This window comes from Mytilus trossulus, chromosome 8 (genome assembly GCF_036588685.1).
Source record: "Mytilus trossulus isolate FHL-02 chromosome 8, PNRI_Mtr1.1.1.hap1, whole genome shotgun sequence".
NCBI classification, from domain to species: domain Eukaryota; kingdom Metazoa; phylum Mollusca; class Bivalvia; order Mytilida; family Mytilidae; genus Mytilus; species Mytilus trossulus.
In genome coordinates this window covers 16017296-16070959 of record NC_086380.1, presented here as the reverse complement: position 1 = coordinate 16070959, position 53664 = coordinate 16017296, and the positions used below count along the sequence as shown (strand labels likewise).

The following is a 53664-nucleotide window of genomic DNA, read 5'->3' as shown; positions in this document are numbered from 1 at the left end:
CAATAATAAATCAAGATAATTCAATTAAAACTAAAGTTAATATTCATAATACTATAAATAGTCTAAAAATCATGCTTAATCAAGAAATCAATTCTAAAATGAGTACAAAACAAATTTATAACATTATTATAAATGAAAACAAACTGGACAAACCTATAGGAGTTATAATGTGGGAAAAAATGTTTGCCAAAAACCTGTACTTCAAACTAGAAAATTGTTTCAACTTCATTTTTAACTACTTACCTGACAATAAATTGAAAATGTTTAGATGGAAATTAATTCACTTTATACTTCCATGCAATGATTTATTAGTTAAATGGAAAATACTCACAAATAATAAATGTAATCATTGCAGTATAAAAGAAGATTATAAACATTTTTATTTTTCTTGCAGTTACAACAGCAATTTTTTATCAAAAATATCCAACCTTCTTAAATTTATAGGTTTCAATGAAAGTATTCTTAATATAGAAAATCTTGTAGTAGGATATAAAATAAATGATGAAGCTTACTATGAAATTAACTTTCTTTTGACTGTAATATTTTTTTCTATCTACAAATCATATTACATCTCTGACTCAAAAAGAACAAAAATAGATATCTATAAAATATTCAAGGCAGAAATAAAATCTATAGTTGAAATCAATAATATAATTAAAAGAAAAACCAGTAAATTGATTTTAAAAACCCTAAACTACATAAATGATCATAAATAATAACAAGGATTTGTACAAATATCCCTGAGATCACATGACCCAAGTATTAAGTCACATGACTTGAGCATGTCAGGTGACAATAATGTACTTTAATACCACGTGTTAAAAAAAAAGATAATAATGTATCATTCAATATTGTATAATACACACTTTTTTGTCTTCTTTTTTACTTTATATTTTATGTGTTTATCTTTGAAAACTATGTGTAGTGCACTCTGATGTCGTGTATAATCATGTTTACCCGAGTAGTTTAGATATATCAGTCTAAAATACAACAGGTTTCAAATAAGTTAACAGCTACACTTTTATTATGATTCAAAACATCATGAAAATTATGATCAACTTACCTTTTAAATTAGACAAACTGTCTAAGTATTGTGAATTAAATTTATCCAAATCACAAAGATGATGATGGCAAAACGATGCACATTTATCTAATATTAAAAAACATTATCGGACGGAAGTGAAATATTCTCCGGTAAACATGAAATCATTTAAAATATTGTAATATTGTAATGTAACATCAATTTACTTTTATTAGATATTCTCCCTGGATACCTAATAACTAATATATCAGGGATACTTAGTGCAATGCTGTACACTAAGTAAATTGTTAACAGCAATAGAGTGCAATAAAGTATATTATCCACGTTAAAAAAAAAAAAAAAACAATAGAACACTTACAGATTCAGATAATAACACTGTATTTGCATTGGATTTTTTTAGTTTCAAATCAATAAATAGATAAATATGCTGATAACCTTATTAGAATAAAGTAATAACTTTTAAATAGACTTTTGTTCATATTATGGACTTGATCGTCTAATTAATATCTATTTTATTTTCCTTTTCATTATTCCGAGTGATCAATTCTCATTAAAGTTAAACAAACAAAAAAACGTCATTGTATAATTACAGCCCACAATTACGACAGACAACACGTGACATCTCTGTCACTATTTAAGAAGGTTTACGTTATGTAAGTCGAAAAATCAAATTTATCAAATCTCTGTGGCTGTAGGTTTGTTTGATTTTTGTCATTCCAGTAGAACGTTGCGTTCTAAATGAAGGTTTTTCATAGTTTGTTGATTTTGATTGGTATTGTAAGTCAAGGTAGAAGTATGAACTATCAGTTTGCAAGACGACTCTACGATACTGCTCTTTCAAATTATACTAGGCATGTTAAACCAAGACAGTTAAGTGCTGATGTCGTAGATGTCAACGTCGAGTTCAATATACATGCAGTCATAGACTATGATGAAAAATCTGGTGTTTTCGTCTTCCAAGGAAAATTCAAACTAACATGGTGGGATGAAATGATTATGTGGAATAAAAGTGACCATGGTAATATTGATATGGTACAACTTTCAATACACGATGTGTGGGTCCCAAAGATTGTTATTGGAAACAGTATATCTTATCATTCTTTATACAAATTTGACAATTATTTTGACAGCAAAATGATTTATGTTACATATATGGAAAACGGAGCTGCCAGTATTTCTAGTTCTGGTGTTTGGGAGACAAGTTGTAATAGTGATGTAAGCAAATTTCCTTTTGACGTTCATGACTGTGTTGTTCAACTAGATGCCCTTGAACCGATGAGAGATATACAATTAATGTCTAAAAGTAAGGGCGTATACATAAACGCTACAAGTATGCATTCTGAATTCAAGATTCAAGAGACTTCCTTATCTTCAGAACCACTGCATGCTGATATCACGTGGTCACAGCTGACATATACAATCAAGCTCGAGCGAAAGCCTCTATTTATGATGATGAACCTGGTAGTTCCAGTATACATTATAAGTCTAGCCAACCTGCTGGTGTTTCTACTGCCGCTTGACTCTTCTGACAGAGTCGCATTTTCTGTGACAATGCTGCTGACATTTACCGTTTTTATGACAATGGTTACAGATGAACTTCCAGCCACGGACAAGTTATCTCATTTCAACACGTTTTTGCTCCTGCAGTTGGTTTTTAGTACAGTTATAACAGTATGTGTTTTATTTATTCATTACATTTACAGAAAAGAGGATGAAACACACGCAACTCCAAAGTGGGTTGACTGGATTACAAATCGGAAGTCTAAGGAAAACATGGTCGAACCGCTCGAGAAACATTTTGAAATCGAAAAGAAATCGACATGGAAGAAGATTGCGAGAATGGTAAATAAAGTTCTCCTGATTATATTCTCAATAGTTATTCTCGCAGAATTCGCATTCTTTTATTGTGTAATTTCAGTTTAGGGAAACGGCAAGTAGGAATAGATAGAAACCTAAATATGTTTTCACTTACGGTTCACAAAATAAGTATCGTTTTTAAAACACTATAAAATGAAACCTATCCCATGGCATTGATATGTTTGAGGTTTTATCAAGATTTTTGATTCTGTATTACTTGAATTTTCTAATCTTATTTCATCCTTTTTGAACGTAGAATAACAAATCAAATATGAGCTATTGAAGAATACATTCAACAGTTAGTACGCCGCTCCGTCAATATATACACATGTTGTCTGTCCAGCGTCCCCTCTAAAAAGAATATTAATGTGCTGTTTGCCGCAAACTTTTCCTTTATGTATACATGAAGTTATGTTTTTGTTGATTTTAAATATGTTATAAATTGTATATGTGTTGTTTAATTGTAATGTCAGAAGCTCTGGAAGAATTGTTATGTAAAGAGAGCAGCTATGACGCAAACTTTATTACTAATTCGAGGTAATTGCAGTTTCATAAAAGAGTCATTGACGTATGGTTTTACTAATACAGCCACGGGTATTATTTTTTTCGACTCAAAACCTTTTATACTTTGTACTGTAAACATAATTGTAGATATGTATATACTAGTACTTAGAACAAAATGAGTCTAAATAGCAATTAATGTATATGTTTATAGCGAACATTTTCAAATAAAAATGTTAGTATGCATCTTTTGTTTGTTTAGATTTGTCTGCAATGTACCAATTCATACGTATGATTATAATCTGGTGAAGTGATCTCATTAGAACTCATTAATTGGTTTTTATATTTTGGAGTTGTTCGGTCATAATACTTTCCCCCTGTTTTGGATTGTATACATAATTAGCTTTTAACTATTCTATTATGGGCGTCCTGATGACGATTATTCCAGAAAAGCGAATTTTAACGCATAATATTTATGAGTGGTTAAAGTCATTTGCTTTAATGCGATTCAATTTTTGTATTTAAATTGAATACCTTGAACAATAGACAAGAGATTTTACAACAATTGTTCTATATGTTCTATATTGTTCAGTTTTATTCTATATGTGTAATTGTTGTTTTTTCAATTACGGTCAAATAGCTTACTATAATGTTTGAATTCCTTTGATTCCTTCAGCATGTTCAGTGTGCCTGCTAAAAGATTCTAGTAAAAAAATGTATAGATGTTGTATGTAAATAAAAAGTTAATTACAAAATGCAATACTCCGAGGAAAATTCTACACGGAAATCCCAAAGTAAATGGCCAAATCTAAAGCTCAAACACATCAAACGAATAGATAAAAACTGTCATATTCCTGACTTGGTATAGACGTTTTCTTAGTAGAAATTTCTAGACGGAACCTGGTTTGAAATGAGTTTTGAACAGCGGTATACTACTGTTGCCTTTATTTGATAGCTTGATAAACCTCGCATTTGTATGACAATCGCATAACATTCTAGAACATTGACAACGATGTGGGGAAAAAAAGCAGACACAATACACCACTCAGATAAGGATAAATATTTCAGAAAACCAAAGTAAACATATAAAAACACGTCAGTTGTTCAAACGGGTACAAGTTTAATGATGTGTTTTTTTGACTATCGACCTAAGAATAAAAACTGCAAGTAAGCATGAGATTACTGTTTTCGATATCAAGTATGTGCCTACAACCGATGGAACATCATGAAGTATTAACAAGGGATCATATATTTATAAGCTTGAAGAACTGACATTGATGGATGTTTATCATTGTGAATCCACCCTTATAAACATGCGCAATAAAATTTATCCAAATGAGGACAAATGCCGGTTTTGATTTGAATAGTAATTTCTTAGATTTTATCATTTGTTTAATTTCCTAATTGCAAATCTAGATAACACCAAATTTAAAATCAACTGTAATAAAAGATATCTCAAATTCGGGAAATATAGTTTTCTTGTTTCATAAAGGTAAAACCGATTCACCGCATATGCCAATTTCATAACAGAAGTAACGTCAGTTGTTGAATAACTATTCAAAGGAAGTAATGATGCTTTATTTAAAGGCGATTCAAATATAAGCAATACTGCAAATATTTGACCAAATAATTAGACACTCATGGTGCTAGAGATATTTCTTAATTTGTATGTTAACTTTAGATAGGTAATTTTTTTTATCAATATTTATACCTACTCCATATACTCCTTCAAATTGTTTTTAAAAGTACAAATACACGATTGTCAAAGAAACTCCTATTGTTATTAGGATCAAAATTTAAATAATCAGATTATTATATTGTTTACAAATTCGGTTGTTAACTGCTTAACATTCTATAGGGGAAGGGTAAATAATTAAATATTTAAAAAAAAAGATCTATTTAGAAATAGGAAGAATGGGTTAAAATAGTGGGTTTCTAAAATAAATTAATATTCGGATCGTTACCATATTTGGATATTTTGTTTTGCTTAGAAAGTAAGGCTAATAGAGCAAATAGACTGCTTGCTATGTAAAAAGGAGGTTCGAAATTTATATGTGCCAGTCTCCAGTCGATCCCGACTTATCATTACACCGACAACAATGCCATATTTTACCATGAGCAATGTTCACATCTAGTTCTAATTTGATTTGAAGGTCCAGTGCTGTTATCACATATATCGTTCTTCCAGCGAAAGACTTGCTCACATTTTGGTCATAAAGCTCTTCAACTGTTTCAATTCTTACACACCCTTGATTTTCAAATACTCAGCTTTGATCATTCCTGATGAAGATAAATGCAGAAAAGCGTTGTGCCAGAAATTCATAACGTGTTGTTTTTAACAAAACAGAGCCAATTTTTATATAAATATATCAACAATTTTTTTGTTACATTTTATTCAAATTCATAAAATTTTTCTATGCCAACTAATTGTCTACAGGAGAAATGCCAATGTAAAAATAGACAAACAGTTATATACAATTAAACAAAATTTACAAACATAACAAAAATATCATATATTGAATTTAAGTTCTGAAAGAAGAAAAACTATGATGTAAGTTATAAAATATGACGACAAACTAAGGTATAAATGTATATGATAATGCACATTGTAATTATAAGTTTCTAAAAGCGGACACTGTTGTGCATAGTTCGACTGATATATCTAATGTTTCATTCTACGTTATAAAAGTTTAATTTTGCCTGTCAAGTCGTCGTTTAAGTGCCTTCTCTAAAAGAGACAATATATCTTCTTGATTTAAATTTTCCTTTCTACTTGCTGCTTTGTTAAACAAGTTATTTCTCCTATCGTTTCCTCTTCCAGCAAGATTTTCAATTTCATTTTTCAATTCCTTTTCTTCGTTTTGATTTCTAAAAAACTTCCTTTTAGGTCCAAATATACCGTTTATGCTGTCCGAGTCTATAAGTGGCTGTACAGGCCTGACTGATGGGTTCACTAAAATATAAGAATCATTAAATAATATTTTCATTTTCTTTATTTGAAAATGAGTATAATGCAAAAACTAAATAATGATTACCTAACCTAATTTTTCATATGTTGCTTTTTTATTTAGATATTAGAAATCCGTAATCATATAAATTGGCTAATGTTTGCTTGTCAGACTCAAATACATAAAATATGATGTTCGCACTTTTGTTCTGACATGAACTATTATATTTGATATACTACTCATACATGTATATGTTGAAAATACACAAAATACCAAGGTTTTTCTCCCCAAAGCTTAGGTAGCCTTAGCTGTATTTTGCACACCATTTCGTATGTCTTAGATTTATAATGATCTCCAACTTTAATTTTTAAATTTTGCCTTAAAACTGTTTTAATAAGAGAGTTATAGATGAGTCTTGGAGTCTTGTGTAGACGAAACGCACGCGTCTGGTGTAAAAAATTGTTAACCAGCTGGTATCTTTGATGATTTTATTCTAGTGAACTTTTTATCATCGTGGGTTACGACACTGGTATATATCTAATTCGAAATTTTGTTTTGTCAATTCTAAAAGCCAACGAAGCTTTGTTTACTCGCGCTTTTCTTTGTTTTTAAGTGACTTGTACACTTAAGGCTGTATGCTGAGTGAAAATAATCACAAAAAAAAAATAATGTCCCATGCTAATTTTATATTTACAGCAAATCTGCAATCTAACAATCTTTGTTGTTAACCAGATCCTATGAGACTGATTTTTTTTCATAATGCAATGTAACAGCGCGTACGTATTTAAAGTTTATAGGGCAGTTCATATCTTTTATATAATATTTTCAGGTAAAAATAAATACCCGTGCAGACTTTGGAGGCAACAGAGTTCTGAATACTTTCTAAGGCACTATAGTCTTCAACCATGAATGAATGAAGTTCTACTGGATCGGAAGACATGGCTTTAAGTTCATCTTCATCCAGATAGTGACCAACACCTAAAACGATAGAAGCATGTGTTATTCATGTCAAAATCAATTATAAACATAGTAAATCATAGTTATAACACAGTCATTTAGTAATTTTGATTAAATTAGTATTGTTCTACCCGAATATGAAACTAGTATCTTAATCATATCATTTCATTCCTTTGTTTTAAAATGTTTTATAGGAGAAAAATAGGAGAAAACAATCCAACAACATATAATTACCTATTGAAAACATGATTATTCCTGCGTCCTTTGCCTTTTGAGCATTTATTAGTGTGTTCGTAGGGTCTCTAGACCAGCCATCCGTTACAATTACAACAATACGTGGGACATCACCACGTGCACCTGCTTGTGCCGTAAAACCATGTTTCAACACCTCCTCCAAGGCCAAGTGTGTGAAGGTCAAACCTTGTGTATAATGGACACCATCTATCGCCTTGTCTAGCTCTTCACTTGAGCTGTTTGTATAGAAAATGAAAATAATTTAACTAAAAGCAATATGTTCCACCTTAATGTGACTTATTTTGATTTCTAATAGATACTTACTAACGCTGTTAATAAATCTTCTAGCACAATAAATAGATGAAAATATTTGAATGAAAATACATTTCGGTTTTTAGCGTATTGGTTTTCTTTGGTAAAGTTCGAAAATACAGAATCTTTTCATACAAATTTTGAATGATAAAAAAGTATGAAACAATTCAATATTTGAAATAAGGCAGTTTTTTTTTAACTGACCATGATCGTCGATGGCCGAATGGTCTAATTATTCCAACTTATATACCAATAAGCATGTCAACACCGATATTTTGAGTTCGTTTTCCACACTTGGCAGGTGCGCTCGAATCTAATCTAAATTGACTAGGACTGTTGGTTTTTCCTACCAGAGGTCGGTGGTTCTTTCCGGATATTTTGGCTTCCTCTACCGATAAAAACTTACCACTAAGAAATAGCACAATAGTGCTGAAAGAGCCAATTAATCTAGTTTGCCGAACGAAAATTGCGTATTCAAATTTATACATTTTACGACACGGGATCACTAACATGTAACTGATGTCCTTGATATGTTTTCTTATTTTCTGTTTTTGGATATTTTGTCACAATCAACTTTTTATCAGAGAAACATAGTCATTTTTATTTAATGAGTTTAGTTTTGTATATAATTCTGTTTAAAACTTTAAAACTAACCCTGCATGGCTATGACACTGCATGATTTTAATATTGAAAAATTGTAAAATATAATACCTGTATGCTTTTAGGGGAAATTCCGTTTTTGATGAATTTGAGAATGTGACAAGTCCAATCTGTATCTGGTCTGTACCGATTTCAAAATTACTTATAACCTTTTTCATAAAGCTTTTAAGCTTTCCAAAGTCTGTTATACCAATACTTGTAGATGCATCAGCAATGAAAATAATATCTGCCTTTTTGTCAATACAAACTACAAGATAAAACACAAATAAGAGGGTCTAGTTGAGGTTTACATAATATATAAAAAAAAAACCTGGAAAAGTGCATAACAAATGGCTATAAACGTTTTAATATCTAGAACATCCCCCCCCAAAAAAAAAAAGTAGAAGAAGAAGACAGAATTATAATTGAGTGCTAAAATATATAAAAATAGATTAAATCACTGATTTCATATTTATTCATGGAAAATTAAGGAAAATATTGTATATTAACCCTTGCTTAAAAATTATTTTTTGATCTGCATTCATGTAGTCAAATTGGGTTTATACTGGTTGCAATATCGTATTACGCCAAAACATGTAGATGTGTTTTCTAACTCAATATATATCCCAAATGTCATTCCAATGCTACTTTAAACAAGTGACCGATAAATTGAGCTACGAAATATAGATTAAAAAAAATAATCAAAATTAACGAAAAAGAATAAGTGAAACAATATTTCGCTTGTTAACCATGCAATAAATCAGTTTAGTCATATTTTTCAAGATAAGCTAAGAAACATCGATGATGATGCATTAACCCGCTTGTGCCTTATAACAATCAAATTCTTGACAATCAGTTGTAAAGACTTTATTATCACTTTTATACTCACCCTCTGGTGCTGGTTTCGGTTCATCAGCTACAAGCAAAACAATAATACATATATACTGCGAAATGATTTCTATACCATGCTTTCGAAATGAGGATTATGGTACTATATGTAGAGCTTTTATCTCAGTTAAACTAGACATTTTATAACTTTTTAAAGGAATGTGCATTTGATATTTTGCACCAATATACTAACTTGATAGACCTTTAGTGTTATGAAAGATATCTCTAGACGTGATATTAGCAATTTCATTTTCCTAGATGCTATTACGAAGGAGAAAATTTAATAAATATAAGAACCACCGCAAAAACCAAAGGTGAAATAGAGGAATTGAAAAAAATCCCTGAACACTTAATTAAAAGTTAGACATGTTGAACAAGTCTTTTTTCAATAATTTTTAAATGCCAACATTTCCTCGTTAGTAAGAATATACAATTTGGTGTAAAAAAAAATAAAAAGAAAATGGCCGACATTTCATCAACATTTTCTGATCTATACTCAAATCAACTAGGTGTCTGTTTTACTGTAAATGATACCTATAACTAATATTACTTTTTAAATTGTAACACATGTCTTTCAAATAGCTAGGTTGCTGTCAATTGACATGAACTCTTTTCCTAATTTAGATAACATTAAATTGTACTGACCTGCGCAGAGCCTTGTAGTAAGTTGACTTCTGATGAGTGGAAGTGAATCTTGACTATCAACATGGAATTGGTGATCTGGTACTGGTTTTGAAACAAGCTTAGATAACTCGTCCATATTAAGATACATTCCGACACCTACAATATCAATAAGTATTAATCAGATGAATAAAAACGTCCGGTTTACATCCCTTGCTACTTTATAAGAACACATATTGTGTGTCTGGTAAAATTGTCATCACAATCCACACAGTTCTAGAAATAAACAGCACCAGCAAAACACATTTAAAAGAGAGAAAAATCTGGCTTGATTTCGGAAAAGTGTCTTATTCGTTCGCATACAGTGTTTCGTGTTTCATCGCGTAACAAAGGCACAATTGACGATGCTTGCATGGAGGGAACACTTAAAAGTAAACTTGAGCATGGCTAATCGATATAAAACTTATTACAACTCTTAGACGATTTAAGTTGAAATGCAGTGTCTGCTCATATAAACCAACAACTATGAGTTCAAACATTTGATAATGAACTTCATCGACCCCACATTCCAGCAAGGAGCCCAGAGAGAAAGAAATATGTCAATATTACATTTACTCACCTATTCCGAAGACAATATAATCTGTTTTCTCCCTCAATCTCTCTATCGCCTTCATTGTATAAGAACGTCTGGTAGATACACCATCTGAGATGAGAACTAATATATGAGGGACATTATCTCTAAAGCCATTTTCTTTGGTCGATACTTGTACAATTTTATCCAATGCCAGATTGAGGAAGGTGTTACCCTGCATCCATCTGGCACTTCGTATAGCAGCTGCTATGTCTGCCTTGTTGTCATGCTCATTGAAAAGGAATTCTATTTTAGTACCACTAGCAAACTGCATAAGGGCAATCTGTGTTTTGGTTTGACCGATGTCCATCTCGTCTATGACGCTGATTATAAAATCAAGTTCTTTGTCAAAGGTTTCTTGGTTGTTGATACTTGTAGATCCGTCAAGTAAAAACATGATGTCTGCAATGGTTTCCTTACACTCTAAAATAAATAGGAAGTAAAATCATGATGTCTGCAATGGTTTCCTTACCCTCTAAAATAAATACGAAGCAATATTATGATGTCTGCAATGGTTTCCTTGCACTCTATACTAAAATTTGTTATAAAGTTATAAATACACAAGCCGGGGGAAATTTATTTCGATTTCTTTAATATATGTTTCTACAATTTATAAAGGAGTAGGTCCGGTAAGGACTCATTTTGGCCTCAAATTTCAGTTTCATCTGACGAAAGATTTTGAACACTTTTTAAACACTTAAGTGTCTATTTCACTTGATTCAATTAGTTTTTGTGAAAGATTTTAACTGAGTTAGTCATTAAAAACGATCCGATTCAAGTTCAAATATGAAAAATCTCTCAAATATGCCAAAAAACGTCACTTTTCAGATGGTTTTTGTCAAAAATGAACGTGGCCGCATCCGTGTTCATCCATAACCTTTGTATATGTTATATATTATCATAAAATACAACTTACATTTCAATATTAAGGATGAACACGAATGCGGCCACTTTCGTTTTACACGGAAACCGTCTAAAATTTAACTATAAGGATAGAATTTTGAAGATTTCAGTAATTTAGCATGAGTTAATGGTGCTACAACCCGATGTATGTGCATTGTATTGTCAAAAACAGCCCATATTAATGTAGCAGAAGCATTCAACTGTCCAATAAATAACTAAAAGTTTACATTTTAACAATTTTGTAAAACTGGTAAATTTTGGGGCCAAAAAGGGGTCTTACCGGACCTACTCCTTTACTAAAACACTTTATTTTGTCTCTACATTATTAGGTCAGATCAGAAGATTATGGTGTTAAATGTCTGATTACTTGTACAATAATCAACACCAAACGAGCTACCATAACAGTATATTCGTCCTCATAAACAAGGGGAAAATGAAGATCTATTTTTAAACGGACTCATCAATAAAATTTTAGTGTATTATGTTTCTGGTAACGGTCGGTGGATGTTTCGTTTGAATATGGTTTGTAAGTCAACAATGAGCAAAGTCAAAACTGTGTAGAAGTCTATAAAACGAAACGACTGAAACGAGAAAACCGACGGCCTGATTTTTGTGAAATTGTTTCATGTAAAGTATAATGTAGTTATCACATTGCATATTTTTTCACTTTCTTTCAAATATTACATTTGAACAATTTATACTGTATATTAAAACATACTAACCTTCATTTTTCTGTGGCTCTGAAAAAAATAAAAATAAAATAGAAAGTTCAAATATTAATTTAAATTTAGCGCAATTTTATTCACAAAACCTACCTATAGAATCCGATAAAAAGAGTGAATTTTTGAAAGCATGAAAAAGTGAAGAATATAAATATTAGATAAAAGATTGGAAGGTTTAGGCAGTCAATCTAGATAGCGAATGTTAAAAAATTGAGAGAGTAAAGTATTACAGACATACACCTGGTTTAGGTATTGTGCCTGTTGTTATAAATGTCAGCTGTTCACCATTAGGCTCTCTTATGCTGTTATATCATTATTTTGTCAATGTTATACCTCGTGATTACCCAATATTCATAAAACTCTTTGTTTGTGATTGCTCGATTATCATAGTTAAATACTACATACATTTGTATGCTGTTCGGATCGTTGAAATTCGCCGAAATCAGACAATTCAATTATAACTGACTACTATTAAAATTTGCGTTTTTTATTTAATTTTATACTCACTTTCTTCGTCTGTATCTACAGCATCTGAAAAATTATAAACTCTTTAAATATATGTAAATACTTGTTAATGAAACGTAAGATAAATAGATACGTATCATTCTGATCGTGATCAGTTTCAGGATTTTACTATAACTGAGCATAACTCTCCTTGTGTTTGCAATGGACATCACAGAACACATGCAATTGAGTTAATGTCAAAAATATCGGTTCTATTTCATTTAATGCCGAAAAATAATCGAAATTGGAAGTATTTGAGAGGATTTTTAAATAAAAACTTGCTATTCCAAACAATTCATCTTTGTTAAATTTGAAACATTTCTCTGTTAGATATATTATATAAACTAAAAAATGTTAGTAATGAATAACCCACAAACAATACAAAAAGGTACAGTCATGTTTAAGTGCTCTTCCGCCAATTTCCAGACTATAGATGAAATATTTATACATTATATGTAAATTCATCAATCGAACTAAATTCCCCGGTTTGTTTTTCTGCTTTGTACTGATCTTCTGAGCTAAGCTGATTTTTTTTTTAAGTTTGAAATTATATTATGTTGTAACACCACTGTCTCAGGTTAGGGGAGAGTCGAGACCTTAAACTAAACAAGGTGACGGTCGATTAGAAATTTCAAGTTGGGGAAAATTTATGCAAAAATTCTGTTGATCTATACAATGTAACTGGCATCAGTGTTCTTTGGTGTATATAAAACAAATCACGGCTCTTTTGTGTTTGACATCTTTGTATTTCTATTTATAGTATTATGTAAACATCGAAGTACTTTTTATCGGAAATTTGCATGTGGTATACGTCAAATTAGATGCAAATCGAGAATACTTTTAATAAGATAAATACCTTCACATAAAACATCAACCAAGTTCTTCCTGATATCAACAAGTCGGTCCAAATTGTCAACTTCGAAAAAATGGTCGGGTGAAGTTGCAATGCTATGTAATTCTTCTAACATCTCATCAGTTTTATTTTCTCCAACCCCTGCATACGTACATAAAAAATACATTGTAATTGTACACACTAAAACGCATATATTATATATACTTTAAAGCGATATTTAATCATAATATTTGTATGTATACTTCTTAATCTTTCTAACAGCCATAAAGCAACAGAAAAGAAACAACAACAAAAACAACAACTAGTAATTATTACAAGGAAATCTGAAATCACCATGAGACTAAACGAAGCAATGATTTTGTAATCATTCCTTTGTTTGACCTTTCTTTTGCTGAAACACTTATCAATGTAAGTCAACATATGCCATTAGAAAAGAAAGCCTGTATGAAAACCGAATCATCATACGCCGTTCCTATTGATTTTAATGTTGCGTAGTCAAAACCAACTATAAATTCGTTAAATATTCAAATAACATGTTATAGCTACAATGCAGTATGGGATTTGTACATTATTGCAGGCTGTACGATGACTTATAGTTGTTAATGCCCATGTCCTTTTGGTGTCTTGTGGAAAGTTGTCTAATTGGCAATCAAACCACATCTTCTGTTTTTTTTAATTTATAATATCAAGTACAGCGGTAGAACAACTGATTATTTTCTCTGACGTTGTGATTATTAGCGCCTTGATAGTACAAAAGAAAAACTGCACTTAATACACGTACCAATAGCAAATGATATAATGTCTGTTTCCCTCAGCCTCGTAATAGCTTCTTCTGTCAGCGATGCTTTTGTAGACCCTCCATCAGTTAAAATGATAGCAATTTGAGGTACATTTTCTCTAGCGCCAAACACCGTGTTGAAGCCTCTATTAATCAACATGTTTATAGCTTTATTTGTATAAGTATCGCCTCCATCCCACTTCACCATAGATAATGCATTTACAAGATCTGTTTTCGTTGTGTGATCCCCTAAATGGAACTCTGTAGTTGCGTCTGTACTGAATTTCATAAGTCCAACCTGGGCTTTAGTCGGTCCAATTTCGATCCGATCAATAACTTCTCTTACAAACTCGAGTTCTTTTTGGAAGTTTTCGTATGTTTTGATGCTTGAAGACTGATCCAGAACGAAAAATATGTCTGCCCTGGCTTCATAACATTCTGTATGTGAGGAAAATTATGATTAAAAAAAAAAGAGATTATTGTTGATAAATGTTAAAATCATCTCCCTTAGATTGTAGACGATTTTGCTTGATATGCTTAGACTCTTAATTTTTTTTTCTGTCAACTTTTGAAATTATAAGTTTCAAAAACCTAAGGTTTCTACCGTATCTGGTGATGGTTACCATAGTATATATAAAGTATTGTTTACGTGCGCGATGTCTGTGGAAATCATATCATGTGTATGTTTTCAATTGTTCACAACTAAATAATATACCCGCAAGTTAGAAGTTTAGAAAAATGTATTTTTTTTAGCATATAATGCAATTCCGTGGTTTGGTAAAGTTTAAAACCAGAGAGGTTTAAAAAAAATTAAGACATAACCAGGAATGGCTGATAGATAAACCATATATAACTGATGGCACTCGTAAAAAATGTTTTTTAATCTTAAAATCAAGACATCCTTAACCAAAATCTTGTAACTATCAGATAATACTACGAAAGTTGGTTACCGTTCAAATAACGTCAACACTAGCTAAGTAAAACAAAATGATGGCTTAGTATGGTCAAATGTACATGATTACAAACAATGTTACCCTGAATTGATCTCACTCTGCATGTTTCTTTGATAACTCTTCTGTATGATATTCAAAGTTGTCATTCATAACAATTGTTAATGTGAAATGATGAAAAAGAAGCTAGGCTTATAAGCCTGAAACTTCTTGATTTAAGATTTGTTCCGAATGGACGTATTTTTCTACATGCCGTACGATAAATAAGTATACTACGATTCGGTATCTTAACTGAAGTGGTTTTATGCCTTTAGGCCTGTGTCTTAACCACAAATTGACGTTTACAAATGGCATTATAACAACATCATTTTCCGTTTGTATCATTAGTTGATTATTTTTTTTATTAGCTCACCTGGCCTAAAAGGCCAAGTGAGTTTTTCCCATCACTTGGCGTCCGGCGTCCTTCGTCCGTCGTCGTCGTCGTCGTCCTGCGTCCGTCGTCGTTACAAAAATCTTCTCCTCTGAAACTACTGGGCCAAATTAAACCAAACTTGGCCACAATCATCATTGGTGTTCCTAGTTTAAAGTTTGTGTTTTATTATCCGGCCAACCATCCAAGATGGCCGCCATGGCTAAAAATAGAACATAGGGGTAAAATGCAGTTTTTGGCTTATAACTCAAAAACCAAAGCATTTAGAGCAAATCTGATCTCGGGTAAAATTGTTTATCAGGTCAAGATCTTTCTGCCCTGAAATTTTCTTTGCTGCCCATAAATGGGTAATTTTATTGTTTTTGGTTATTATCTTGAATATTATTATAGATGGAGATAAACTGTAAACAGCAATAATGTTCAGCAAAGTAAGAATTAAAAAAAGTCAAATGACCAAAATGGTCAATTGACCCCCTAAGAAGTTATTGTCCTTTATAATCAATTTTTAACAATTTTCATAAAATTTGTAAATTTTAACTAACATTTTCCACTGAAACTACACGGACAAGTTCATTATAGATAGAGATAATTGAATGCAGCAAGAATGTTTAGTAAAGTAAGATGTACAAACACATCACAATCACCTAAACACAATTTTGTCATGAACTGTCTGCTCCTTTGTTTAATTCACATATACCAAGGTGAGCGACTCAGGCTCTTTAGAGCCTCTAGTTTGATTTACAAGCTAATCATAACTTTCAATGTATCATAAATCTATTAAATACGCATTACAAATTGTGGTTAAACTTTGAATATTTTCTTATGTTAAGGTGCACTAAAATTGATTTGGCTCGTTTAATTTTCATAAAATTTTGTCAAAGTACTTACTTTGACCCTTTAACAAAAATATAAAAAAATTGAAAATTTTGAACCAACCGTTTTGTCGGAAAAATTACACTGGTTATATAGCAGTTTGACAAACACCAATGTTGATTATTGAGAAGCTTAATATTCCCGTAACAACACAATGTAATAAAAACGTTTAGCTGATTTTACAGAGTTATCTCCCTGTAGTGTTAGGTACCACCTTAAGCAATATTTTGTTGACTATGTTTTGGCTAAATGGGAATACAAACCTTTTGGTTCTTCTTTTGGTGGTGGCGTAGTAGTGGTGGCCGGTGGTGGAGTAGTGGTGGCTTGTGGCACAACAACTGCGTAAGAATTCACAAAAATCATAAGTAAATAAATAATCTAGATTAAAATTAGTAACTTTAAACTATATTGTTTAACAAAGATTTTAATCATATCTGATCCACTTCAGCTGATGCAGTTCATACTTGATTGCTCGTCTAGTCCGTTTGTACAACCTCAATATTACAACAGACTTGAGTGTTTAAGTCGAGGACTTTTGCTATGCCCTACATATAGCACGCAGTACAGCTCTGGAATATCATTACAAGTGACCTGCTTAATAGTGTAATAGATATCCACCATTTTTTACATTAGAAAATGCCTGTACCAAGTCAGGAATATGAAAGTTGTTATCCATTCGTTTGATGTGTTTTGACTTTTGATTTTGCCTTTTGATTTTTGATTTTCCTTTTTGTATTTTCCTCGGAGTTTAGTATTTTTGTGTTTTTACTTTTAGTAGGGACCATCCTGCTCTTAATGTGTACATAGACTTTCATTTAGTTTTGTAGTAAAAGTGGGACAGTGCATATAATTATTCTATGAAGTGTTGGGTAACCACACCCAAGACTACAGTTCTCCAGACAGTGGAGGAAAGATACACAACAACAACAACAACAACATTGCTAGGTTTTCATCTTATAAAAAAATGTAAACTGAAAGTTATTAAGTATGAAAGTTTAAAAAACGGTATATCTAAGGAACATTCAAAACTTATGATAGAAAAGAAGAAGAAGAAAAAAACAAGTAAGAAAACACTATACACAGAAAACTAAACTGAGACTGTGAAATGACAAGAACACCATCAAATTCTTTTATATAGTTAAAGGAGAGATGCTATAAGTTCCTTTTTAATCAATTTGATATTATCAATGATTCTTTATGAAAAAATGGTGTATATGTCGATAAGAAAGTAATCCATCGACTCTTGAAAAAATAAACAGTTATTTGGATGGAGAGTTGTGTCAGTGGCACTCATACCACATCTTCCTATATCTATCTAGTTCGAGGCATATGGTGTACTTAAATCGTCTTGAGTGTAGAAAAGACTTTTTTGGACGCGTTTTTTATTGGATTGGGCATGTATAAAAATCGGTCAATCACATAAAGAAAAGTACCTTCACAAGTTCTGTCGATAAGCTTCTGTTTTATGTTGTCGGTGTTAAGTTCTTCAAAGTCATTAGCAGTAATGACGTATGTGGTATCCGGGATACTGGCCATATGTTTTAACTCCTCCATATTGACCCCGTGTCCTATTCCGATCGCAAATAGATGCGCAGGCAGATTACGGACAGTCCTAGCATCATCTAAAGTCTGATCTTTACCGCCACTTGGGTAACTATCATAACCTCCAGAATTAGTCACTCCATCCGTCAGTACTACAACGACATTTTCAACTTCTGGTCGTTCGCCATTGCCTGTAGCAAAGACTTGTTCATGTACCATTTGAAGTGCCTTATAGGTCCTAGTTGCATCACCTTTATCGTGCACTATTTCGTCTATTGCTTTCACGACTGCATCAGTGTCTGAAAAAAATACGTTCCAAAAGTATATTAGGGGACGACCATTTGATATTTTGGGGGTGCCAGGAGGATTTTGAAAATAAATAACTCAGCCTTGATAATCACAAAAATAAATGGTTTGTTCTGTGGTAGTTTGAAAATAAATTACCTGACTTGCAATGTATTGAAAATAAATAACTCAGCAGGTCTATAGCTTATTGGGCCTTCAGCGGTTCCAAAACCCTTCAATTTTTTTTTTGCCTCGCTCCGCTCGGCAAAATATGTTTGACAACACTTTTGAAAAAGGCTAGGTAAAACCAAACTAAATTAACTTTAATACTATGTAGTATGTATGTATGCAATATGTGTATATTGCTTGGGAATATAAATGATTCAGTTTGTTAAGAAAATTATAAAAATACTTAATCTAATTATACCAATTGTCTTTTATAATATACTTATAACTATGTATTTGTGTTTGGTTTGTCCTTTCTCACTATGTATTATCTTAAAATGTTTGTATATATTGTCCTCTTGTACACAAGTATGTGTCTGAGGTTATGAATGAAATCTTCAATCTTATAATTTCTGAAGGGGATAATGATCTACTAGTATTCTGATTAAATGGTACACAATGTCTCGACAATACATGTATTAATGGTTTACCTTTTTTTAATTGGTTATTGGATGAAGAGTTGTCTCATTTGGCACTCACACCACATGTCCCTATATATAATTATTCATAATCAGTTTACAAAAATAAATAACCGATCAAAAACAAATCCTCCTGCCCCCCCCCCCCCCCCCCAGAATATCAAATGGTCGTCCCCTTAGTCCCGTTCTTTACATAGTCTCCGTATTCTTCTTCATCAACATTCAATGATGCATTGAAACGTTTTTCATTTCTCTCGGAGTTGTTAGAAATGTTTGCAACGGTTGAACTTATAAATAAAATCATTCAATCTACAAGTTGTGGGACCTCTTATCAATGAATCGAGTTTTAGGCAACACAACTATAAACATAATTTGATAATTCGCCGTTTCAGAATGTAATTGCATTCTGGGAAATATTATCAAAAGTATACATCAAAACGTCGTGATTGGTTAAAAACGTCAAAACTGATTGAAATTCAACCAATGAAGTTATTTCCATTTCTGGATACGAACAATGCATTTTCACTAATGATATCCACAAGCTATAAAGTATGTATTGACCATAGTTAATGAGATTATATGAAATGAAATATGTTTACATCTCTTCTGTTGGTCTCTGTTGGTTAGTTTTCTTATTGGCAACAGAGCCAGTTGGCAACCATACAAGTTCTACTGATTTTTGTCTTAGACTAGAAGTTTGCTACATTTGTTATTTCCTATATATTATTTCCTCTACCCTTGGATCTTACAATGCAATTCAGCTGATCAAATATTTTGGTTCTTTCAGAGATATAAATAAAATAAAGTTCATATGTTTTCAACTTTTCCAACACATCATATCCTGACAAATCATACACATATTCCACCGATGTTAAAGATCAATAAATCATAGATTGAAGATTAAACTGTAATGTGTTATGTTTTAATTTAAGATCAATATCAGAGGCGGATTTAGGGGGGGGGGCAGGGGGCCTGCCCCCCCCCCTTTTGGAAAAAAATTGGTTGCTTATATAGGGAATCACTGAAGTGTGACTGGAGCGGGCCCCCTCTTAGGTCAGTCAGTGGGCCCCCACTTACGAAAAATCCTGGATCCGCCACTGAATATAGACTTTTAAAAAAGTATAGTCCAGATGCCGAAATATGAGATATTTAAAACATTAGAGTATTCATGAATTATTACCTATCCAATACTCTGACAACCATCAAGATTTAAAAATGTATCTGACGGCCTGAATGTTTGTCTGATAGTTACGGTTTTTACTTATATACGATGTCGGAACATATACAATTTCCACTAGATTTGTATTTAAAGACTCTCAGTTTTATGAGGCGAGACAGATAATAAAGAGTTGTTGTTTCGAAGAAAATATAAACTGGATAGGTCAATAACTATTTGATGCAGATGTGTCAAAATTAATCATAACTGCAACTTTTATATATTGTACCTTGTCCTTGATTGAAATCAAATACTAATTTAACATCTTTGCTGAATGTTACCACTGCAACACGACTTTTGTCGATACCAGAACCAATGTTCAACTCACTGACCACATCACGGACAAATTGTATTTGACTCGGAAAGTTGACAATCCAGATACTAGCCGATGTATCGATGGCAAATACAATATCAACTGGCTTGCTGCATTTTGTCAATGCTGAAAAGTTATAAAATACAATTATAAATTTATAACTACTTTATAATCCGTAAAATTATAACTTTTTTATTTGATATCATTATCTATACATATATATTCATATAAAACATTGTTTCCAGTTAAAAAAAAATAAAAAAGTAAAATTGCAAACTGTCAGTTTCTACATTATACATTTTACAATGCTGAACAGATACATGTACTTTATAACATGCACTTAAGAACATCTGGATTTAAATATGTTAAGAAGTGTATTGTTTTCAATCAACTTTTTGAATACCTGAGTCTTCACCATTAGTGATAGAGAAATTATATGGAACAGTAGGCGTATAATAAAGAATCTTTATTTTATGGAACAGTGTGCGTATAATAAGGAGCCTTTAATTTATGGAACAGTATGTGTATAATAAAGAGCCTTTATTTTATGGAACAATATGCGTATAAGGAGCCTTTATTGTATGGAACAGTATGCGTATGACAAGGAGCCTTTAATTTATGGAACAGTATGCGTATAATAAGAAGCCTTTATTTTATGGAACAGTATGCATATAATAAGGAGCCTTTATTTTATGGAACAGTATGCGTATAATAAGAAGCCTTTATTTTATGGAACAGTATGCGGTTAATAAAGAGCCTTTATATTATGGAACAGTATGCATATAATAAGGAGCCTTTATTTTATGGAACAGTATGCGTATAATATTTATTTTATGGAACAGTATGCGTATAATAAGGAGCCTTTATTTTATGGAACAGTATGCGTATAATAAGGAGCCTTTATTTTATGGAACACTTTGCGTATAATAAGGAGCCTTTATGTAATGGAACACTATGCATATAATAAGGAGCCTTTATTTTATGGAACATTATGCGTATAATAAGGAGTCTTTATTTTATGGAACAGTATGCGTATAATAAGGAGCCTTTATTTAATGGAACAGTATGTGTTTTATAAGGAGCCTTTATTTTATGGAACAGTATGCGTATAATAAGGAGCCTTTATTTTATGGAACAGTATGCGTTTTATAAGGAGACTTTATTTTATGGAACAGTATGCGTATAATAAGGAGCCTTTATTTTATGGAACAGTATGCGTATAATAAGGAGCCTTTATTTTATGGAACAGTATGCATTTTATAAGGAGCCTTTATTTTATGGAACAATATGCGTATAATGAGAGCCTTTATTTTATGGAACAGTATGCGTTTTATAAGGAGCCTTTATTTTATGGAACAGTGTGCGTTTTATAAGGAGCCTTTATTTTATGGAACAGTATGCGTTTTATAAGGAGCCTTTATTTTATGGAACAGTATGCGTATAATAAAGAGCCTTTATTTTATGGAACAGTATGCGTTTAATAAGGAGCCTTTATTTTATGGAACAGTATGCGTATATTAAGGAGCCTTTATTTTATGGAACCTGTGTATGCGTATAATAAGGAGCCTTTATTTTATGGAATATTATGCGTATGATAAGGAGCCGTTATTTTAGGGGCTGTCGTTGGTTGCTGCCTGTCAAACAATGTATTTGTTTTCAGTCATATAACAGGAAGTTGGTTTATTCGTTTGAATTGTTTCACATTTTGTCAGGTCTGGGCCTTTTGATACAACTATAAGGTATGGGTTAGCGTATTTTTTTAGGCCGTATGGTGACCTATAGTTGCTTCTATCTGCTTTAGACTCGCGTCTGTTAGTTGGCGATTATACCACATCCCCTTCTTTTTATAATGACTTATTGATCTGATAACACTTTTTAGGATAAAAAAAACGTAAAAATATTTAATTCTTTTTAATAAATTATTTGTGCTTACCTCCTCCCGTCTGAAATATCTGAAAAAGAAAAAAAGTTCACCAAGTACACTATTATAATTTATCGTAATGAATTTTTGGTCTACTTAGTATAGTAAAATCTGTGCCTCTGATAGGTGCCTGGCATTATGAACAACACTTCCTCATTTTCGTTATAAACATAGTTAAATTTTGGCTTCAAGTGCTACATTACACAATTGATAAAAGCACTTTGTAACCAAAATATTACCTACACGCGTACGTTTTTACTGAAAATTTGTGTGGATTTTATTTCTAGTTTGTTATGAAATGAATTCATTTAAAGGAGTGGGTTCAGTAAGACCCCTTTTTGGACCCAAAATATAGCAGTTTTACCAAATTGTTAAAATGTAAACTTTTGGTTATTTAATGGTAAGAAAAATGCTTCTGCTACATAAATATGGGCAGTTTTTGACAAGACAATGCACATAATATCCTAGCATCATAAAGTCATGCTAAATTACTGAAATCTTCACAATTTGAGCATTTTAGTTAAATTTCAGACGGTTTCCGTCTAAAATGAAAGTGGCCGCATTCGTGTTCATTCATAATACTAAAATGTAAGTTGTATTTGATGATAATACATAACATATATAAAGGTGGAGGATGAACACGGATTCGACCACTTTCATTTTTGACAAAAACATCTAAAAAGTGACTTTTTTTGGCATATTTGATAGATTTTTCATATAATTTAATCTTGAATCGGAGCGTTTTTAATGACTTATCAGTTAAAATCTTTTACTAAAACTAACTGAATCAATTGAAATAGACACTTAAGTGTTTAAAAAGTGTAAAAAAAACTTTCGTTCGATGAACCTGAAATTTGAGGCCAAAATCCGCCATTCCGGACCTACTCCTTACAGTATTTTTAAAATGTTATTTTAATATGATCATTGATTTTTCTTCTAACAAACAGCAGTAAGCTCATGTCCTCATTAAACTGGTAGAAGTTTAAACTGGTTTTTTTCTTCTTCATGTAAATGTATTTTTTTGTACTTTATATAATAATAAAAGTTTTATTCTTTCATTTTTTATCTATCTATGATTGGATTAAGTTTCTTAAAATCCACAAAACAATCTCTTTCACAGTAAGTTGCAATAAACCGTAAGGATTTGTTAAAATGTAAACAATTTGAGTGTTATGTAAAACCTAAATCCAAGTGCAATAAACAGGTATATTATTAACAATTCACATACACAAATCTCGTGTTTCGTTCATATGATACATCTAAAAGTCACATACATTTGAATTGGATTAAAATGTCAATGAACACACCGGTATCTGACACTACTGGCATCACATTAAACTCACATTTATCTGTTTTTACAATAATATGATAGTTACATTTTTGTACTTGCGTAGGAAACAAAAGTGCACATTTCATTTCGATTTTTAAAGTTTTCCTCATCAATAAATGTGTATGATTGATATGGAACAATGAGAAGCTAAAACGCCAAAAAAAAGAAATGAGATTTAATTATGATGTTTAGCGATGGTGTAACATTAAGGATATACGAAACACTCTCTTCGTCTGGAAATCTGCCTTCTTTAATACTCATGTTAATTAATCCTTAAAATTCAAACCAAAATAATCAAAACTTAATAGAATGCCCAATCTCTTTAATCAGTCTGAAACGTATTTGTATGTCTGAAGTTAGAGAATATACTTTCAGCATTTTTCAGCACTTTAAGTCTTGAAATACTGTATCATGAACACTGCGAATTCTTTATAATAATTAAAATGTTAAAATGCAGTATCCTGACCTTTTTGATTTGTTTTATATTTAGGTTGATGTCTAATTGGTATGTATCTCACTAATATTTTTTTCATATAGAAATGAATAAAAAGGTCCAAATATTCTTCAACACAACCCAGCGCATTATCAAACAGTCAGTTAGGTGTGAATTTCTGCTTCGTGTTTTATGCCACAATGTGTATTTGAGATGGGAAAACAGCAATAAAAGCATGGTTCCATTATGCCGTGCTTTGCTACAGTTTTTGTTAAATGCGTGTAGGAATTTTGTGTCATGGATGAATATTGAAATGCTATATTTCATGTTTCCTCCAGATTGTAGTTATAAAATGTGGGTATACAAAGTGTTTAATCATTCTGAATTCATACTTTTTTTGTAGAGATACGGCTCTAAAACTTTACTTTATAATTAAAGCATTTCCATACCCTATTTTAGAACATGTCAGTTGACAAAAGCTTATTTAAATTTCTTGTAATCGGTGATATATGTATTTTAAATAAGTTAACACCAAAGACACTACATGTAACTATATACACAGTGTGGCATTTAAGGTATCATGTCGCGTATGTGTGCTATTTAAAAAAAGGTAAGAATATCTCTAGTCTCTTTGGTATCCCTTTATTATCATCTATATCTACATTTCTGCTCGTGGGCTTCCTTACTTTTATTGAATTATTTGAAAAAGTTTTCGTTTTTTTTTATTATAAATATCATTAGAAGTCGGTTTCCATTATTGTGTAAAATTGGAATTGCAATTTTTTTCGTCATGCATTCAAATGAAAGTGATGGATATTTCTATTTTGAATTAAATGTAACCTTTATTAGCAATTAAACAGTGTGTATGAATATGCCATGTATATGCATTTATGCATAAAATTTTGAAGGAGACAAATCGTCTTATATTTTGAAAATTTACTTAAATTGAATGCGCGCTTATATTGTAAAGATGTATAAACATTTTACTCTCAAATTATATTTTGGTTTTAACTAAAATTATCTTTGACAAATTTAGGTGTTTTTAAAAAAAAAGAACGACAAACGCAGACATGGATCATAAGTTGTTCTGAATATCAACAGCGTTAAGACTGTATCCGAGGGAACATTCTAAATTTATTATATATAGCAATATCTGCATGTATGGACGAATAGATTTATCGCCGTAAACAGGTTTGTTGGAATTCTATAAATTGTATGCATCTTTTCACTCCTACATTAAAATTCAAGTCACGTACCGATTTAAATATTTTAATTTTTCATTCCTATGACGATTTTCAAGGTTATATATTATTTGTATCATTTCAAAGGTCAAAAGAACCACGAAATCGATTCTTTCAGGATTAATAAAAGTTCAAGTGCATTTTCGATATTGAATAATACAATTTGTAACACCAAGAAAATGTGTTCAGATATGAAAAAAATAAAAACATGCAAAAACACGTGTTAAACCTAAAAAAAACCCTTGAAATTGAGTTTATTAAAAGTTTGAAAAGAGCCCATACTTGTTATCTTGTGAATGATTGTATATCAAGGGAAAAAACCTACATATTTAGTATACGATAACTCTTTGATGTTAAACGTCTATCCCTACAGGTCTTTGCTGATAGATGAATTTATAATCAGTATAAAAAAATGTCTAGTTAAAGATTATATCTAACTTTTAAAATGACTTGTCAAATTAAAAGGTCAATGATCATTCATAATATTTTTTCGTTATCCGTCTTAAAATAGCTGAAAAAGATATTACCGCAATTTTTCATCCTAGTATTAAAGATATTTTAGCATAAATATAAGAGATATTGAATTTATCATTAGTTCCCGGTAAGACGGTTGTTATATGGACCAACAACGGCTTTCCACATGGCGCATTTGTTCAATATCTATAGTTTTCTGTGTTGTAATCTTTTGCATTGTTACTTCTCTTCTTTCTGTTATCTTTCAAGCTGTAATTATCGGTTGAAAAAGGCTGAACCCATCAAATCGATACTGAGCAGAAAAGTAACAAACAGAAACCCTAACCAGACGTGGGAGGGAATTTATACATCCCTCACAACAAAAAAACGGCATAAAGTACAGATCGTCACAGTGACTGACAACTGCTAGTTCAAAACCAACAGAAATAATAATAAAAAATAATGTATTTAAGACTAAAATATCAATCAGTAAACCTTCAAAATCCAACGGATTTAGTGTAATGACGGTATATAACAGTCAGACAAAAACATGAATGTAAGAGTTCGTATAATAGAGACAATTTTTTTAAAAGATTGATGGTAACAGGTTATTTTTCTGTTGAAAAAAATATATACATGAACCTCGGATGATGCAAATACTTCGGAAAAACGTTTACAAACATGTGGATAATTTCTTCATCAAAGGTTATACATTAAATAAGTCGTGGGAACGTTTTAAACTTTTCCGAAAATGTATAAATTCATCATCAATCAAAATTCCTTTTTGAATTGTTAAGACGTGACAATACGATTATATAACATCATTAAATATCAATTTTATTGATTTTCTAGGTACAAGTATTTCAAACATTTTAATATTGTTTGTTCAAGTGTAAAGCATCAAACCTCTTACATTTTATAAGTGTTTTGCATTCATCTTTTTTTAATCAGATTGAAATCAAACGATTAATGGTATCTACTGCATACTCAGATATCCTCCCCTGTGCCGGATCCAGAAATTTTAATAAGTGGGGGCCCGATGACTGCCTAAGAGGGAGCCCGCTCCAGTCACGCTTCAGTGATTCTCTATATAAGATTCATTTTTTTCCCAAAAAAGGGGGGGGGGGGGGGTCGGACTTCCTGCCCCCCTAAATCCGCCTCTGCTCCCCAATCTTTAAGTTAAATGGTTGTTCCCTTAGTAGAAATGGTTGTTCCCTTAGTAGAAATGGTTGTTTCCTTAGTAGGTTGTAAAAGGAGAGCTATGAAAGGTTTTTTTCTTTCACTCCGGGACCAGCCAATCCACCAAGTCGACTAGTGCAAGCTCCGATCAGGCCATTCTACAGTTTCCTTAACTCTACAGTATTACTTCACTTGTACATTCAAAGCAAATTTTTTTTTAAATGAATCCTCCCTACCTTTTCCCATCTAATGAACAAAGAACCCAGCTCTAAATCATACGTTGAAAATGTAGATGCAGTTTGAAATCAATTTTCTTCTTTTTTCCTTAAGACCAACCAGTCTATTGATTGGACCAGAGCTAACACCAGTATGAATGTACCGGTTTACTGAACTCTCATTGTGTGAACTATGAAGTATTAGACTCTACATGTATCTTAAATTTTGAAATTTTAAGCAAAACATTTGTAAGAAAATATATCATCTCTTTCTTTTTACTTGTCTTAGACAGAATCCAGCTACAAATTGCAATTTAAAGGTGTCTGAACATTTTTCTCTTAATTTGATTGGTTTGAGTATTACTTTTTACATCAACATCAGTGCATGAACGCCAATTAGTTGGACCCGAGCAAGCACTGACACCGTCATGACTTTACAGGTTCAATGAACTCAATATGATAAAACCTCGCATACATTTAACAATTTAATATAAAAAGCAGTACATTTGTTAAAAAAATAATCCCCCGCTCTCTCCTTTCTATCTAATAAAAAGGATCCGGCTCTAAATCATACTTCAAAATTGTGAAGGCATTTTACTCTCAATCTCAACATCAGCCAGACAATGATTTATTAGACCAGAGCAAACAACTACACTTACACAAGTGTGCAGGGTTCACTGAACTCTAAACGATAAAACTTCACATATATTTAACAATTCAATAAATAAAGCAATAAATTTGTTCAAAAAATGAATCATCTCTGTTTTTTTCACATCTACTGAAAGGACTTCAGCACTAAATTTTACGTAGGCTGTTCATAATATGACACAACAACGCGACTATTAATCGAGTTGCTGTGATATATATCTTTTTAAATGAAAGTATAAATGTTTTGTGTAATGGATAGACTTTAAATGGTAATTATTGTGATCTTTATCTGAGGTAATATAACAAAGATAGATGAATGAGATGAGTGGGGAGGAATGTGGTATTATTTTTCATTTCTTAAAGTTTACCTGCCAATTGGCTGTCATTTTTAACATTTAAATCAAAATCTCATATAATTTACATAACTGATTTAAAGCTAAAAACCTTGCGTTTTGAGTCAAAATACATGCAGCGATAAATGATATTAATGAAAAGACCATAGGTTCTAATACTGGCAAGATACATATAACGATTTATGATAAATCAAAAGACCTTAGGCTACATTCTGCCAAAATAAATTATAAATCAAGATATCATCTATAATAGTCTGTGAAAAAGCATAAGCCTTTTTCTTTGAGAGTACTTGAGGTATAATCGGCGACTTTTGTTGATAAAAAGCATAAAATACATTGTAAAACGATAAATAAAATATAAAATAATTTAACAAAAATATTGAACAGACCAACCATTACCACCATCCGTACATCATGATCCGATTATTCAGATAAATAATTCACATACAAAGACCAACAACACATGAGCCGGATAGCTCGATACATATGCATGCATACAATATGTTGGGTTTATACCAGCTTAATGTGATTTCCCATTTTTGAGAGGCGGTAAGTATTTTAATTCGCCAGAACATCGTGAAACAAACCATTTAACATATTAAGTGAGCCTTAAGCTAATCATCCGCATCATCATCATCGTCATCATCATCATAATGATTACTTCTTATAAATCAGTTGTTTCTAATTATATAACAGGGTGGCTTGCACAAGAACAATTTGGGACAATATTTTACGTTTTTGTTGGAGAAAAGTCACATACCGTATAAACAAAGAAAACGCAATTCGGGCGAGGAAAATGGGGGGCTGGGGTGGGTGGGGGTGGGGGGGGGGGGGGGGTGGGGGAGTGGGGGAGTGTCAATCAAAAATTACAAGTCTAATTAAAACATAATATCATGACCAAACAATCAAAATCCGACTGAAAGACAACAAAAGACAATAACAAAACACTACGCACAAACCCTTCATATATCCAGGGTTAAGTGCCCCTGAAGATTAAGTATAGTTCCTGTCCTATAGTGGCACATGTCATGCTACTCACAAATGAGGATTTACAATTTACAATTTACAATAAGGAACACACTTCTCCAAAAAATAAAAAGTTGCCGCGCCAACAACTTAGCTCAATTGAGACAACTGACGATACCAACAATAGAAATATAAAATAATATTTAATTGCAATTATGAATATATGATGCAATTGCACAAAAGTAAAGGGAACACAAACTTCAGAATAAATTTATGATGATGGAATTTGTTTGGAAAAGAAATCAAATTTAATATTCCAGAACTTATATAGATACTACAATACAGAATTCTGTCGTTGACTTCGAAAAATTCAGAAGTTTAAAAAGAATGGAAAAAAAATAAAAAATAAAAAAAAATAATGAATTACATAGGATTTTTTCTTAGTTCTTAATGTAGCAGTTTAGAATAGTATTATTAGAATATGTTTTACTCACCAAAACGGAGAAAATGCAACAAAATAAAAATCTCATTTTCACCGAAAAAAAAACCTGCTACAGTTTCTCTTAACAGCTGACTGAAAAGTGACAAGTATCTAATTTTTCTTCATCTTCTTTAAATTGCAAGGTTGACAAACTATCAAATTTTAAAGGGTCACAAAATGACATTGTATTGAATTACCGATGCAGGTAAGTAAGGACACTGGTGCAGAAAATCATAGGCGTATCTATCAGACGAAATTCTAATACATTTTTTGTACAGACAAGGTCAATATCTGAATAAAAGTATACTCCTTATTGTGAAAGTATACATATTTGGTTATATTGAAAATAAACAGGTGATCATATAGTACAGAAACATTAATTTGTTTTGTAGTAGAGTTATGCAGTTATGCAATTTATATAATTGCACTTGGTACGTGTAGGAGTCGTTTGTGTTGAGAATTGTTTTTTGTTTACTTTAAAATTATTGGCGAGTTTATAGACATATTAAGTTTACGCAATCGTAATAGCAACAATAAGTTTCTTTCTAAGCTAACAACTCATGACAATAAAGTCCCCAAACGAAGTTGGATACACTCTTCATTCTCAAGCAACTGAACTTACCCGCGATAGATCTCAAAAACAGAAGGTTGGATAGCATAGACTTATAAAGCGAAACATGACTTTGCCTTTTTGAACAAATCTTTTCTTCTAGTATGCCTATTATAGCGTTTATTTGTATAAACAGTATCTCATAAGTCTTTATAGGCTGGGTATTGATCCTTTTTTATGATGTTGTTCCGAAATGTTATCATAGATCAATATGTGACGCTTAAATAAACTATTATGTAATTTATATTATTGCACTTATTAAGTACGCGTGGGAGGAGTTTCTTTTAAGAAATGAATCTTGTATATAATTTAAGATTGTTGTTGAGTTTATAAAATCAAATTTAACAGCATGGTGATTATGCAGCATGAAGTTCTTTTCTCATACATTTGTCATATGCAATTAACAATTTCATGACCATAAAGTCCCCGAAACGATGTCAGTAGCGTTCGTCCACCTAATTCTACTTCTCTCAAGCACACAAACTTGCCTGTGACAGATTTTTGAGACAGCCGTTCGAATGAGCATCCGATTTCAGAATTGGCTAGACTATGCATTACCTCTCAGACTGTCTATCATTGTAATGGCGCTAGAAGGGTTCTCATAGCATACACAACGGTGCAATTTCCAACAGTACCATTGAGCAGTTAAGCATTCTCTCAACCCTACACCAGGTTGACTTCGTGGAAACTCTATCCAATTTCTATAATTAGGTTTGATTAAATGTATAGAAGCACACACGAATGCAAATTTAACTTTGTCTTATTTATATTCTTGGACGGATGCTCCGTGACCAGCCGAAAAAGACTGTTTGCAAATTCCGGCTCATTTTCTGACAGAATAAGATCCGTACACGACTAAAGAGCTTCATTATAAACAGTTTTCATTGTATAACATAACTATGTGTCCATAGTACAAGGATGCCTCACTCGCACTATTATTTTCTACATTTAGTGGACCATGAAATAGGGGTAAGACTCTAATTTTGGCATTAAAATTAGAAAGAACATATCATATAGGGCACATGTTTACTTAGTTTCAGGTTGATTGGACTTCAACTTCATCAAAAACTACCTTGACCAAATCTTTAAACTGAAGCGGTACAGATGGATGAACGGACGAAAGGACATACGAACGAACGGACGCACAGACCAGAAAAAGTAATGCCCCTCTACTTAGTAGGGCATAAAAAAGAGATTTTAATGCCAATAATCTCATTTGCGATTATTTAAAAACTCAATTTCAATAAAATGATATTATGTGTGTATATTGTTGAAGCACTTCCCAATTTGCAACCGGAATTCAGGATTTTAAAAACAATTGTTTCTGCAATAACAAGTCAGTATCAACAATAATACTGTGTACAAGAACTAAAATGTAATGGATGGATTTGTGCAAAATTGCCCGCTGATTCTATAGAATAAGGACAAAAAAATGTCTTTTAGACAAGACGGGCTGTCACTTTGTTCACCATACACGACAGTCGGCTACGTCAATTCAGATTGCAAAGGTGGATCCAGGATTTTGGAAAGGTGGGAGGAGTTTTAAAAATCGGCGAGTGGATCGAGGCGAAAAACTTTGGGGATCTTTTTTGGGCTAAAAACCTAAAATAAGTGCAATATGCACTTTTTAAACGGTTCCTGGCGTGGGGCATGTATACTTTGTAATTGTTATAAAGTGTAAGGGTTGGATATTTTCGATGCTGTATTCTCTCTATTAATTGTCTATCATAAAATGATAGTATGGATCCAAAGCCATTTTTGCGATTTTTGCAATATGGGCTTTTCTCATTTGCTGTTAATTTTTGTGTCCTTTGGTCTCTTGTGAAGGGTTTTCCCATTGACAATCATACAACGTCATCTTCTTTTTTAGTTTAGGAGTTTGTATACATTTTATTTGAATGGTTCTTCACGCTCAAACCGATATTACCTATACTGTACATTGTATAAACCTATCTAATTTAAATATAATGGAAAAAAACGTTTTAAAAGAAATTTAGATATAGTAACAAAATGTATCTCAATTTATGAAGGCACATACAAGGGTTTGTGTTGCTCAGCAATTATACAAATAATTCAAGTGTTCCCGCCGTTCTTACTCTTCATCCATACCTGTTCAAACTAAAAATAGCAATGAAATACACATCTTGTGTTTGTTATTACATGTGTTAATATTGTTTATCATCATTTTGTTTATCATGTGACGATAGGTATGTATTTGTACATTTTATACTATAACATACCCACTATTTATTCTACACAATACTTCATTATTATTTGGGCAAGCCGGCAGTCGCAAAAATGCAATTATTACAAATATACTGTACCGTACAAGGTAAATTGTACATGTATATACACACCGACAAAACCATAATGTTTCTAAAATGTATATCAACCAATCTGAGACTACTATGTTATATATCTTTAGAATAAATATAACAGTATATGTCCCTTTTAATATGAATTTTAGTTTCTTGTGTACAATTTGGAAATAAGAATGGCATTCATTATCACTGAACTAGTATATATTTGTTTAGGGACCAGCTCCGGGTGCGAGAATTTCTCGTTACATTGAAGACTTGTTGGTGACCTTCTGCTGTTGGCTGCTCTATGGTCGGGTTGTTGTCTCTTTGGCACATTCCTCATTTTCATTCTCAATCCTAACGGAACAAATCGTAAAGAATATATTATGTTCCAACGACCAATAGAGACAATAGTATGATTTTGTTTATAAGAACATTTTCAGTGGAACTTTTATCACTATAAGTGAAACAAAAATACGTTAACAGGTTAAACCTTGTTGTATGGGTGGACAGTTGAAATATTGACAAAAATAGTGTACATTCATTATAAAACTAAGTTTAAAACTGAGAATGGAAATCGGAAATGTGTCACAGAGACCAAACCAAAAAGCAGAAAACAGCCGAAGGCTACCAATATGTCTTCAACACAGCGAGCACATCCCGCAACGGAGGCGTGTCTCAGTTGGCCCCAAACAAAAATGTTAACTAGTTCAGTGACAACAAACGTCCTTCTCAACTCCAAATACATAAATAAACTAAAATATTAAAGATCATTCAAGACTAACAAAGGCTAGAGGCTCCTGACTTGAGACAGGCGCAACAATGCGGAGGCCGGGTCAAACGTGTTTTGTGAGATCTCAATCTTTCCCCATTACCTATAGCCAATGTAGCAAAACAAACACACGGCAATACGCACAGTAAAAATCAGCTGAAAGGAAGAACTGCATTAAAAAAGGAAAACAAACAAACGAAAACAATCGACAAAAACAACGTATTAAAACTAAGACACCACCAAATGTTTTTTTGTAACTTATTATCGAAAATCATAACTTGTTTAATATGGTTTGATAAAATATTTTTGACAAACACTCACAATCCTGATAAAACGGAAAAGTAACAGTAAGTTTTAAAGAAGGTTAAAAAAAGCCTGCTTGATAAAAGTATATTTATTACTAGAATTAAATTTTTGAATAAAAGTCCTATCAATCAAAACATATATAGTTGTAACCTTCTCGTATGCAGAGTTCGTGTTAAACAAACAATTGTTCCTCACAAAGCATTTTGAACAAGGAGGTGTCAAATCGTAACGTCTTAGCTTATATGAGTTAACATTAATTATTTAATTTTACATCTTAGATTGTGCAGCAGTGCCATGCCAGTATTGTGTTACCGGCTGTTAGATATAGAAATGAAAATTCATGTTTTCACACTTTATTGCAGCTTTGATTATGAACGTAATTTTAGTATGTCTCATTTTCAGGAAGCAATGACATCCGGTTAATATGGGACAACGTTGGTCCAGCTCCGAGGGAGTTACCTGTTCTAAAGATACAGCTTTAAAGAAAGCTTGGCAAATGTGTAAGATACAAATCGGGTTAATTGGTATTTTCTTCTCAATTTTATGTCACATTTATATAGATTATACATTAACATATTAATATTTTTAACATATGTACAAGCAAGTCGAATTTGATATATTTTCAAACAATCCCTTATCATGTTTAAAAGATTAGCAATTAAATCATGGCAAGTGTCTTAAACAAACGCATTTCTTTAACATACTTTTACCATGTTTTAATCTTCTCCTTTTTTTTTATACAGCAGACAGCAGTAATGTCGATGAAACAATTATAATGAAAATACAGACAGAAACGAAACGTCGTCATAGTGATACAGTTGATCGATGGACAAGACATACTGAACTAACAGCATTAACAATAGCTTGTTTGTAAGTAATGATATAACCAATCTGTTGGTTGTTGTAGTCGAGCGTTTTGATTTGTGATTAGGTTTTATGGATTTCCCCTTACTAAAAATATTTAATTCATCTTGTATTTTAATGTATTGATATATACACTGTTGATGATAAGCAATAAAGGCACCAGTAATTTCCTGATTAATCACACGTAAGAGCACAAATCAAGGTAACAAACCAACACTTTACAATAATTTAAAGATCTCAGACAACGCAACACCGTTGATAAAGAGTTGAGACATATCAATTTTTCGTGTAAGGATCATATGAAGTAAAAAAAAGTGTGTCCACACAAGAGCATGACGTATCAATTAAAGTTATCGATCTGTCTCAATATCGTCAAATAGATCAACATATATAAAGCAGGCCTTCTAGTTCCTGAAGTATCATAAATGCTGAATACATTGTGGTACATGATATTCATACACTGATCGAAATGTTATGTCATTGAATACAGCTGCTTGAATGACCGGACAACATCAAAATGTAAAAAAAAAACAAAAAAAACCAACTCTAAATTTTAAAGAATGTTGCAAGATGTTTCTTATTATTGTCTTTGAGAGTCCACCGTTAGTGTATTTTGGGTCAGTGTGGTACAAAACAAATGTACTTTACAAAGTTACATTTTGTATGACCTAAACAGGAAATGTGAATATACGATATTAAAATTACAGGTGACGGCGTTTGTAATGAGACAATGCCTACGGTCTTTCAAACTAACATATAAAATAGAAGATTAAAGCCTTAAACATTTAAAAAATCTTCATTCATATTACCGGAGAGCCTCTTTTGCTTAAGAAAGAATTGTGGAAAGGACTTTAGAAATTGTTTAGACGGACGGTTCTTAAAACGACTATACATCATTCTATGTGACGGGGATCTGTAATTGAACATCGGGGGATTCCCATCATTGTGTTATTGTTTTATGGTCATGTTTGTATTGTTATATTTTAAATTTTGCTAACATGCTTTGTCTATATGGCTTTTTATGTGTTTTTTTCCTCTTTTTAACATATGACGTGGCTCTGTGATTATACATCCTGTCATTGTGTTATTGTGCCTATGTTGTTTTTTTTTTAGTGAATGAGATAATAACACAATGTGGCCTGCTGTACTCTTATTAATTTTACGTATTATGTCTGTTGGTTTTGTTCCCACCTCGTTGTCAGAATAATGGAATTTTATGCGAATGACATACAAGTGAGAGTTTAGCTAGCTATGAAACCAGTTTTAATCCACATTTTTCTACTGAGGAAAATGCCTGTGCCAAGTTAGGAATATAGCAGTTCGATATGTTTGAACTTTTAATTTTGCCATCTAATTAAGGAATATCCGTATTGAATTTTCCTCGGCGTTCAACATATTTGTGATTTTACTTTTTGAAATTCAGGTATCCAATTAAACGACGGGAGATTTTTATTGTTCTTGTTTATGTTATCGAAAGGAGATATGAGGGTATACATACTTGAAAGGGAATAAAATCAAGATTAAAATAATGTGTTGTATCTTTAGCAGTTACAGTTTACATGTACCTCTGATGGAACTAACATTTCAGGAATAATGATGTTAAACTTGTTAAAAGATGGATAAAGAAAGGTGCAGATGTTAATTTAGTTGCCAGGGGAGATCAACATGAAAATTACGAAAACAGTGTTCCACCCATATTCTATGCTGCAAATAATAGAAATGCTGACATTGTTAAACTCCTGATAAAAGCAGGTACGAGGTATTTTTTTGGATACGATTGCTTTTAAGCAATCTATAGACTTAAACAATTGACTCAGAGCCATGCTCTCACGTCAACCGTGTTATTCTAACCATTAAGCACATATTGTATAAATCTATTTCTGTCATACAAGAACTGAAGTGGAGTTTTTCTTATATGTCACCGTTATGAAACTGATATTTGATATTGTAATCTCATAAAGAAATGGAAAACCATCTAGGTCGTTTATTTATCATTAAATAAACGTTCGTGTTCCTAATCACAAGACTAGGGTTTGTTTATGTAATTATGCGCATGCGTTTAGTTTTCTTGACTTCAAGGGGTATCAGATTAAATGGTTGCTCTGGATTCCCCACTCCATTGATTAAATTGAAACTCATGGGACCATTTCTATGTCTGCTTAGGCCTGCTATTGAGTGTTTTTGTTGTTGCATTATTTTAAATCATATGCATCATTTAAATTAAAATAAATGTAGTTCACATCGTTAAGGTGTAACTACAACACCCCTTCCGCCGAAATGGAGTCTTCCATGTTATCGTTTTGAGTTGTCTCCCTTCAGGACGTAACTTCCGTCAAAATCAAAAATATCCATATTTATCTTACCTCCTTTACATTTCTAGGAATATGATTGATTAAAAGCGTCCACGTGGAAACCGTGTATATTTGATATTAGGTTAGTTGGGAGGCGGGGCTTATTTCATACACGGTTAGTAGTGGAGTTACGTTCCTTTATATTCCATATAAGGTAATAAGAAGGCGAAGCTTATTTCATACACGGTTAGTATTGGTGTTACGTCCCTTTAGAAAAACAAAACAGTACTGAGAAAAAATCTTAAAGGTTTCAACAGACGAATTAAAAGATGATAAAGTGAAATAAATTCATAAAACACATTTAAATCTAACAAGTTGTCATTGTGGGCATCTGTTTTTGTAGGAGGAAGTAGTTTCTTAATCATGTTAATACTAACTGTATTGAAGACTTGCTCATTTTGATAGGTCACTAGTCTAAATTTTACACGTTAAGATAGTCGGTAAGATAAATTCGTTACATAGTGTGCTAGTGACGTAATACATTATATATATGGGGTCAGTAAATTCCATAAGGATATGGAATTTACAAACCCCATATATACCGTATTACGTCACAAGCACACTATGTAACTACATAGGGGAATCCGGGTGGGGGGGGGGGTGGGGGGGGTGCCGGGACCCCCCTTTTTGTGGGAAAAATTTGGTTGATTATATAGGGAATCACTGAAGCATGACTGTTAAATTTCGCTGTCTGTCATTTTGATCAAAATTATTTAAAATTACCTGTTTTGTATTATATTGAAGGTGTGGACATTAATAGATTTCAAGGACTTCCACAGTGTATAAATTTACAGAAACCAGATGATCTACGTGCAATCATTGGTCCAAATAGAACTCAATCGTTTGGATTTTCAAGACATTCTGGTAGTCCTCAAATGTTTATGAAAGTACTTGAGCAGTATTTAAATTTTAAATGCTGGTGTTAAACTAAACACTACATCTTGGGGACCATGTCTTTTTTTTAGGGTAAGTGTTTGTAAATTTATGATGATGTTTAAATTATACCTGGGTCAAATACAATCATTTAAGGTAGATCCATGGTATACCGCCATCTTGGATTGTACTATCACAGTACAAAATCGGTCTAGTTATTTGCCTTAATCTGCAAATTTAGAGACAGATTTGCAATTCAATGGTAAGACTGTTTTTTTCTATTTAAAGAAAACGTCTTAATTAATCGTATTATACAAAATAGTTTAACAAAAATTAGTTTTGTTGGTTTTATTATCGTTTTTTTCAAATAAGCCATTTAAGGGGAGATAACTCTTTTAGTACAAAATTTATACTAGGTTAAGAGGGAAATTTTTTATTTTTACTTGTAGCAAGAAAACAAGTTCGGTGACACCATGTTTTCTTTTTATTTTCTTAAAACATGTTATGAAACCTTTCTTCTCACAATTTATTTCAAAATTCTATCTCATAGAATTTTTGTTATGCACACTAATGTGCTTTTTCATGAACAAACTAACCAAATTTTGTCAATTTTCAACGACTCATAGCTTGAAAAATAGCACGGTGACACATACTTTTTATTAAATTTTTGGAAAGAGCATAGTAAAATCTTCATTTTGACAAATTATAAAAAAATTCTGTCTCAAAAAATATATACTTGTGATCTACCTTAAGAATATAAAAATGTACAAGCTAAATCTTAACACAAGGTACAACCTGCTAAGAAGTATCATAAATATTGCCAGCGTTTGTGTTTTTGTGATTTGGTTTTATAAATATTTTGATATGAGCGTCACTGATGAGTCTTATGTAGATGAAACGCGCGTCTGGCGTACTAAATTATAATCCTGGTAACTTTGATTACTATTGTCATGGGAAAAGTGAGTTTAGTTTTACTTAATGACTATTTATAAGTTTATATTTTTTTCTATCATTTTCAGAAGCCCTAAATAAAGTATATCAGTGACATTATGTTTTGTTATGTGTCAAAAGTCATAACCTACATATACATAACGCAGAGATGAGCATCACCTGTTGTAATGGACACGAAAAGATAGACTTTAACAAAATATACATCAGTAAAGCCACAAAAATATTATTCAGAAGGCCTAGGAATTAAAATACAGATCAACTTAATTAGATCTAAGATAATATAAAAAAAGAAGATGTGGTATGATTATTAATGAGACAACTATCCACAAGAAACAAAATGACACAGACATTAACAACTTTAGGTCACTGTACGACCTTAAACAATGAGCAACACATAGTTAGCCATAAAACATGTAAAAGGCCCTGTAATGACTATGTAAAACAATTCAGACGAGAAAACTAACGGCCTAGTTTATATACAAAAAATGAAGTTTACCATTGATAATTAAATATTTTTAAATACGTTCTCTAATGATTGGAAAAGCTGCAGAAAAAAAAATGATACTCTCGTACATCAGAAACCACAAGGTTGACGACTGGGGAATAGTTATACGGTCACTTTGGTTAACTATTTTGAATTTGTTTTCGTCCTCAGTATGCGTATTACATTTAATACATAAGCATTTGTACACATTTATTAAGCTGATTAAGTTGTATAACAATACAAGACGAACGACGAAAAACAATGTACAGTCAAACAGTCAAACCTGTTTTAAGAGACAATTCAAGGAAAAGCAAAATAGTGGTCTCCTAATACAGGTTCAATTAATATGAAAGGTACTAAAGAGGAATCTAAAACTGATAGTCCTTTAATACAGGTTTTTGTTTCATACATGTGCTCTCTTACACAGGTTTGACTGTAATTAGTTTTATATCGTTACATACTCAGTCTTCCATTTATTGTAGTCCTGTAAAATTACTGTAACAACAAATAAAGGCAACAGTAGTATACCGCTGTTCAAAATTCATAAATCGGTAGAGAAAAAACCAAATCCGGGTTACAAACTAAAATTCAGTGACAGGTATCAAATATAAGAGAACTACGACACAACAGAGACACAACACCGAAACGTAACACACAGAGAAACGAACTATAATGAAACAATGGCCATTTTCCTGACTTGGTACAGGGCATTTTATGACAAAATGATGGGTTGAACCTGATTTTGTGGCATGCCAAACCTTCCGCTTTAATGGCAGTATTAATTATAACATTACAATTACAACATTGCACGACAGGGTAACAATAAACAAACAGATAGACAAAGTCAGAAAGCGAACCGAATTAAAAATTTGTATGTTAATCAGATTTGTAATTACCACCTCACTTTTGATAACTTTCTTTTATATATAACAGGAGAGGTAAGGTTTATGAAGCAAATCGTCCAACGACATTACACATATCCAGTCCGTGGTTTATTTGTACTGCAGCAATAGTGTTACTACAACATGGAGTGGATCCCAACTTGTATAGTTTTGGAGATATTTTACGTCAATTAGGGGAACACTGCATGTTCTCTCGGCAAGAGGACTACTGTATAGATGTCAAGATATTTTTAGCAACATTTGTTTCTTCTGGGTATGATCTGACCATATCTGATAAGAATTGCTACGAAAACGATTACTTTCAAAGTGAAACTGAATATCACTTACTTAAGGATTTTGGAAGACCGCCAAGTTTAAAGCACCTTGCTCGAACACAAATTCGTAAACACATCCGATTCATCAATATGGACACATCTGTGTTTCCAATAATCGACAAGTTAAAACTTCCTACGATTCTTAAGGATTTTTTGAAACTATTTGACGTTAGTCCTGCCGATATATCGTCAATTGTTTGCTTTGAACACAGACGATGATAACTGTATAATAAATGTATGTAAAAGTGTCATTTCCTGGAATCTCACCAGAACCTCAAATTCAATGATTGTTATTTTAACATGACACAAAAGAATATATAATATGATCCAATGAACGTTCACAGAACACGACGAATATTTACTTGATACGCGGAATCATAATAATTAGATTTTTTTTGTATATATTACCATATTGTGTTTTTACGTGTAAACCTCATCAACCTTACATTGTACAATTATTTCTTCATCATTGATTTTTTTTAAAATATAACTTTTGCATATGAACTATAAAGAGTGCATTTTTCCAAAAGAAATAACAGTAAAATGAATACTATTCGACATTTACCTATAAAAATCGTTATGAGGCTCAAATGGAAGGATTCTATAGGATACTGACAGTACTGAAATTGTGCTGACAAAATCAGTACTTAAAAAGTGCTGTAAAAATCAGTACTGAATTTATAGAATTAGTTTCGATACAGTCATTAAACAGACACAAGTTGTTTCCTTTTTCCTTTTTCCTTTTACGATATTTAAATTTAAAAAAAAATATTCGTCTAAACTGAATTTTAACAACTTGTGTCTGGTCAGTTATTGTATAATAATGAAAAGTATTGAAATAAAAGAAAGTATAACATTACATGTTTTCAGTCTTGCCAAACAGTACTGATATGTACGAGGGTAGAAATGTACCAAACTAAACGTGGGTAAATTCTTGGTAGTGTATCTCTTTTTGTCCGATTGTTTTATTTTTATTTGATATTATTCACAAAATAAACATTCCAAACAAGCACAAATTTCAAAAAGTATAAAATCGTGAAATAATTTGTCTACACCAAATCGGAGTTGTACCATATTTAAAACACAGATAATTTACAAAATGTTCCATCAGCTTCACACGAATATTCCTTTATTTTCGTTAAAATGGCTTTTTTATGCAATGTAATTTGCTATAGCGTGATATTACCGACTGTGCATACTTAACAATATAATAGATATTGGGAAAAAGTGTATTACTGTCTATTCTTCCACACAAGGTATTACGCGTGTTTGTTGTAATATGTATTTACTTTTTATACAACAAAAATTGAAAAAATTTTGGTCGTATATTGGTATCACGTTGGCGTCGTCGTCGTCGTCGTCCTCGTCCGAAGACATTTGCTTTTCGCACTCTAACTTCAGTAAAAGTTAATAGAAATCTATGAAATTTAAACACAAGGTTTATGACCACAAAAGGAAGGTTGGTATTGATTTTTTAGTCCCAACAGTTTATGAATAAAGGGCCAAAAAAACAGGTCCCAAATAAGCATTTTTCTTGTTTTTTGCACAATAACTTTAGTATAAGTAAATAGAAATCTATGAAATTTTAACACAAGGTTTATGACCACAAACGAAAGGTTTCGATTGATTTTGGGAGATTTGGTCCAAACGAATAAGGGTCCAAAAGGGTCTTTGATATGCCAAATCTAACCGTTTATTCAGATTCTTTATTTTTGATCCTGTTTTCAAATTGGTCTACATTAAGGTCCAAAGGATCCAAAATTAAACTAGCTTGATTTTAACAAAAAAAATTATACTTCGGGTTCTTTGATATGCTGAATCTAAACATGTTCTTAAGACTTTTTATTATGGGCCCAGTTTTCAAGTTTGTCCAAATCGGGGTCAAACATTATTATATTAAGTATTGTGCAATAGCAAGAAATTTTCAATTGCACAGTATTGCGCAATAGCAAGAAATCTTCAATTGCACAGTATTGTGCAATATCAAGAAATCTTTAATTGCTCAGTTTTGTGCAATAGCAAGAAATATCTAATTGCACACTATTGCGCAATAGCAAGAATTTTAAATTGCACAATTTTGCGCAACAGCATGAAATATTAAATTGCACAGTATTGTCCTGTTTTCAAATTGGTCTACATTAAGGTCAAAAGGGTAACCAAACATTATATGTCCATTGACCAAATTTATAAAAAAAAGACCAAATTTACCCGACAATGCTACTCCGGCTACTAGCAATATGATGCAAGGTTGTTTTAATACATCTGTACTACCTACTGATGAATCGGTTCTGAGTGTAAATGGTCCTTTAATTATGTTAAAAAAACCTTTAAGGCCTATCTAGCCTAATTGATTTTTAAAACTATATTTCATTGTACATGTTCGAACATTTTTCATTCATTTGTTTATTTCTTTATTTGTGTGAATTAACATTGTTACAGTAAATGTTTTAATTACAACACTTTCATACCACAACAGATACTGTATTGTTTTATGTATCACTTTTGTTTGTATCCATATAAGTCTAAGACCACAATTGTCGTCCCTTGATTTTCGTAGTTCACAAATATAGTCCCTAGTGTTGACAGTGGGTTACTTGCCATTAATTTTTATACGCCTTCCAAATTTATTTCTCTATTTTTAGTGCATCAAATTGCAAGAAGGGGGGGGGGGGGGGGTGTGAAATGACACTGTAAAAAAATTTGTGTCCAGAATTTTAATGGAAAGTAGTGATTTAATCCAGCTGAAAAAGGTTTAAAGTTAGCACTTTGGAAGCTGTCAAAAGATTTCAAGACGCCCTAAACATAAAATTGTCCATATTTTGAGTTACAGCTTATGAAGTTTTCTATAAATTTTATATAATTTGTCCCAAAACGTTTTACAACACACCGGAAAAATTCTTTGAGAAAGCGCAGGTGGGATTTTTTTTATTTTTATGTTCTAAAAGAAATGCAATATGAAATAATTGTAATCTGCAACCTAATGTAACAAAAAAAATGAAAAGGAATAATTTTGCAATACCTTCTGAATACTCTATAACTTTTTAGATATTTAGACATATTAAGACTAATTAAGTAGATGTTGATATGCTTGAAATTCTATCAGATTACTTTTGGAACAGTTGTGAGTCTTTGAAGGATGCTCACAAAGGTTTTTTTGGTGAAATCATTTTCATATTGATCAAAAATTTTCTTTTTTTCGACCAGATTTGGTGGATGTATAATCAAAGAACTGATCAAAATCATCACAGAAGTTTACTTCCTAGCTCATCAAGCCCCAAGCATCATGTCGAGCATTGTCATTACAAAAAAACCACAATAATAAATGTATTCTAATCTGAGGTACAATTCGACATTTTAACAAAAAAAAATACTAATGATACTGACGATCCACCACAAAGTAATATAAATAGAACCATACAAATAGTGAGCAAATACAGGGGCGAATCCAGCCAATTTAAAAAGGGAGTCCCAACTATAAGTCCCCAGTCAAATGCATTGATCGGCCAAAAAAGGGGGTTCCAACCCCTGGAACCCAGCCCTACCCCACCCCCTTGGATTCGCTAATGAAATACATATAAAAAAGAAGGGGTATGATTGCCAATGAGACAATTCTCCACAACAGAAATTAACAACTCCAGGTAACCGTACACCCATCAACATTGAGCAAAGTCAATATCGCATAATCAGCCCGAAATAACAATGTAAAACAATTCAAATGACAAAACTAATGGCCTTATTTAATTTTTTGTAAAAAAACATAAACGAAAAACTAATATGTGTCACATAAACAAACGAAAACCACTGAAATACAGGCTCCTTATATTATGTTCTCAAATTTAGATATCTTCCATTCAAGCTACAAAATGTATCCAAAATCAAAGATATAGAACATATTCTATCATAATCATTTGGTAACTAATGCAATTACTGTCTCCTCCATGCCGTCTTGAACATAAAAAATAAAATAGATAACACTCATAATGCTCAGATTGGTTGTCATTGTGCAACACAGTTAATAACACCATAATGGAAAAACATAGTACTCCTTTTGTCACAATGCACTGTCAAACATCCAAACATACAATCCACACTCATCTGTGTCCACACTTGTAACGTTTAGAAAAATATATCAAAACATCTGTTACCATTTATAACCAAGCAGCTGCGAAAAATTTGCTCTTCCGAAAATTACGAAAATAAGTATTAAAACTGCTAAGCGAAGATCCAGAAAAGAGGCAGAAGGAACTTGAAGTAAGCATTCATCAATTGGATTGTTTTTGTGACATTTATTTCTATTCCTATCGAGATAAATTAAAATTATTTTTCAATCCAACAACGTCGCCATCGAACGCCGCCATTTTCCCATTGTTCTATCAAGTTTTCTTAGCATCGTAAGACAATTTGCTTTAATTTTGAAAAAAAATCCCGCAATATTTAGTGTTATAACGTCAAAACAAAATGATGGAGTCCAATGCTGGTAATCAGAACATGGAAGAAGATATTGTTGAACTACTTACTAAAATTGATCATCGATTAAGTATTATTGAAGGAAGAACAGATAAAATAGAAAGCATTGACAGAAAACTTAGCGAGCTTACAAGTAAAGTAACAAGCATTGAAAAAGAAGTTGATAATGTAAAAAAACAAACCAATACATTAGAGACTGATGTACCCATATTTTGACTATTTTATTAATTGTGACTTTATTTAACGCATCATGTAAATATAACGGAATTTGATGAGACTGTTATTAAAGAGAGAGGGTTAACGCTATAGAACCAGGTTTAATCCACCATTTTCTACATTTGAAAATGCCTGTACCAAGTCAGGTATATGACAGTTCTTGCCTATTCGTCTTTGATGCGTTTTGTTATTTGTTTTGCCATGTGATTATGGACTTCCCGTATTGATTTTCCTCTGAGTTCAGTATTTTTGTGATTTTACTTTAAGAGAAAGATGCAGGGGAATTTAAAAAGGAACTAACGGAAGCTAAGACAGATATTAATGAAATGAAAGATGCCTGTAACGCCGCTAACAAAGTAAATGCGTCCGATTTGCAGGAGAAAATTATAGAATGCCTGCAATGCAGGTCAATGCAAAATAACCTTGTTTTTAGTGGGATTGAGGAGAAACCAGAGGAAGATACCAAAATCGTCATTCAGAACTTCATTTCGAACGAACTTTCAATTAAAAAAGATATACAGTTTGGAAATATCCATAGGTTTGGTAGAGAAGACAACAATAAGGGCAAACCGATGCTTATTGTAGCAAAATTCGTATATTTTGCTGACCTACGAAAAGTTTTAGAAGCAGGGCCAAAGTTAAAACAAAAACCTCAGTTTGGGATAAACTTACAATTTCCTATCGAAATTGAAGAACGGAGAAGAAAATTATATCCTGTCATGAACAAAAGCGAAAAGAAATGGTAAAAGAGTTAGTTTGATACGGGACAAATTAATTATCGAAGGTAAAGTTTATTATTCTAAAACCATTACAGAGGAAAGCCAGACATCCCCAAAGGAAAATAATGATACTGAAAGTAGGCCGAACAAGCGATCTAAAACTGGCTCATCGTCATAGGAAATCGCCGGAGGTACAAATTTCAATACAAAAACTTTGAATCATTAACAGTGTAATCTATATTACAGTGAATTTAAGATTAAAAATTTAAAAATATTAAGTTTAAATGTATGTGGAATTAAGACAAGAATGAAGTATCCCGAATTTATTGACCTTATAACCAAATACAATATTATATGTTTCAAAGAAACCAAAACCGACAACTGCGACCATCTATCCTTACCTGACTATACTTTCAAAATGAAAAACTGATTAAGCTTATCAAATAGAAGATCAGGCGGCCTAATAATTTTTTATAAAGATAAGATTTCAAAATATGTCCGACTTATAGAAAATGAGAGCAATTTTGTCATGTGGATTAATATTTCATCCCAATACACTAAATTAGACGACGATGTTATTCTTGGTTCGGTTTACATTCCACCTGAAAATACACGATACAGTTCCTCCGATTCTTTTCGGGAAATTGAAAATGATATTTTAGAATATTCTTCTCGATATAAATATGTATGCTTAGCCGGTGATTTTAACAGCAGAACATCGATAGACTTAGATCATGTATCAAATGAACACAACGATTTTGACGATATTCTCATCGAATCATCCATTTTTGAAGAAAATAGTCTGCACATATCTGACAACCTCACATGTCCTACTACTAGGGAAAATATGGATAAAACGAAAAATAATTACGGTAATTTACTCCTAGATTTATATAGATACACTGGTGTATATATTGTGAACGGAAGAATAGGTGATAACATTACCGGTAAACTAACAAGCAAAAATGCAGCTACCGTTGATTATTTTTTAGCAACCCCAGACCTCCTTAATATTATTTCAAACTCTGATGTGCTACATTTTAGTAATTTATTTTCTGACGCCCACTGTCCTTTGGACATTTCTATTAACATCAACACTACTACATGAACCTGTAATGCATGTAACCCTCGAACGGATATCCAACCAAAAAAGAACAGATTAAGAAGTGGAATTTAGCTCAAGCGGATGAATTTAATGAATACTTGGATCTTGCAAAAATTGAAACTAATGATAATGCTTTGGATCTACTGACACATGCTCATGTTAACCTGAATAATATTAATGATACTGTAAAGAATATTGGTGATATATTTGTCAACGCCGCAAAACAAACGTTTGGAATTTACAATCCAAAAATTGATAAATCTGATAAAAGAACATACAATGCGCAAAAAGAGAAATCGAATCAACCATGGTTTGACAACAAATGCAGGCAAAAAAGAAAAAAGACGAGGCGCACTCAAAGATTATACAGACTGTGTAAATCCGAAGAAAATAAAAGAATTAAAAACCAAAGCGAAAAAGAATATAAAAAGACCTTAAACAAATGTATTAAAAAATATAGGATCGAAATGAGAAATAAAATGAAAAATATGAAAACAAAAAAGGAATATTGGAAATTACTGAATGGTGGACATGAACAAAAACAACCAAATATACCTATACAAATCTTATATGACTTCTTTAAGGAATTAAACGAGACAACAAGCAACGATGAAAATGGAAACACACAACAAAATGATCATGATGATACCGATGTACAGAAAGAGTCGAACGAAATTATTAATGATGTAATTACAGCAGAAGAGATATTGAAATGTATAAAGAAGCTTAAAAACAATAAAGCTAGTGGCCATGACCTTATTATTAATGAATACATAAAATCAACAGCTGACAAAATGATAAATATATATGTGAAATTGTTTAATATAATTTTTAATACTCGAATTATACCGGAAAGCTGGCTTCTTGGAAATATAAATCCGATGTACAAAAATAAAGGATGATCCGAATAACATTATACCAATAACGATCTTGAGCTGTTTTGGGAAATTATTCACGTCTGTCTTAAATGAAAGATTATACACTTTTATTGAAACTTTTTCTATACTTCATAATAACCAGAGCGGATTTAGGAAAAATTACTCCACCACTGATAATTTATTCATATTACATTGTCTTTTTGAAATGATGAAAAACCGGAGAAAAAAACTGTTCTGCGCTTTCATCGACTTCGCAAAGGCATTCGATGCTGTCTGGAGGAATGGACTCTGGTATAAAATGAACTTGAATGACATCAATGGTAAAATGTATAATGTGATAGTAAATCTATATAATGTTATCAAATCACGGATAACATATAACTGTGTGACAGTGACACTTCAATATTTTTCTCTTGCAATATTGGCGTTAGACAGGGTGAAAACCTATCACCACTATTATTTTCTTTATATATAAATGATTTAACATTTTTTTTGAATAGCAAAAATATTATTGGCTTATCGTCCATATCTGAATGTTTGGAAAATGATCTAAATGTGTACCTAAAATTATTTATACTACTTTATGCTGATGCGGCGTCATTATGTCAGAAAATAAAGACGATCTTCAAAACCAATTAGATATATTTAGTGAATACTGTGATATTTGGAAATTAAAAGTACATGTGGCAAAAACAAAAGTTATGATATTTTCACAGGGAAGACCTCCTAGTAACGTACATTTCTTGTATAAAGGAAACAAACTAGACATAGTAAACGAGTTCAATTATTTGGGTATAAATCTTGCCAGGACAGGAACATTTACAAAAGCAAAGAAAAAAAAATGCAGAAAAAGCAACGAAAGCCATGTATGGTGTTATACAAACAAGAAGCTCTCAAGAGCCTGAATCGCTCACCTGAATTTTTTTGGTTTAATCTCTCATCAATGATTATTTTGGCTTTTCAATTCATTTAAATGTTCTTTGAATCTTCCTATTTTCTTCAAAAGCAAAAAAAAATCATTTTCTCCTATGTTCTATTTTAGCCATAGGAGCTATGTTTCTTGACATACAAGGAAATGAAATATAAAATTTATACTAGATACTCTGAAACTCTGAAACTCATTGAGCCTAAGTTTGGCTGAAATTGATACAGCAGTTTCAAAGGAGAAGATTTTTTAAAGTAAGTCAACATGATGAACAAATTGTGAAAAAAGTCTTTAAAGGGCAATAACTCCTTAAGAGGTTAATTGACAATTTTGGTCAAATTGACTTATTTGTAGATCTTACTTTGCTTAACATTTTTGCTATAAACAGTTTAATTGTATCTATAATAATATTCAAGATAATGACCAAAAACAGCAAAATTTCCTTTAAATTACCAATTAAGTGGCAGCAACCCAACAATGGGTTGTTTGATTCATCTGAAAATTTCAGGGCTGATAGATATTGACCTAATGAACATTTTTACCCCATGTCAGATTCGCTCTAAATGCTTTCGTTTTTTAGATATAAGCAAAAAACTGCATTTGACCCCTATGTACTAATTTAAGTAAGGCGGCCATGTTTTTTGACGGATCAAAAATCGAAGCACAAACTTTGTGCAGGATAATCTAAGGAAGAATCATGCTAAGTTTCATCCAAATGCATTCAGTAGTTTCAGAGGAGAAGATTTTTTAAAGTTAGCAAATATGATGAACAAATAGTGAAAAATTTTCATTTAAGGACAATAACCCCTTAAGGGGTCAATTGACAATTTTGGTCATATTAACTTATTTGTAGATCTTAATTTGCTGATCATTTTTGCTATTTACAGTTTATCTTTATCTATAATAATATTCAAGATAATGACCAAAAACTGCAAAATTTCCTTAAAATTACCAATTAAGTGGCAGCAACCCAACAATGGTTTGTTTTATTCATCTGAAAATTTCAGGGCTGATAGATCTTGATCTAATGAACATTTTGACTCCATGTCAGATTTGCTCTAAATGCTTTCGTTTTTGAGATATAAGCCAAAAACTGCATTTGACCCCTATGTTCTATTTTAAGTAAGGCGGCCATGTTTTTTTGACGGATCAAAAATCGAAGCACAAACTTTGTGCAGGATAATCTAAGGAACAATCATGCTAAGTTTCATCCAAATCCATTCAGTAGTTTCAGAGGAGAAGATTTTTTAAAGTTAGCAAATATGATGAACAAATTGTGAAAAATTGTCATTAAAGGACAATAACCCCTTAAGGGGTCAATTGACAATTTTGGTCATATTAACTTATTTGTAGATCTTACTTTGCTGATCATTTTTGCTGTTTACAGTTTATCTTTATCTATATTAATATTCAAGATAATGACCAAAAACTGCAAACTTTCCTTAAAATTACCAATTAAGTGGCAGCAACCCAACAATGGTTTGTTTGATTCATCTGCAAATTTCAGGGCTGATAGATCTTGATCTAATGAACATTTTGACTCCATGTCAGATTTGCTCTAAATGCTTTCGTTTTTGAGATATAAGCCAAAAACTGCATTTGACCCCTATGTTCTATTTTAAGTAAGGCGGCCATGTTTTTTTGACGGATCAAAAATCGAAGCACAAACTTTGTGCAGGATAATCTAAGGAACAATCATGCTAAGTTTCATCCAAATCCATTCAGTAGTTTCAGAGGAGAAGATTTTTTAAAGTTAGCAAATATGATGAACAAATTGTGAAAAATTGTCATTAAAGGACAATAACCCCTTAAGGGGTCAATTGACAATTTTGGTCATATTAACTTATTTGTAGATCTTACTTTGCTGATCATTTTTGCTGTTTACAGTTTATCTTTATCTATATTAATATTCAAGATAATGACCAAAAACTGCAAACTTTCCTTAAAATTACCAATTAAGTGGCAGCAACCCAACAATGGTTTGTTTTATTCATCTGAAAATTTCAGGGCTGATAGATCTTGATCTAATGAACATTTTTACTCCATGTCAGATTTGCTCTAAATGCTTTCGTTTTTGAGATATAAGCCAAAAACTGCATTTGACCCCTATGTTCTATTTTAAGTAACGGCGGCCATGTTTTTTGACGGATCAAAAATCGAAGCGCACACTTTGTGCAGGATATACTAAGGAACAATCATGCTAAGTTTCATTCAAATCCATTAAGTAGTTTCAGAGGAGAAGTTGTTTGAAAAATTGTTAACGACGACAGACGACGACGACGACGACGACGACGGACGCCAAGTGATGAGAAAAGCTCACATGGCCTTTTAGGACAGGTGAGCTAAAAAGCGGTTTATTTAACCTTTCAATAAAATGCCAATTTGATCTGTTCGACAAAATAGTTAAACCTATCCTTCTGTATGGATGAGAAGTTTGGGGATCTGAGAAAAATGATGTCATCGAACAAATTCACCTGAAATTTTTAAAACATATTTTGCACTTGAAAAAATCATCACGATGCATAATTGTGTATGGTGAAACGGGCAGATACCCACTTGACATCAGCATAAAATGCCGAACTATTTCGTTCTGGTGCAAACTATGTTCAGACGAAAACAAACTGTCGTCATTAATTTACAAGACTGCATATTACCAACAGTGTGAAAAATCAAGGCATTAAATGGGTTCAAAATATTCTTAACACGAGCGGGTTTTCAAATATTTTTCAACAACAAAATGGACATTTCTCAAAGTGGCTAAATCAGAGCATCAAAATGAGGCTTATCGACCAATACAAGCAGACATGGTACTCTTCAATACAAAACTCACCAAAATGCAATAACTATCGACTGTTCCAAAAAACATTGGAGTTTGAGAAATACTTGAATATTCTTGAAGATAAACATTTGTTTACATTATGTTAATTCAGAGCATGTAACCATTCGTTACCTATAGAAAAGGGAAGATGGCAAAACATTGCCCGAAATGAAAGAACATGTTCGTTGTGTAGTTCCGGTGGGATAGGCGACGAATTTCATTATTTGTTTTGCTGTTCGCATTTGAAGTTATTTCTACAAATTAAGTTTTCAAATAATCCAAATATAATTTCATTTTGCTCATTATTTAATAGTAAAAAACAATCTGTCTTAAGGAAACTGTTTTTTTTAAAAGTGTATTAATAAACAAGTTTGTGCCTCCATGTAAATGTAATCGCATAAGCATCTTACCGATCATTTTTCCTTCTTATATCATTAATTCTACATGTTACTAAACATGTATGTCATCATATTAACTGTATTTGTTACCTTAACTATTGTTTCGGTATTTATATGGTATGTTTCTCTGTAAACTTGTATCTAGTTTTTAGAGAATAAAGTATCTATCTATCTATCCTATCTATCCTATCTATCCTATCTTATCCTATCCTATCCTATCCTATCCTATCCTATCCTATCCTATCCTATCCTATCCTATCCTATCCTATCCTATCTATCCTATCTATCCTATCTAATCTATCTAATCTATCTAATCTATCTAATCTATCCTATCTATCTATCTATCTATCTATCTATCTATCTATCTATCTATCTATCTATCTATCTATCTATCTATCTATCTATCTATCTATCTATCTATCTATCTATCTATCTATCTATCTATCTATCTATCTATCTATCTATCTATCTATCTATCTATCTATCTATCTATCTATCTATCTATCTATCTATCTATCTATCTATCTATCTATCTATCTATCTATCTATCTATCTATCTATCTATCTATCTATCTATCTATCTATCTATCTATCTATCTATCTATCTATCTATCTATCTATCTATCTATCTATCTATCTATCTATCTATCTATCTATCTATCTATCTATCTATCTATCTATCTATCTATCTATCTATCTATCTATCTATCTATCTATCTATCTATCTATCTATCTATCTATCTATCTATCTATCTATCTATCTATCTATCTATCTATCTATCTATCTATCTATCTATCTATCTATCTATCTATCTATCTATCTATCTATCTATCTATCTATCTATCTATCTATCTATCAATCAAAATGTCCCCGCCATCTTATTTCCTTTTTTTAATCCTTGTTTTGCCATCTAGAACAGACAACAATAAACTCTTCCATGCAAATTAAGAAGGACAAGACAGACAGGTTGTGTGGACAGTATAAAAATCTCCTGCTAAGCATACATCGCCAGCCATGAGAATTTAAGACTGCAATTGTAAATAATCCGTTTAAAACCAGCTATTGAGCAGTTATCAACTACAACAGCAATGATATTTATTATACAGCCTAACAATCGGATTAAAATAGGACTATTTCATTTAAATAAATGAAAGGTTTTTAAGACATTGGTTGTGGGACATTAATGGGGGTCTTGATTAGAGTTCATTGAATTCAACATTCTATAATTGTTGGGTCATTTTCTGTATCCTTTTATATTTTAGAACTCCATTAATTCCATCACAATTTTAATTGTAGCAAAATAATATTTGATGTAATCTATCTTCTCACAATTTATTTCAAAATTCTATCTCATAAAGTTGCCATGCACACAATTGTGTTTTTTCATGAACAATCTAACCAAATTTAGGCAATTTTCAACGATTCATAGCTTGAAAAATAGCTCGGTGACCCATACGTTTTATTATATTTTTGAAAAAGCATAGTTAAATCTTCATTTTGGCAAATGATGAGAGACTTATGTCTCAAAAAGTCTATTGTAATGATCT

At 31.9% G+C, this 53664-nt stretch overlaps 3 protein-coding genes across 3 annotated transcripts; 2 read left to right on the top strand and 1 right to left on the bottom strand.

Moving 5' to 3' along the window:
* The first annotated feature begins 1837 nt into the window (after positions 1–1837).
* LOC134727391 (acetylcholine receptor subunit alpha-type unc-38-like) lies at positions 1838–2965 on the top strand. Its single transcript, XM_063591769.1, has one exon. The coding sequence runs from the start codon at positions 1838–1840 to the stop codon at positions 2963–2965; it is 1128 nt and encodes a 375-aa protein (XP_063447839.1).
* A 2822-nt stretch (positions 2966–5787) lies between these two features.
* On the bottom strand, positions 5788–30004 carry LOC134680608 (collagen alpha-5(VI) chain-like). The gene is made up of 16 exons (XM_063539715.1): positions 29877–30004; positions 22577–22595; positions 20560–20769; positions 18077–18484; positions 16907–16981; positions 14394–14828; positions 13616–13753; positions 12763–12786; positions 12256–12273; positions 10619–11053; positions 10024–10158; positions 9380–9406; positions 8563–8758; positions 7540–7775; positions 7192–7326; positions 5788–6353 (listed from the first exon to the last, which is right to left on the bottom strand). Exons 1-16 carry the CDS (start codon positions 29910–29912, stop codon positions 6091–6093), a joined length of 2790 nt encoding a protein of 929 aa, XP_063395785.1. The 5' UTR covers positions 29913–30004; the 3' UTR covers positions 5788–6090.
* Positions 30005–32568: 2564 nt separating this feature from the next.
* LOC134727390 (uncharacterized) lies at positions 32569–41447 on the top strand. Its single transcript, XM_063591768.1, has 6 exons — positions 32569–32680; positions 34254–34351; positions 34595–34721; positions 36304–36467; positions 37811–37985; positions 40308–41447. The coding sequence occupies exons 2-6, from the start codon at positions 34276–34278 to the stop codon at positions 40807–40809; spliced, it is 1044 nt and encodes a 347-aa protein (XP_063447838.1). The 5' UTR covers positions 32569–32680; positions 34254–34275; the 3' UTR covers positions 40810–41447.
* The last annotated feature ends 12217 nt before the right edge of the window (positions 41448–53664 follow it).

Coding starts and splice junctions, on each gene's coding strand:
- LOC134727391 (XM_063591769.1), top strand. CDS start 1,838: ATGAACTATCAGTTTGCAAGACGACTCTACGATACTGCTCTTTCAAAT.
- LOC134680608 (XM_063539715.1), bottom strand. CDS start 29,912: ATGAGATTTTTATTTTGTTGCATTTTCTCCGTTTTG. Junction 8,759..9,379: donor ACCGAAACCAGCACCAGAGG/GTGAGTATAAAA, acceptor TTTATCTTGTAG/TTTGTATTGACAAAAAGGCA. Junction 6,354..7,191: donor TGCCTCCAAAGTCTGCACGG/GTATTTATTTTT, acceptor CTTATATTTTAG/TGAACCCATCAGTCAGGCCT.
- LOC134727390 (XM_063591768.1), top strand. CDS start 34,276: ATGGGACAACGTTGGTCCAGCTCCGAGGGAGTTACCTGTTCTAAAGAT. Junction 34,352..34,594: donor AAAGAAAGCTTGGCAAATGT/GTAAGATACAAA, acceptor TTTTTTATACAG/CAGACAGCAGTAATGTCGAT. Junction 37,986..40,307: donor TATTTAAATTTTAAATGCTG/GTGTTAAACTAA, acceptor TATATATAACAG/GAGAGGTAAGGTTTATGAAG.